Consider the following 60948-nt stretch of genomic DNA (forward strand, 5'->3'; position numbering starts at 1 on the left):
ACAGAAGGAACATTACCTAACTCATTCTATGATGCCAACATTACCCTAGTACCAAAGCCGAACAAAGACACCATAAGAAAGGAAAATTACAGACCAATATCTCTAATGAATCTAGACGCAAAAATCCTCAACAAAATACTTGCTAATCGTATTCAACAACACATCAAAAAATTATACACCATGACCACGTGGGATTCATTCCAGGTATGCAAGGATGATTCAACGTAAGAAAATCAATCAAAGTAATACACCATATAAACAGATTGAAGGAAAAAAAATCCCATGATTATATCTATAGATGCAGAAAAAGCATTTGACAAAACACACCACTCTTTCTTGTTAAAAACACTCCAAAAGATCGGAATACAAGGACATTTTTTGAACATGATAAAGAGTATACATGAAAAACCCATAGCCAACATCATTTACAATGGTGAAATCCTAAAATCCTTCCCTCTAAGATCAGGAACAAGACAAGGATGCCCACTATCACCTCTTCTATTTAACAATTGTCTTAGAAGTACTTGCTCGAGCACTGAGGCAAGAACCAGATATGAAAGGCATTCAAATTGGAAAGGAAAAAGTCAAAATTTCATTATTTGCAGATGACATGATCCTATACATAGAAAACCCTGAGAGGTCTACAACAAAGTTTCTAGAACTCATAAATGAGTTTAGTAAAGTTGCAGTTTATAAGATCAATGTGCAAAAATCAGTAGCATTTCTGTACACCACTAATGAGCAAGCTCAGGAGGAAATCAAGAAACAAATACCATTTACAATAGTCAATAAAAAAATCAAATACCTAGGAATAAATTTAACTAAAGATGTAAAAAACTTATACATAGAGAACTACACAAGACTGTATAAGGAAATAAAAGAAGACCTAAATAAATGGAAGAATACTCCCCGTTCATGGATAGGAAGACTAAATATTATTAAGATGTCTATCCTACCAAAACTGATATACACATTCAATGCAATCCCAATAAAAATCAACACAGCATTCTTTATGGAACTAGAAAAACTAGCTATGAAATTTATTTAGAAAGGAAAGAGGCCCCGAATAGCCAAAGACATGTCGAAAAAGAAAAACGAAATTGGAGGAATCACACTACCTTACATCAAAACATACTACAAAGCTACAGTAGTGAAAACAGCATGGTATTGGCACAAGGAGAGACACACAGACCAATGGAACCAAATTGAGAGTTCCAATATAGATCCTCATATATATAGTCATATAATATTTGATAAAGCCACCAAACCCTCTCAACTGGGAGAGAATGGCCTATTCAACAAATGATGCCTGGAGAACTGGATATCCATATGTAAAAGAATGAAAGAGGATTACCATCTCACTCCTTATATAAAAATCAACTCAAGATGGATCAAAGACCTAAATATAAGAGTCAAGACCATAAAGACTTTGGAAAGCAGGGTAGGGAAGCATATACAAGACCTTGTAATAGGAAATGGCTTCATGAATTTCACACCAAAAGCATGAGCAGCAAAAGAACAAATAGATAAATGGGACTTCCTCAAAATTAAAGCCTTCTGCACCTCAAAGGAGTTTGTCAAGAAAGTTAAAAGAGAGCCTACACAATGGGAGAAAATATTTGGTAACCATATATCTGATAGGAGACTTATAACCTGCATATATAAAGAACTCCTATATCTTGAAAATAAAAAGACAAACAACACACTTAAAAAATGGGAAAAAGATTTAAACAGACACTTCTCCAAAGAAGAAATACAAATGGCTAAAAAGCACATAAAAAAATGCTCCAAATCTCTAGCTATTAGTGAAATGCAAATCAAAACTACAATGAGCTACCATCTTACTCCCATAAGATTGGCAGCTATGAAAAAAACAGAAGACTACAAATGCTGGAGAGGATGTGGAGGAATGGGAACACTCATCCACTACTGGTGGGGATGCAGAAGGATCCAGCCACTCTGGAGGACAGTTTGGCAATTTCTCAAAAAACTAGCTATAGATTTGCCATATGACCCAGCAATTCCACTGCTGGGTATATACCCAATAGAACTGAAAACAAGGACACAAAGCAATATATGCACATCAATGTTCATAGCAGCATTGGTCACTATTGTCAAAAGTTGGAATCAACCCAAATGCCCATCAACAGATGAATGGATAAATAAAATGTGGTATATACATACAATGGAATACTACTCGGCTTTAAGAACGAATACACTACAAACACATATGATAACATGGATGAATCTTGAGAACCTTATGTTGAGTGAAGCAACCCAGGCATTGAAGGACAAATACTACATGACCTCAATGATATGAAATAAGTAAACCAAGCTGCCTCAGAGAGCTAGAGACTGGATGATAGGCTTATAGCAATTGGAGTTAGAGGAAGGATGTAACCTGACACCTACATGGGTGAAATCTATGATAAGCTGGAGGTAAGTATTTGTACAAGGAAGGGATAAAATGGGGGCATAGGGTTACCTTTGGGTGGGGCCGTGTGGGCTTGAGGGGGGCTAGGGATGGGAGGATGGGTAATATTACCCAAGAAATTGGGGGGAGGGTGGGGCAACATATGAACATAAGAGATTGCCAGGTATTTGTTTAAGAGTATAATGATGAGAAAACCTTATCAAAAATATAATAAGGAAAGTTACCTGTTCAAGATGCTTAAAGGGGATAATCTGATATAGGACAAGTTCCTAGGAAGTATGTGAATGCTCATTTTGCCATAGTGGGTTATATCATTGGATAGAGACCTATATAATGAGAGTGAAGGTATGTATGCCCACATCCTTGGGAGGACTGATGCCATCAAATAGAGGGAAATGTATCTCTCAAGAGAAATGGTGACTCCCAGTGCATTAGGGCAGTTGACCATGTCAAGCCCTCAACACTGTTGCAAGTATCTCTGAACATGGTCCTTCAAGCAATGAAGATTGACTGTCACTGTGGGCCCTAAGGGGAGGGGGAAAGAGGTATTAAATAGATGGAACCAATGTAACTGTGTGGGCAATAGAAATGTTTCACAAGAGTATGCAAGGATGGCTATAAGACATGTAAAATTACAACAAAAATATATAGGTGCTGATAGGCTAAAATGTAAATCATAATGTAAAACATAAGATAACAAAAAATTTAGAAAATTGTATAGTTTAAAATATAAGCCACAATGTAAACACAAATGTTACCTTGTTTGAAAGCTATTGTCTCAATATCTGCCCATCAGTTTCAGTAAATATAGTATGAATATGTAAAAAGATTATTGCTGTGGAAGGGAACAGGTTTTATGTTGGATATGTGGGAGTACTCTATATTGTATATATGAATTACTGTGATCTAAAACTCTTGTGAAGATAAGCTTAATAATTAGAAAAAAGAAAAGAAAAAGATAGGACATAGACACTGAGGAAAAGATGAAAGTTGTTGCCTTGCCAATTTGCATACAGGGCAACACTTATTGCAGTGACGGAAGGCAAAACATCAAAAACAAAGCTTTTGCATTTTTAAATTTTTGATGCCTCAATTTATTTTTACCGTAATTTTTCCAAATTACTATGTATTCTATATCTAACCTTTAAACTCATCACTATATTCCATTTTACTATTAAGGGAACCTGGCAATATATTGGGCTTCACTTTTTAGGAAGTTTTAGATCACAGAGAGGTTCAACAATGGCAGCGGAGGAATGCTGGTGTGGGATGTTATTGACAGGGGACACATGGTTGGCAGGGAGTTCTCCAGGGCATATATCCAGGGTACATAAAAAATGTTTGCATATTTTCATAGTGGATACAATTAAAAACAACAACTGAGGGAGTGCTGAGTAACTAGCCAGGGGAGCTCTATCACAGTCTCTAAAGGAACAGCAACAATCCCCCAAGTGCAATGGCAAAGACCAAAAAAGAAAGAAGGTCCAACAATGAGCTCTTGATATCAATGACTATGCTTGTGAGCCTGTGCACCTGAAATAAGAACAAGGCCTAGAGCTGCAGGGTGCCTAAGAGGTGCCTCCTGAGAGCCTCCATGTTGCTCAAATGTGACCAGTCTTGAAGCCAAACTCAGCATGTAAATGCTTTGCCTTCCCCCCATGACTCCTGGGGATGAGCCTCCCTGGCGCTGAGGGATTACTACCAAGTACCAGCTGATGATGTAATTAGAAAATGACCTTGAATAAAAGGGTCAACTCGGACCAGCAGAATATCTCAGTCTACATATTATACCAGGAGTTAAAAATGCTTTTTGACCTGAATCAAGAGGGAAATGGAAGGGACAAATGAGTTTATACAGCTATGAGTCTCCTAAAAGAGCCAGGAGTTTATCAGAGGGGTTGCCCTTATGCACACCTCAGCAGAGTCCCAGAGACAGATAAAGTAGATACAACCTCAGGTATTGGTTCTTCTGAGGGCTACAGAGACCCATAAGTTCTAAGGTCATGGCAGATGGAGTTCAGTGCCATGTCAGTTGGTCCTACTTTGGAGTTTTTGTTTCTGTGTGATAGAGCTGGACTCAGATGTGATCTTTTTTCACAAGCCTCTCCTGTTACTTTTACCAGAACTGTAGTTGGTGCTGGGGTTTAATATATACCCAGGGGTTCTGAATCTCTGGACTGACCATGTGATAGCCAGGCCCTGAGCCTCAACAGGCTTCAGCTCCTACACTCTGGTTTATTGGACTTACCCCACTCAGCTAACATGGAGTTGAAGAAGGTCAACCACCACACCAGGGAGCCAAAAGTGCCTACAACTGAAAGCAGGAGGATTGCATCCAGCATCCATGTGTAATCTTAGCTCCCTCTTGGGATATAGATGTGGAGTGGACACAACCATTCCAGGGTCCAAAGGATGGAGGAGTAGAATATGGTTGAGAGTGGACTTACTGATATTCTATTCATGAACTATTGTGATTAGTAATCGAAGAAAATGTGGCATTGGTGTGGAGAAAGTGGCAATGGTGGCTGCTGGGTGTGGGGAATGGGAGGAAGAGATGAGATGTGGAGGCGTTTTCGGGACTTGGAGTTGTCCTGGGTGATGCTGCAGGGATAGTTACCAGACATTGTATGTCCTCCCATGGCCCACTGGATGAAACGTGGGAGAGCGTGGGCTATGATGTGGACCATTGACCATGAGGTGCAGTGGTGCTCAGAGATGTATTTACCAAATGCAATGAATGTCTCATGATGATGGAGGAGATTGTTGCTGTGGGGAGAGGAGTGGAGTGAAGGGGGTGGGGGGTATATGGGGACCTCATTTTTTTTAATGTAATATTAAAAAAATAAAGACAAAAAATATATATATATAATTAACAGTGCACCAGTATATATGGTACCTCAAATCAGCAGTACAAAAAATAAATGTGCTTAACAATTACATCAAACCAAGTATATAAATCAGAAATCAGGATATTAATTTAATGAAGGATTTTTTCCTAATTAGTGAATTTATTTATTATAAGAATCTCCCAGTATACCCTCACCTCTCTTGACAACTGATTTCTGATAAGTCTACCAAGCCCAGTTTTCTGGAACAGAACAGTCTCATCAACAAATGGTGCTGGGAGAACTGGATATCCATAACCTGAAGAATGAGGGAAAACCTCTATCTCACTCCCTAAATAAGAATCAACTCAAAATGGATCAAAGACCTAAACATAAAAGACAGGGCCATAAAACTCCTAGAAGTTATGGAGAGCCACAGAAAACTTTTCAGAAGGAGACAAAGTGACATGTTACCAAGAATAATCCCTTGTGTGGTTTCAAGGTGGAATGGAAAGAAAGAAAGTAAAAGCAAGGAGAAGTCTATAATAGTAGTTCAAATGTGAAGTGATGCAGGCCTGAATTTGTACTGTGGCCATAAGAATGGAAAGGAAAGGACACATCCAGTAGGCAACACAAGGAAAGAATCTTCAGCTTCAATACACAACTGAATGTGATAAGTGAGGGCACGGAGAGGTCAGGAGTTTTTCTTAGGTGTGAGTTAGGGAAAAATTTGAGGCCATTGACAGAAATGGGGCCGTACACATGGAGAGAGTTAGTGAGCTGGAAGATGCTGAGGTCATAGCTGGGCACATTGAATTGATTCTAGATGCTTATGCACAATAGCTGCCGAGGTAGTTCTGAACCTTAAGGAAAGAGATTGGGGCCATAGATGGAGGTTTGGAAATTTTTATAACTGAGCCATGGGTGGGGGAAAGCTGGTACTACTCTGTGTAGATATTATAGGCAAGTGTTGTGTGCTGGGAAGAATAATGTCTGGGGTTAGGAAAATCACAGTGCCTGGTTTCTAGTTCAATATCTGCCACTAATTCTTTGTAACTTGGGGCAAATTATTTAACTGGCCTGCATCAGCATATATGTATATAGGGGCTATAATAATCACTCCCTCAAAGGATTGTTGTGAGGGTTAAATTAGATAATGTTTGTGAAATTGCTTTGTAATTGGTAAAGGGCTGCACTCACTATTCTAAGTGATAGATCTGTAGCAATGGAAACCTAAAATATAAATCCCATATCCAGAGATCAGTGCCAGAGTAAGTGGGAGTCAGGAAAGACCACTATAGTATCCAAATTTTAGTATCCATGGAATTGAACTAATAAAGGGAAGGGAAGGCAAGGTGAAGGTGGGCAGATGGTTCTCAACAAGATGTTCTGATAGAAATCATTGGTAATCTTGGGCATGAATGGCAGGAATTAGCCACAATATGCTCAATATGAGGTCAGAAATCCAAGTCAACAGGCCTGGGTTGAAGATAAGGACACCAACTCCCAAGGTTTGGAATACCAAAAACAGAGCAGAAACAAAGCAAGCCTGGTAATGTCCAGCAGGTGAACTAAAGGCAAGAGTTAGTTCCAGAGTCTGGAACAGAACTTACTTAACAAGGTAAGAAAAGTATAACAATAATAATCAGTACTCTGTAGCACTTACTGTATGCCAGGCACTCTTGTAGGCTGTTCATGTATGCTTAATCACTCAATCCTCAAACAACCCTGTTATTAGCAGCACTTTCCAGATGATGAAATGGCAGCTCAGAAGATGAAGTCACATACCCAAGTCTACACATCTAGTAAGGAGCAGAGCCAGGGTTTAGATGCAGAGTGACTACTCCAGAGACTAGTCGTTTTCACTTCTATGCTGTAGCTGGTGGCATGAGAGGCAAACAGGGGTTAGGGAAGGGAGGTGAACCATTCCACTATCCACATCCCCAGTGTTCGAGGGGAGAACCAGAATTTAGGGATTCTTACTAATCTCCATATTCTATATCTGTATGCCATCTATACCCCTTTATCCCATTGATAAGTGTATTCATTATCACTGTGAGTGTTAATCCTAGGACAAAGGCTGGCTCACTTTCTTATTCTATTGGATTTTCTCTCTTGGAGGCAATATAACATAGCTGTATAGAATGGGCTTTGGAGCCAGAGAAGTCTGGATTTGAGAACCGGCTCCAGCTCTTGGTAGCTGTATGTTCTTAGGCATATTATCTTCTTATTTTTTCCTGGTGGAGTTATCAGAGCACAGAAGGTCCACAATCTTTCCCCTGGGGACTCTGCGTGTTCTCAGGATGTGTCTCTGGAATTAAGAAGGTCTCTAAATAGGCTTGCATTTAAAATTCAATCTCCTTACTGACTCCAAGATGCTGAGAGAAATTTTCATCAGAGAGCTATTGGCTCTTGAGGTACTTCTTTCCAGTTCCTTTCTAGACTCTCATCTCAAGGATTCTGGCATTTGATGTTTTAGGAAGGTTTCTCAGCACGTGGCCATATTCACTAAGAAGAGCTGGATGAGGCAAGGCACAGCTCAGTTAGCTTCTTCAATGTACGATTAGCAAGTCTGACACCTCTCCACACAGTTGGAAGTATGGTTCCTCGCAAGCCTGTTTCATGCATCTTTCCACAGACCCTACTTCATCCTCAAACTTGTGGCAGGAATGTACACTTCTTTTTCTAACTGAATTTTTATTTTTATCAAAGTTAAAAATAAAATTATTTTATTTTTCAGTCTCCTACCCTACATCTCCCTACTTCAGATTTCTCAATTTCAACTCTTTTAGTTCTTTCTCTGGCATTGTACTTAAAAAGCAAACAACACCATCTCAATCTATTGTTAGGTGATTATTTTCCATTTTACCTATTATCTCTCAACTTTTCTACTGCAGAAGATGGGAATTTGGCTTTCTTCTGCTCCTTCTCCCCAACATAAATACATGTAACACTCACTTCCTTTCCCCATACAATGGCATCATAGTTTTGGTACAGAACAATATTTACTGTGAACATTGCTATTCTATGTAAATTTTATTCCTGGCTGAACCATAGATTGTATTAGAATCCCAAATTCTTACATTTCTTTTTTGTAAAACTTTTAGTTTTTCCTGGAGTTAATAATTACCCTTTTTTGTTTGTTTGTTTGTTTGCTTAGCTTTCTATGTAATTAGCACGACTTCACTCCTGAACATTGAGTCAATACAGTGAATCTCTCAATACATTTAAGCATATCAGGCATGTGTCAGTTTTACCTTTCTCATGGAGCTGTCCCTCTTGGAGCCCCAACATGAACTAGTTGCTCTTTGCTTCCTGCACAGTTGCCCTCCTGGCATCTTCCTTTACCACCATTCTGGAGATTACGTTCACTTTCTCTCATGTCGGATCTGTTTTCCGATGCTAGATCAAATTTCTCTATTATCAGCTGGAGCATATCACCTTAGACCTTTCTAAAAAAGGGAACACTTAGGAAAATAAAGTTGGTTTTTTTTAAAGATTTATTTTATTTATTCATCCCCCTGCCTCGTTGCTTGCAGTCACTGTCTGTTCACTGCATCCATTTGCTGTGTGCTTTCTGTCTGCTAGCCTTCTCTTTAGGAGACACTGGGAAACTGTCCCTGGACCTCCCCTGTGGAAGAGAGGCACTTAATCACCTGAGCCACCTCAGCTCCTTGGTTTGTTGTGTTTCTTATTGTTTTTCCTCTTTGTGTCCCTTTTGCTGCATCATCTCGTTGCATCAGCTCAGAGTGCCTGCCCACCGCACCAGCTCACCTTCCCCAGGAGGCACTGGGAACTGAACTTGGGACCTCCCATGTGATAGGTGGAAGCCCAATTGCTTGAGCCATGTCTGCTTCCCAAAATAAAGTTTTGGAGACCTTGAATATCTGAAAATGTCTTTGTCTGCCTACACAGTGGTTTAATACCTTGAGTGGGCATACAACTTTGCATTGGAAATCATTATATCTTAGAACCGTGAAGCACTGTTCCATTGTTTTTGATTCCCCAGGGTGCCTTTGAGAAGTCTGAGCCCATTCTGATTCACAGTTTTCATAAAACCTGTTCCTATTTTTCACTGGAACATTTGTCCAAAGTAACCTGAAGTTTTAGGAAAATGTGCTTTGGTTTGGGCCATTTTTTATTATTGTCTTTAATTTAAAAGATAAATAGATCACACTAAATGTTATGTTAAAAAACAAAAGGTTCCCATATACCCTGCTTCCCCCCCTCCCCAGCTCCTCCCACATCAACATCCCCTTTCATCAGTAAGGCACATTCATTGCATTTGGTGAATACACCCTGGAGCACTGCCATACTGCAAGGACCATAGCTTACATTTTAGTTCACACTCTCCCCCAGTCCATCCAGGGTGCTATGGCAGGATATACAATGTCCTGCATCTGTCCCTGCAATATCATTCAGGACAACTCCAAGTCCCAAAAATGCCCCATATCACACCTCTTCCTCCCTCTCCCTGCCCTTAGCAACTCCCATGACTACTGTCTCTACATCAGTGATACAGTTACTTCCATTGCTAGTGTCACAACAGTTCTATGGTAGAATACCAGCAAGTCCACTCCAATCCATATTATATTCCTCCATCCTGTGGACCCTGGGATGACGATATCCACTCCACCTCTAAATTGAGAGGGGGCTTAGATCCCACATGGCTGATGGATGTGATTCTCCTGCTGGCAGTTGTAGACGCACTTGGTTCCCTGGTGTGGTGGTTGACTATCCTCACCTCCCTGTTAGCTGACCTGGGTAAGTCCAATGAACTGGAGAGTAGGAGTTGCAACCCTGCTGAGGCTCAGGACCCAGCTGGCACATGATCAGTCCAGAGATTCAATTCTCCTTAGCATACACAAACCCCAGCACCAACCACAGGTTCAGTAAAAGTGACAGGAGAGGCATGTGTAGAGAGATCACATCTAAGTCAAATCCATCACAATCAGAAGCACAAATTCCAAAGTAGGGTCCACTGGCAAGGCACTGAACTCCAGAGCCATCTGTCATGACTCTAGAACCTGTGTGTCTCCATAGCCCTCAGGAGCACCAATATCTGTGGTTGTGTCTTACTTAGGCTGTCTTTGGGGTCCTGGTGAGACATGCACAGGCACAACCCTTCTGATGACCTCCCGACTAATTTCAAAGTCTCTTAGCCATATAAACTCATTAGTCTTTTCCATCTCCCCCTTTTATCCAAGGTCTTTTTCTAGTTGCATCATGAGCTGGTGTTGGTAGTAATCTGGTGTGGGCCATTTTTAAAACACTTTGTAAGAATCTTGGCAGGCATATGCAATGTTGAATCTCATGGTTTTCAGTTCTGCTAAATGTCCTTTAATTTTGTTTTAGTTAATACTGCCTCCTCCATTTTCTTTGGTCTTTCTTTTTGGAATTCCTATTTAGGTATTGGACCTCCTTGACTAATATCCTTTTTTTTTTTTTGAGTATGTGCTTTCTCTTGTTTTCCTTTTGCCTTTTTTGTTTTACTTATGGGAAATTTTCTTAGCACTTGTATTGCCTTTTTCATTTCTACCAGCAGACTTCTGATCTTTAAGAACTTTTTGGTTCTTTGACCTTCCTTCCTTCCTTCCTTCCTTCCTTCCTTCCTTCCTTCCTTCCTTCCTTCCTTCCTTCCTTCCTTCCTTCCTTCCTTCCTTCCTTCCTTCCTTCCTTCCTTCCTTCCTTCCTTCCTTCCTCCCTTCCTCCCTCCCTCCCTTCCTCCCTTCCTTCCTTCCTCCCTTCCTCCCTCCCTTCTTCCTTCCTTCCTTCCTCCTTCCTCCTTCCCTCCCTCCCTCCCTCCTTCCTTCCTTCCTTCCTTCCTTCCTTCCTTCCTTTCTTTCTTTCTTTCTTTCTTCTCTCCCCTTCCCTGCTGTTGTCTGTTTTATGTGTCCATTTACTTAATGTTCTTCTGTGTCTGCTTGCATTCTTGTCAGGTAGCATTGGGAATCTGTGTCTCTTTTTGTTATATCATCTTGCTGCATCAGTTTTCCATGTGTCAGCACCACTCCTGGGTGGGCTGTGCTTTTTTGCTCAGGGCGGCTCTCCTTGTGAGGAGCACTCCTTTCAGATGGGGCACTCCAACGTGGCGGGCACTCCTGCATAGCATGGCATTCCTTGTGCACAGTGGTACTGTGCCTGGGCCAGCTCACCACATGGGCCAGGAAGCCCTGGGTATCGAACCCTGGACCTTCCATATGGTAGGTAGACACTCTGTCAGTTGAGCCACATCCACTTCCTCTCTCATATTCTTTTTTTCTCATCTGATATCATCCTGTTTTGTCTATTGTGGACCTCAGAAAATTATGTTCTTAAGCTAACCCATAACTGTGCCATAAATGCAGTGTAATGGGACCTTTTGATTAAATTCAGTTCAGAGGCCTTTGATTAGGTAACTTGATTAGAGCACTTTAGGGCCTTTCAGTGGACTGGTCTGTGAGATGTAGACTAGGTTGGGTCTCCACACTCTTGTAGGGTTCTTATATAAACTGAGAACTGGATGTAGAAACATACAGAGAAAGACAGCCACCATTTTTACCCTGCCATGTGAAAGAGGACTCCAGGATCAGCTACGGCTGAGAGACAGGCCAAGAGAAACCTTGAAAGAATGAGAGAGAGGCCAGAGGCTAGAATCAGTAAAGCACAGAAGTATGGAAAGAGGGCCCTGAGAGGCTAGGCCCACAGAGCAGTTCAAAGCTGAAGAGATGAGTTATGCCATGTATTTGATCACCCACAGCTGAGCTTGAGGAGAAAGCAGCCTGTTGGAGAAGTCAGAGACCTAGCTGGAGAGTCACCATTTTGCCTTGCCATGTGACAAGACTCCAGGATCTGTCAGCAGCCAACCTTTGGTGAAACAGCATCTCTGATGATACCTTAATTTGGACATTTTCACAGCCTCAGAATTTAATTATTTATTTTTTATCCCTGACCCTGCCCTGAGATGGCTTTCTTGTCTGTCTGCTCATCGTCTGCCCTGTCTGCTCACTGTGGCGGCTCACTGTGTCTGCTAGTCTTTTCTAAAAGGCACTGGGAACGAAACTCAGGATGTCCCATGCGGGTGGTGAGTGCCCAATTGCCTGAGCCATATCCATTCCCCACTGGTTGTGGCATCTGCTGTTTTTGGTACCTGCTCATTGTGGAGGTTGCAGCGTTTGCTGGTTGCAGCATCTGCTCCTGTGGTGCTTGTTCCTTGTGCAGTCTGCTCATCTTCTTTAGGAGGCACTGGGAACCAAACCCAAAACCTCTCATGTGGGAGGTGGGCACCTAATTGCTTGAGCCACATCCGCTCCCCCCGAGAGCTGTTTTTACCCTAATAAATCCCCATTATAAAAGCAGACCTATACCTGGTAATTTTTACATTGGTGGCCTTTGGCAAACTAAAACAGATATCATGTGTCATTTGTTCTTATTTCATAGATCCAATATCTTTTCTTTTCTTTGAGAAAATACATTACATATATGTTCTGTAGTACTGTTCATTCCCCTGAGATTCCTTATACAGTTAATATTTTTCTAATATTAGAGAATTTTAAAAATGACTAGTGCTTCTTGGTTCTTTGCTTATATTTATGAATGAGTCAATAAAATTATTTAGAACAAGTATGCACAGACAAAGCTTGTTGATTAGTGGGCTTAAACAATTGGATGCTGCCTCCTTTACTTCATGAGGGGATCTGAAAATGTCAGGATATGTAAGTTTCTTCCGTTGACTTTGTCATTTTACTCAGAAAGAAATCTACTAGCCTGTCAGGTATAAGCCTGGCTGCCAGCATCCCAAGAATCTCATAGGGAAAGGGGTCTGAGGATGATATGAGGAAAGAAGCATCCTGTTTTCAGCATAGTACCCCTGTTCTTGGTTATGTATAATGTCCCTGTGCAAAGAATTCCCCTAATTCAACCTATACACCTTCTGTTGGGAAAGAGTAGGGCAAGTTTATTGACTACAGGAATCTAACTGCTCCTGGGTAGACTTTTAAAAAATATTTAAATTATTTTTTGAGGTATCAGGGGCCAGGGATTGAACTCACCTCATATGTGGGTAACTGGCACTCAGCCACCAAGCCACATCAGCTCCTCTGAGTTGACTTTTTCATTTGTTTCTTGTTGTTTGCTTTTAGGATGAACCAGAGACCAAACCTGGGACCTCCCATGTGGGAAGCAGGTACTCAACCACTTGAACCATATCCCTCCTGTGCCAACTTTTTAACCAGCCTTCATATTCTTATACCTTCAGCTCCTCACTCATCATGAATTCCCAAGTCTTCCTGGTAATCCATAGTATAAATCTGGGGTTCCGGACTACTGTACTGGGGTTGCATTTTCCTTGGTCTGTAAATTAATTACTCATCCATCTGTTCAACAAAGTGTAAAATTTTGTTGTCATCTGCACTTGCATTCTCTCTCTTTTATGGCTTTAAGCCTTTCATTTAGAAATATTTTCAAATTTACAATACAGTAAAAAAATAATACAAAACCCATGCAGAGAACCCCAGCATACCTGCACATACCCACCACCTGACACCCAAATCTACCAATTTTAACATTTACCCACCTTTGCCATATCATTCTACCTATCATCTCTCTATAGTTATCCATGTACCTATTTGTATTTTCTGAATGTTTGAGAGCAGGTTGCACACATCATATTCCTTTTACACATAATACATATACATTTCCTATGAACAAGGATACTCAACTAATTACAGTTATTAAGTTCAAGAAACTTAACATTTATATAAAGCTTATGTGCTTTCTATATTCCAATTTTTTTCTTATGTCTCAGTAATGTCCTTTTGTGTGTATGTGTGGTACTGGGGCTAGAAATTGAAACTAGGACCTCATATGTGGGAAGGCCCACACTGGGGCCCCTGAGTTGGTTTTTCATTCGTTTGCTTGTTGTTTGTTTTTAGGAGGCACTGGGGATAGAATCCTGGACCTCCTGTGTGGGAAGCAGGTGCTCAACCACTTGAGCCACATCCACGCCACTCAATAATGTCTTTTTGAGACTTTTCTCCTCCATTCTTAGATCATATCCAGTGCTCTTAATTGTCATTATCTCCATAGTTTACCTTTCTTTAGTTTTTTAATGTAGAACTATATATAACATAAATCTTCCTTGCCCACCTCCTCCCAAGTATACCATTCAATAGAATTAAACATATTCACAATGTTACAATACCCTCTGCACCATCCATTACTAGAACTTTCCCTTCACCCCAAACCGAAACTCCACACTTATTTGCATTAACCCCCAAATGTCTCTTCCCCCCACCTGTGGTAATCTACACTTTACCTTCCCATCTCTGTAAGTCTGTGTATTCTCTGGTATTTTCTTTGTGGTTACTATTGGGCTAAAATTTAACATTCTAAATCTGTAACAATCTCATTTAATTTGATGCCAACTTAACTTCAATAGTATTTACAAACTATATTCCTATACCCATCTGTCCCCTACCTTTATGAAGTTCTTGTCAGAAATGATATGTTTACATGTTATGAGTCCCAAACCACTGATTTAACTTTAATTTGTATGCATTTGTCTTTTAGGTCCTGTAGGAGATAAAAAGTGGAGTTGCAAACCAAAAATACTGGAACTCATATTTACCTGTCATTATTCTTGCTGGAGATCTTTATTTCTTTATGCAACTTTGACCTTTTGTTTATTGGCCTTTCCTTTCAACCAGCAGAACTCTCTTTAGCCTCTCTTGTAGGACCAGCATAGTGGTGACAAATTCTCTGAAATTAAAAAAAATCTTGGAATGTTTTAATCTCACCCTAATTTTTGAAAGGCAGTTTTGCTGGATATAGAATTCTTGGGCAGCATTTTTGTTTTCAGCACTTTATATATGTCTTTCCACTGTCTTCTTGCCTCCATGGTTTCTGATGAGAAATTGGCATTTAATATTAATGAGGCTCCATTGTATATGACATGTTACTTCTTTCTTGTGACTTTCAGAATTCTCTCTTTATCTTTGACATTCAACAGTTTCATTGTAACATGGTATGGTGTAGGTCTATTTGGGTTTATCCTGTTTGAACTTCATTGAGCATTTTGGATGTGCATATTAATGTCTTCCATTAAGTTTGGGAAACTTTCAGCTATTATTTCTTTGAATAGTCTCTCTGGACCTTTTTGTCTTTCTTGTCCCTCTGGTACTCCCACAATACATATACTGGTCTGCTTGATAGCATCCCACCAGTTCTCCAGGCTCTGTTCACATTTATTTATTCTTTCCTCTTTCTGCTCCTCATATTGGATGATTCCAATTGTCTTATCTTCAGGTTCACTGGTTCTTTCTTCTGTCAGTTCCAATTTACTGTTGAAATCATCTAGGAATTTTTAATTTCTGTTACTGTAGTCTTCAGCTCTGTTTGGTTCCTTTTTATAATTTCCATGTGCATGTGGCCCTAGGAATTTGTCTTTTCATTGGGCTCTGATTTCCTCTTTTCCCTAAGAAACAGCTTCTTCATTATCCTGGGCTCTGTATCTTATAGTCAGCAATCCATTGCTGGTTGACTGCTCTCCCACAGCGTTCTGCAGGATAGCTTTGTACATACAGGGTAAGTTCTGGAATGGTGAATCCTTCAGGTCACCACCAGACAGACTGGCCAGACATGCATAATCCCAGTGTGTGCACAAGTGTTATTTGGCTCTCTGGAATCAGAGCCAGGTTGCTGTACTGGGAACATGGACCTGCATCACACCAAGCTGGAAAGGGGTGGGCGAGGGGCCGGGAGATCCTACTGCTTTTCCTGTTTGGCAGTCATTCTGTTACTGCAGATCTTAAACTCTTTTCTAGAGCTTTGAAAAAGATGTCTCTGCCAGTTATTTCTGATTGTCCAAAGATTCTGTGGGGTGACAGAGCCTTGAACCATCTCACTCTGCCATCTTGATTGGGGTGGTGCCCTACCTCCATTCTCTTGATCCTTGACAATTTTATGCTTTGTAATCCTTGAACTCTCATTTTAGTGAGATTTGGAAGGAAGTAGGGTAAACTTATGTGGTAAAGTTCATAGTAAATGAGGGGTCGTTGAGAGGTCCTTCTCCATCCTCCATAGGGCCAATTTGCTTACTGAATAGGAAAGACAGATTGTTTTTAGTTTTTCTGCTTTACCTACATTTTCCTCTATGATGGTAGCCAGGTTTCATTTTTTTAAGATTTACCTTTTCCATAGCTTGGTAAAACTGTAGCCAGGGATCCTGTTCTCTCCTATTTGAGGGATGTGCATATGAGCCATGCTGAACCAGATTTATTCTCTCTTCTTGGAATTTGAATACTCAAAGAGGCAAAGCAAGTTTAAAAATATTTGGAGTTTATCTATGCTATCCATGCCATTCTAACCAGATTCCTTTTTCAATTAGGCATTTCCTATCTCAGTTCCTATCAATTTCAAGGGCTTATTCTGTAGGCTCCCAGTCAATTCTATTAGGTTCTGAAAACATTTCAATAATTTCTCTTTGTTTCAGTTAGCCAGAGAATCATAACTGGTGCAGAAACTCAGGTGCTTTCTATGCTTTTGATGAAATTTCTTATCTTTAGTTTCAAGACTGAAAAAAAGTTTTTCCAGGATATGGACTTACATCATCATTGGATTCTGCATTCTCATGAAAACTCTTTTGTGAACATTTTTGCAATGTTTAGGGGAATAAAACATCATGCATTCAGTTATTTCTGCATAATAAAAAATCACAACAAATCAATATTATATAGTAACCATGGCAGCTATCACTAACAACCAATCACAAAATCTTAATGTCATACAACCAGAAGCATTTATTTCTCACGCATCTCTGTGTTACCTGGGATAGCTCTATTCTCAGATTGCCATTTTAGGATCAAGAATGGAGGGAGAAGGGTTAGTGGCTACTTGGAATGCATTCTTATCATCCTATCAACTGCCACTCCAGAGGGCAAGTTTTTGGTGAACAAAGTCAGACCCTCACTGACATTTTTATTGTTAGGCTAAAGTAGGGACCACATCAGCATCCAGAAGTCCACCTTTTCCAAATGATTCCATTTTTGGCTGTGCCATTTCTGAGTTCTATACATTCTTCCATGTTCATTTCTTCCTGGCTATCGATTACAAGGTAGGAAGTGTGGTAGAAGCTAAGGAACCTCATTTAACCACAAGTTAAATGAGGCATGGTAATGTGTGCAGCAGAACAGAGGGATAAAGGGAATGATCTGACTTATGGAGGTTAATGGCTATATGGATTATATATCTAGTGAATGAAATAGATATGCAAGCCATTAAATTCTTGCTCTATTTTAAGAATCCATGAACAAGAGTCCTGATGAACAGAGGTCTATTGGGCCATGAAGGTAGAAAATCCCTTTACTGAATTCCTAGAGCTGGGTCTGTCATAGACTTAGACCCCCTTGAATGAAGGAGAATGGATTCTTTTGAAGATAAATCCTGATTTGGTAACTACAAATGAGGTAAATGGACTTTCTTCAAAGCTAGGGGATCCTAGGGCTATTTACCAGCTTACATATGCTATTGAAAAATGTCCCAGATTTTTTTTTCTTTAGTTTTAAAGAAGTTTTAGATTACATAAATGTTACATGGAAATATAGGGGTTTCCATAAACCCCACCCCCTCCTCCTCTTACATCTTTACCTATTAATAACATCTTACATTAGTGTGGTTCATTTGTTATAATTGATGAACAAATATTAAAGCAATAATACTAACCAAGGTCTATAGTTTGCATTATGGTTTACACTCTGCACTGCACAATTTTATAGGTTTTGACAAAATGTGTAATGGCCTGCATCACATCCATCATTGCAATATCATGCAGAATAAGTCCAATGCCCTATGTTCCACCTATTCTCCCCTCTCGCTCCCTCGAACCTCTGGTCATCACAGTCTTTATATCATTTTTACAAGTTCTTCCATTACTAGGATAATAATAAATCCACTTAGTCCATAGTTGCATTTCCACCTTATTTTGTTTATTCCTCAATCTTAAGGATTTGGGGATGGTGATGCCCACTCTGCTTCTGATTGAGAGGGGGCTGAGAGTCCATGGGGCAGATGAATGGAACTGTCTTTCTTAGAGTTGTAGATACTCTCTGCTTTTGGGGGATGGGTGTTGTCCATCATCATCCTTTTGTTAGTTGTCCTTGGTGAGTCAAAAGAACTGGAAAGTAGGTATTGGTGAAACTGCTGAGATTCAGATGTCCCAGATTTTAAGAGAATTTTAGATACTAACTCTGAACTAATATTATTTTGTAAGGCCTCCACTGCTGTCCAGTGGGGTTCTCGGGAAATAATATGTATATATTTTATGGGTCCATTCAGGTCCTCCCTCCCCTAAGGGCTTATTCCTCAGTTATGGAAGCGGGAGGCTAAGTGAGGAACTTAAAGGAGCAAGTTACACAGCGCTTAGTTCAGCTCAAATGGCCAGAGCAGATAGGGATTCCCAGGGTCTGGCCGTGAACCCCTGAGGGCAAGGGGGATGGACTGGCTTGCATGGAATGAGGAAGGTGATGGGGCAACAAACAAATGAAATAACAAATGAAATCTGTTTCAAAATAGGTCAACCAGGACTCCAAGCCATATGGTGGTTATTCCCCAGTTGTTGAATGCATTTGGCAAAGATATTCCTAGCAATGGATAGAATTCCATTACTTCAACAATTTAGAACAAATTCTTCTTTTAAATGGCAGTCTCACAAGTATTCAAAGAACATTTTCATATTTTTCCTTAGACCTAGATCCTTTAGAGTATCTAATATAACATACTTTCCAGAATAGTTGCCTTCTTGGCCTTTCTTCTCTGGGTGTGTTTGACTTGATCAACATTCCTGTTGAAATGGTGCCCAGAATAGCATGAATTATTCCAGAGGTGATTAGAAATAATCAAGAGAATGCTTGGGGATTATTATTTCCTGGGATCAAGCCATTTATTAATGTAGGGTAACAAGGAAGTTTGTATTTAAAGATATATCACTTTGTTCATTTTCAATTTATGCTCAATTAAATGTCCCGAAAATTGCCACTTCGATTACTAACAAGACAGTTTTCCCATTCCATGCTTGTGAAACAGATTTTTTCCATATTTTTCTTATATAAAGATAGCACATGTTCACTAAATAAACATTGAAAAATATGAAAATGCAGAAGGAAAAAAGAAATAATCATCAAGAAAAAAATGTTGGGGTGTTTTCTTATAAATATTTGCCTTTGTGATTTAAGAAATACATAAACATGATTACAAAATTTCGCATACTAATTTTAAAATTATTTTTTCTGATTATAAAAGTAAAATATGATCTTGTAATAGAAGAAAAATTTAAATTCAGTAAAGTATAAAGAAGACAACTTTTTACCACAAATGATGTTGAATGTCTTTTCCTTTGCATATTTGCCATCTGTATGTCTTCTTTGGTGAAACTTCTGGTCAGATATTTTGCCCATTTTAAAACTCACATTGTTTATTTTCTTACTTTTGAATTTTGGATTCATGTCCTTTATGAGAAATGTGTTCTGCAAACATTCTCTTCTAGTTTGTGGCTTATCTTGTCATGCTTTTGACAATGTCTTTCAAAATAGCAGAAGTTTTTACATTTACCAAGTTTATCTTCATGGATTGTGCTTTCAGTATCATATCTAATAAATACTTTCTAATACATGGCATCAAATATTGTGTCCTGTGTTTCTCCTAGTTTTTTTTTTTTTTTTTGCATTTAAGTCTACAATTCTTTTCAGGTTAATTTTTATAAGTGGCGAGAGTATGAGTCTCTCTCATATTAAAAAGAATATCCTTTTTAAGTCTCTGACTATTGTAGAGACATCTATTTCTTCCTTCAGTTTAGATAGTGCCTCATGTATCTTGGGGCATTCTGGTTAGGTGCATAAATATTTAATACAGTCATTTCCATTTTGTGAATTGCACCTTTTATTAATATATAATGCCCTTTTCATCCCTTATAATAGTTTTGCTCTTGAAATCCATATGCTTTTTTGGCCTCTATATGCATGCAATACCTTTTTTCAAACTTTCACTTTTAAACTAGTTGTGTCCTTAGTCTGAGGTGAGTCTCTTGTAGACAACATATAGACAGCTTTTGATTGGGGAGTTCAATCCACCAACAATTAATGTTATTGCTGCAAAGGCATTACTTACTGCATCCATTTAGTACTTTATCTCCCTGTTATCATATCATTCTATTGTCTGTTTTCTTATCTTTTAATTTACCCTTCCCAATAATCTTCATTTCTAAACTCTTCTCTAAATCCCTCTCCCCTGTTTTTTCCTTTCAGGTTGCAGCACCTCCTTTAGTATCTCTTGAAATTCTTGTCTTTTGGTAATATATTCTATCAGTTTTTGTTTGTCTGTGAAGACTTTGAACTCACCCACATTTTTGAAGGACAGTGTTGCTGGATACAATATTTTTGACTGGCAGTCTTTCTCTTTCAGTACCTTAAATACATCATACCACCTTCTTCTCACTTCCATGGTTTCTGAAGGGAGGTCAGCACTTAATCTTATCGAGTTTCCCTTATACATGATGCTTTGCTTTTCTCTTGCTGCATTCAGAATCCTCTCTTTATCTCTGATATTTGTCATTCTAAATAGTAGGTGTCTCATGGTAGTTTTATTCATGTTTATTCTGTTTGGGGTCTGTTGTCCTTCTTGGATATTGATATTTTTGTCCTTGATAAGGTTTGGGAAGTTTTTGGTCATTATTTCTTCAAATATTCTTTCTGCCCCTTTTCCGCTCTCTTCTCTTCTGGGACACCAGTAATGCAAATGTTTGTGTGTTTCACATTGTCATTCAATTCCCTGAGATTCCATTCCATTTTTTTCATTCTCTTCTGTTTCTGTTTTATCTTTTCCAGTTCAGATATTCTGTTTTTGAAATCACTAATTCTGTCTTCAAGCAATTCATATCTCCTCTTATGTGCCTCTAACATATTTTTAATCTCATCAATTGTGTCTTTCATTCCCATAGTATCTGTTACTGTTCTTTGCAGGCTTTAAAATTGTTTTTTTATGCTCTCCCAGTGTCTTCTTAATATCCTTTATTTCTTTAGTCATATTTTCTGTAAGTTCTTTGAAGTGATTTAGGAGAGTTGTGTGATTATTACTGATAATTCTCTTAAATCCTGTATCTCTCCAAGATATTTGGTTTGTTCTTTTGTCTGGGCCATCTCTTCCTGTTTCCTAGTATGGCTTGTAATTTTCTTCTGATGTTCTAGGTATCTGATATGTTGGTGAATTTACTATGAATGCCAATTTCTCTTTCTTGCCTATTCTTATTATTTTTTCACAGCTCTTTGTTATTTGGTTCAAATTATTCTCAGATTTTAACATTTCCCAGCTTAAAATTTCAAAATCAGGCCAGGGACTTTCCAGTGGAGAGCAGATTTTCTTCTGGGGGTTGGCTACAGAGAGCATGAAGATTTGCCCCTGCAATTTCCAGACTGGCCAGCAGATGGCATTTGTCAGTGTCCCTAAACACAGAGGTGTTTCAGTCTGGGCTTTCCTATCTGTGATCCTGTGTTGAATCTCCAGATCAGTGATTCAAAGCAGGCTTCATTGGCCATATTCATGGAAGAAAAGCACCTCAACTTCTCCTCCCTTTTTCCTTGAAACAGCTGACAGGGAGAAGATATCTGTTCCCCTCTCAGTTAGCTGCAGTGAGCCAGGTGTTTTACCCCAGCTTAATATCCTGGGAATGGGGGAAAGGATCCCCTCCTGGCCACAAAGGGGGCTTGGTAACTCACCTTCGTCGTTTCGGCTTCTTCATCTCCCTGTCCCTCACCCTCTTGGGAGTTGTGTAGCACTGTCCTCATCTGCTGACCCCCAAAGCAGATCCCTCTAACAGATTTTGGCTCTTTCTCCATTGTTTTTGTGAGAGCATTCAGCATCTTTCCATAGTTTCCCAAGATGTATTATTTTTGCATATGGATGATCAATTCCTTTAGCACCCTTAGTTGAAAGGATTATCATTCTCCTTGAGTTGCTTTTGTACCTTTGCAAAAAATAAGATGATCACTGATGATTGAGTCACATCTGAACTCTCTAATTGGTTATGCTGATTATGTATCTATTCCTTCATAGCTTTATAGTAAGTCTTGAAATGAGGTAGTTTATGTCCTCCAATCTTGTCTTTTTCAAAATTTTGTTGACTTTTTTAGCCATATAATTTTACATAGATGCTTTAGAATCAACATGTTGGTTTCTACCAAAAGTTCTACTGAAATTTTGATTAAAATTACAGTGAATCTATAGAACATTTCAGGGACAATTGAGACTTCCAAATCATGAACAAGGTACATCTCTTATTTACTTAGGTCTTTGATTTCTTTCATCAGCATTTTGGAATTTTCAGTGTACTCATCATAAACATACTTCATAAACTATACAACAATGTCTTTAGAGTTTTTTGATACCATTATAATGGTACTTTAAAAAAAATCAATTTCTCCTGGTAGTACAGAGAAAGTATATAGAAGTACAATTGATTTTGTGTTTTGACCTTTTGTCCAATGACATTGCTAAACTTACTTATTAGTCCTAATAACTTTCTTGTGGATTCTTTGGGATTTTCTAAATATACAGTCATGTCATCTGAAAAGAGGGACATTTTTATTTGTTCTATTACACTTTATGTCTTATATTTCCAGTTCTTGTCTCATTGCACTGACTAGGTCTTGCAATATGAAGTCAATCAAATAAGAGTGGTTAAAATGGACATCCTTGCCTTGTTCCTTATTTTAGGAGTAAACCATTCATCCTTTCACTATTAACTAAAATGTTAGCACACTATTTTATAGATGTTCAGCCTCAATTTGAGGAAATTATATTCTATTATTAACCTCCTGAAAATTGTTATTATGAATGGATGTTGAATGTTGTCAAATGATATTTTGCATCACTTGGGATAAGTATATGACTTTTTATTCTTTTGTTTGCTGACATGGTGAATTAATTTGATTAAGTATGAAGTGTTTAAAAATCCTTGCATGCCTGAGATAAACTTCACTTGGACATGATGTATTATAATTTTTTACATATTGTTGAATGGTAATTGCTAGTGCTTTATTGAGGATTTTTGTTTCTATCTTCATGAGGGATAATTGGTCTATAATTTTCTTATAATGTCTTTATTTTCAGTAAAAAGATTTATTTTATTTATGTATTTCTCCCCATCCCCTTGTTATTTGCACTAGTTACATCTGTTCATCTTTCTTATTTTTCTAGGAGGCACTGGGGTCTGAACCCAGAACCTCCGATGTGGGACGGAGGCGCCTAGTTGCTTGGGCCACTGCCGCTCCCTGCTTTTTGGATTTTTCATTATGTTTTCCTCCTTGTGTCTCTTGTTGTGTCATCTGACCACACCTGTCTTGCTAGTCTTCTTTAGGAGGCATCAGGAACCAATCCTGGGACCTCCCATGTGGTAGACAGGAGCTCAATTGCTTGAGCCACATCTGCCCTCCATGCTATGCTATTTTATTTGGAATAATCAGTGACTGTTTCTCTTAAAAGGTGGTATCTGAGCAAAGAGATGAAGGAATGAGGAATACCTGGGGAAAGATGGCCCCAAAAGAGGAAAGAACAAATACAAAGACCCTGAGGCAGGATCATGCATGGCCTATTTGAAAAACAGAAAGAGGCCTGTGTGGCTGAAGTGAAGTAGTAGAGGTGGGGTCAGAGAGTATCTGGGCCCAGGTAAAGGAGGGCCTTGTCGGCCACAAGAATGACCTTGGATTTTACTCTGAGAGAAAGGAAAAATTATTAGAAATACTTTTGCAGCTTGGTTATTGTTATAATTTACATGTTAAAAGACTCATTCTGACAGTTGTGGGGAGAATAGATACGGGTGAGTGCAGAGCAAGAGGAGAAGTAGGGAAACCAATTAGGAAGCTATTGCAAAAGTCCAGGCAAATAAACGATGGTAATATGGAGCTAGCAATAAAGGTGATGAGAAGTGATTAAATTAAGTATATATGGAAGGTAAGGTTGACAAAATTTGCTGATGGATTGCATGTGGGTATGAAAGCAAGAAAGAAGCCAACCACCACTCTGTATCATGCTATTTGATTTATTTTCATATCACTATTTACAATTATATTTTATATTTTGTTACTTGTTTATTGTCTTCCTTAACCATGTGCTCCATAAGAACAGAAACCTTTTCTGTCTTGTTGACATCCAAAAGTGTACATAGTAGGTGCTCAATAAATATTTGTTTGTATGAATGGATGAAAGGGAAATAATTTGGCATATAAATTATGTCCTTAATAGAGTTCTATCTTTTTACTCTGTAATTCCACTTCAGGGAATCTATTTTGAGGAAATTATCACAAATGCAAAGATGTATCCCCATAGGTTTTCATCAAAGCATTGATTCTAAGAATGAAAAATTAAATACATCCTAACTGACCATCAACAGGAGAATCTGGGACACTTTGCAAAATGCTCAAGGAGACAATGACACTTTTGCAAGCAGGACAGTCAGTGGCTGGAATTAGCCATCTCTGCCAGGCACCCAAAACCCAGCAGACTTATGGGAGCAGAGTTATGCCATTTAGATGGTAGGATTGTGTTCGTTTACTTTAAATCATGCACTGTAATTACAACTCTTAAAATCTCGAGGGTTTAATTTAAAAAGTTTTCCTGGAGGCTTTGAAACCAATTCCTGGAGCCTCATTATTGTCAGTTCTCCTCACCATGTGCCTATGTGGATGGAGTTAAGGGAAAGGAGAGAGGTGATTGTGGGGGACAAAAATGAAGAAGTGTGTATGATAAAAAAAAAAACAACAACAAACTAATAAAAAAACCCAAGGGAAAGTGGAAGCAGTACTTTAATTAAAACCCAGCTGGGTAATTTTCAATAGCGAGTTTAACCCTGAGAAAGAAAAAATGAGAAAGTAGCCTTAGGAAATGCTGTGGGAATATGGGTTTGCTTGGCCCCTCCAAGATAATATTTACAATCGACCTTGCAGTACAGTTCATGGCAGGAACTCAGCTTCCTGTGGGAGCTCTTACTTGCTTGCACCAAGGGAAACACATTGGCATTTGCAATGCTACTAATTAATGACATATACATTTATTTTGCTGAGTGCCAAGATAAATAAATAAGGCACATTCTGATCTTTTCTTCCCAAAGGAAGATTTCATTTTTAACTTGCACAGTGAAGTTCTGAGTCCCAGAACCCAATTTTAACTGTAGTTATTCCCAAATCAAAGAATTTATGAGCTGAAGGTACTTTGAGCTATTTTACCTCTTCATTTTACAAATAAGGAAATTGATGAGCAGAGAGTAGTGCAAGGTAGCAGAAAAAGAATGAGAATATTTTATTTCCTGATACCAAATTTCAACTCTTGCTCCCCTACTCTGTACAGTTTTCCAATTTTTCTGATTCATTTTGTGAACAAATATTTACTGAGAGCCTTCTGTATGTAATATACTAGTTCATCATTGGGGAGTGTGGCACACTCTGAGGAAATGGGTATGAACTCTCTGTTCTGGAAGTGAAAAGTGTCAAGTCAGGATGTAAGTATTGTCATACTCATTCTTTCTCTTTCTTTCCTCTGCCTAAAAACTTGAAGTGGCTAAGGTTTAGATTATTGTGAGCCAAATAGGACCTGTAAATATTTAACTATAATATGAAGAAGAAAATGTAGGTATTGTGCTATTTGGGTTTGCAGAGATTGGGGCAGCAGTCAAGGAAAACCTCTTGGAAGTGGATATTTTCAGGTCAGCCCGAGGATGCTGTAGTTGTGAGTAAATTTAGTGGCTCACTCAGGGGTCTTGGTTGGCAGCAATAGAAAAGTAAACCTTGGCTAACTTCTGAAGGAAAGGAATTTACCAGAAGTAATTTGGACAGCTGATAATTGATGAGGTATGTGGAGAACTAGGCCTGAACACACTAAGAACCTAGGATCTACATGTTTAGAAGCAAAGCAAAATGTATGTCACAAGAAGTGTTTGGTTAGGAAGCTGCTGCAACGACCACTGGCCACTGGATGCCAATAACAGAATTGATGCCATACTTTTACTCTCCCCTTGTGTCATTTAATGAGAGAGAAAGGAGAGAGAAAGGGAGAGAAAAAGAAAGAAAAAAGCCTTTAATGTTCGGTTAAAATTAAATAGCTTGGAATGCGTTCAGAACAGATAGGCAACTTGTATGATTCCAGTAAAATTTCCACTTTTTCATTCATAGGTTTTTTGATCTGAATTAACAAGACTTGTCAATGTAGGTGCATCCAAGATACTCAAAGACTTATTCAGAAGTAAGGGGGAAGCAGACTTGGCCCAGTGGATAGGGCATCCTTCTACCACATGGGAGGTCCACGGTTCAAACCCTGGACCTCCTTGACCCGTGTGGAGCTGGCCCATGCGCAGTGCTGATGCACGCAAGGAGTGCCCTGCCACGCAGGGGTGTCCCCTGAGTAGGGGACCCCATGCGCAAGGAGTGCGTCCCATAAGGAGAGCCGCCCAGCGTGAAAGAAAGTGCAGCCTGCCCAGGAATGGTGCTGCACACACAGAGAGCTGACACACAAGATGACGCAACAAAAAGATACACAGATTCCCATGCCGCTGACAACAACAGAAGCGGACAAAGAACACGCAGTGAATAGACACAGAGAACAGACAACTGGAGTGGGGAGAGAAATAAATAAATAAATATTAAAAAAAAAAAGAAATATTAAATCTAATCAACTCTATAAAGAAAATCAGCTCGTCTTGCTGGCCTCTGGATCACATTTTATCTAATCCCTTTCCCTTTAGTTTTGCAAACTACCTTATCATTTCATATAAAACTAAACTTATATTACTTTTTCCCCTTCCAAACAGAGTCAGAATTTCTTCCACACTCCTGGATATTCACATCAGCATATAAATATTCTCTAGTATCTCATCATCACACAAAAAAACTAACTCTTCCCTTGATCCTTTATCGCTCAAGTTATCACTCCATTTCTCTATCAAGAGAACTGTACCAAAAACGTTTTCAGTATGGACTCTTTAAAACTCCTCCCCTCCTCTCAAACCACCCAGTTGGGTTTCTAACTCCACCACCTACCTTGTCAAGATCACCAACAACCTCCATATTGATCTCAGAGTTTTATTTCACCTGCATTTTATATGACTTTCTCATCAGCATTCAGCATGACTGCTGACATCTCTCTTTTTTGGAGGGGGTGGGGGGATATTTTTTCCCCCACACTTCTGTGATATTATAATGAATTCAGGCTTTCTTCTTATCAGGCCTTTTCTTCCAATCTCATTTGCCTGCATCATTCTCAGTGTTCTCTTTTTAAGTAATTTAATTTGACTTAAAGCTTTAAATACTAACTATATGCTGATGATTACAAATGTATAGCCCTGACTTCTTATCTGAAATCTGTATGAAGCTGCCTGTTTAATATCCCTTCTTATTTCCTATTCCAAATCTCTAAAATATAGACCAAACTGCTTCTATAATATTTTCTCTTAATACCATACACTTCATTCCCCACTTACCTGAATTAAATGTACCAGATATACTGATTGCCTAGCTTAGCTATCATCCTTGACCTTCCTTTACTTCTTCCCATCACATCCAGTCTTTCAGCTAAGTCTACTAGATCCACTCCCAAAATATAAAGGATCATATTTTCTAAATATAATGACCATTTTTTTCTCCCTTTCCAGTTTGTCTATTTTTCCTGTCTTAATGCATTAATAAGGACCTCCAGGAAAAGTAACGCTGAAAGTGAACATTTTTCTTTTGTTCTTGAACTTCACATGAATGCTTCTAACTTTTTACAACTGAGTATAATGCTTATTGAAGGTTTGTGGTAGAAGTTTCTACTATACTGTCCTGTAGATGTTTTTACCATGAATGGGCCTTGAACTTTTCAAATTATTTTCTGGCATGGTCAAAAAGGTTTTCTCTCATAATATGTGAACTCAGCGAATTTATAGCTGTTACTGAACTGCATTATTCTTGCATTCCTGGTAATTGTCTGTTGCCCTGATCTACTTCCTCTGGATTAAAGAAAGCCCCTGGCCATTCCAACTCTTTATAGTACTTTGTCCTGTGCAGATTCTTGGCTTCCTTTACCATGTGATACCACCTTCCCAGACTTTTAGTGAGAGCCTACCTTCTGGTTTTCCAATATGGTTTTAGAGATTTAGAAAAGATCTTTGTCTTTTGTCATAATTCAGGGCAAGCAATTGAAAAGGTTGGAGCCTGTGCTTAGTCTGCCATCTTGAGGACAGATGGGAAAGGACTTGAGTTATTTTGGCTAATGATATAAAGAGATTTAAGGATCATCCTACTTAGGGGAAAGTCCTTAATGCAGAATTTAATGATGTGTAACAAGACCAGATGAGATGCTAATCCACAGAAAAGAAGAGCTTCTGCAAAATTAATGTTGCTGAAGTTCAGTTGAGGAAAGAAAAGAAATAGGTGTGTAAAGAAGAGAAGTCAAGGACCATGAAATGTCAAGGTTTAAGGAATTTAATTAAAAGCTGATTATTTCTCCTGAAAGATTCCATCATCATTCTCCACAAAAATTACTGAAAGCATTCTTATAACTACTGAATTTTGAATATGTTAAAGGGTGAGGGGGAAGGAGACTATAGAAAATTCCCTCTCATCCAATCTGAACACTAATATAACCAAAATTTATGGTCTATTATGAGGTAGGAAAAACGAGGGAAAGATTAAAGTAATATTGGAAACGTCTTTCTGGAGTAATGGAAGCAATTCTTTGAATATCCGTAAATATCATAGGTCACTGTAGGATGTTTAATAGAAACAGAAGTTGAAAATCTTTGATCAGTCTTGTATGAATTTAGTCCACAAAACTTTATGTCATGGGAACAATGTTTCTGTGTGAGGTGATAAAAAAGTTGGAATAATGGATATTGGTGATGGTAGGGCAATATTGTGAATATAATTAGTAACACTTAATTGTACACTTGAAAGTGATAAAATGGGAACTATTTAGTTACTAGATGTTACTATATGCCACTGAAAGAAAAAGTTAAAAAACAACCAACCAACCTGTTGGATGCCTTCTATGTGCCAGGATTGTGCTACATAGTGGGGACATAGCTGAGAGAAGTACAGACAAAGGCCCTGAACTTATGGAACCTAGTCTAGTGCAGGATGAGAACATTAAAAAACATTAACTGAAAAAATGATGAGAAGCATTAGATGAAACATAGATGGCATAACTGGAAGTAAAAAGGATGCATAGAGAGGACATGGCTGTGTCCTTTAAGAAGTGATCTTTAAATTGAGATCTAAAAGGTGAAACAATGAACCACTAGTAGACTTACTAGAAACTTGTCTTTCCAAAGCTGGTAAAACGAGTGTCTTTGTCTATCCTAACTATCAAAAGGTACTTTTAAAAACAATAGATTGTGTGGTCTCAGAATCATGGAATTTACAGTGGAGGCCTTCTAACCATTGGCCGTCTTTACCATCAGGTGAAAATTGGCTTGGGCTGCCAATGACCTGTACTCATGTTGTATGCAACTCACCTACTCTGAATAGAGGAAGGAAACATGAAACTAGGAGGTTTTGTTCCAGGGCAAATACTCTATGAGAAACCACAGGAATTATACTGCCCTAATACCAAACTAGAGAGGATTTGAGTAAGGAGAAAATATTTTATTCAGGCTTTTCTTTTTTTAAAAAAAAGATTTATTTTTTATTTCCCATCCCTCCCCTCCCCCCCCTCCCCCCCCAGTTGTTTGCTCTCTGTGTCCATTTGCTATGTGTTCTTCTGTGCCCGCTTCTATCTATATCAGTGGCATGGGGAACCTGTGTTTCTTTTTGTTGTGTCATTTTGTGTCAGCTCTCCGTGTGTGCTGAGCCATTCTTGGGCAGGCTGCACTTTCTCTCGCACTGGGCGGCTCTCCTTACGGGGCGCACTCCTTGTGCGTGGGGCTCCCCTACGCGGGGGACACCTGAGTGGCAGGGTACTCCTTGCGCGCATCAGCACTGCGCATGGGCCAGCTCCACAAGGGTCAAGGAGACCCCGGGTTTGAACGGCGGACCTCCCATGTGGTAGGCAGATGCCCTACCCATTGGGCCAAGTCTGCTTCCCCAGGTTTTTCTGATAAGTAGATATACAACTCAAACTTGTTGAAGCAAAACTTTAAAACACAATTTATTGATTAAAGAAAACAAAAAAATCTGGGCTTTGATCTGGAGCTTGAGATACTACTTGATATAGATTCTAGAACAATATCCTTGGGAATATAACTCTCTTTTAGATTTGTCATCATTTTCCTTTGTGTTGGTTTCATTGTCTTTCAGGCTGTCTTTGTTTGAAGATAATGGTATTCCCAGGCAGCTCCAGGCTTAAATGATAAATTGAATCCATGATCTCAAAAAGAAATTTTTATTTCTCCACCAGTGCTTTTATCACTCATCAGAAAAGGACACTTATGGGTGCTCCTGAGGTCATGTGAACATCCATGGAGCAATCTCTAGGTCCAGGGAGATGGAGTGTTCTGACTGGCCATCTATGGTCTCACGTCTGCTCTCACAATGGGAATCCTGGGGCCCCTTGATTGATGGTCCCTTTAAATCATACTTAGCACTCTGACTGGCACATGATGAGCCTCCATCATGTAGCTATTACTATTCATTTTCAACAATTATTTGTTGGCCATCTACTATGAACTCTAAAGGGATCCAAAGATCCAAAGAAATATAGGTCTCAGAGTCAAGGCAACTCCTGCCACCCAATAAAGCAAATGCAAAGCACTGAACAGACAAAAAAAGCAAATTCCTCATGTTTTAAAATTAAACTGAAGAAAATTTGATTTATATACACTACTACTTTTGAAAATCACTCTCTAATTTAATCTCTACCTTGCAAAAGAATTAGGATGATTGTGAATAAGATTGAGAATAAATTAAAGTTGAAATTTGTATTGATTAAATAAGGAATAGATCTGTTGCATCCAATGATCCTGTTCCAGAGAAAACAGAGCTACAATTCTTCACTTTCCTCTGTAAGGTGCATATGATTTCTGGCAGGAAGGCCGTGCTATCAGCCACTTCCTTCCGGATTGGCCAGCCCCCGGTCTCAAAGAAAGGAACTAGATTCTTCTGCACTTCTTCTGAGAACTTCTTCACCTAGGGATTCATCTTGTTGGCATTGTCATGGGGCAGGTTGGAGAGGGTCTGGTACTCAGCAAAGAGCCTGATGTACTTCTCCCACCCAAAGGTCTCCTAGAGCTAGGAAGAGAAAGAAGCAAACTAAGGTATTTAGTCTATAAAAGTCACCCTCTACATAAAAATTACATGGCAATGTTCAGTTATAAGTCACCCTTTAATATTGATTTTATTCTTATCAGTGGCTCATTCTATCTCTATTGTGTAAAAGTCCATTCCATTGACTGGCCCCATAACTTATTCTGCCTCACTCCAATCTCAGAGATGGAATTTGTGCTCGCACATTGTTTGGCCCATAGTGGACTCTCAATAAATGGTGGTTACTTTTGGTCTTATTAATTTCTATCATTCCTAAGCTTAGTGGTAGATGAAGATATGAATATAACTCAGGTGAGGATATTCTCTCATCTTGTATGTCTGGAAATTTGGAACCCTACTATTTGAAAATCTCCACTCCACCCATACATAATGAAGTTTCTATTTTTTGTGGAAGTCATGATTCTTGGTAAGTCTCCCATTTGTCTTATGGACTATAGCTGGTAGATAAAGAGGAGACATGCAGATATGTAAGACTGCATCCTTTATGACTAGAGCTAGGATGGACTCAGAGACAGGATCCCTGAAAACTTTGGAAATGGCTCCACATTAGCCAGAATTGTAGGGCTTTAGAACTGAAAGGGTTCATCATTTAGGAATCTGTGATCTTGGGGAATCACAGCCTTGAGGGCATGTTAGAGATGTAAAACCTCAACTGCAGATATGCTCCCATGCACCCTAGCCTGCCTTGTCCAAGTGAGGTGGTAGGCCCATACCTTTAGGAGATGATGAAGAAGTTGGAGGATTCCTGGGATCACCAGGCTGCTACATGACTGTGGGGTCTGGTGGCCCCCATCTCCCTCAGTTTCTTCCCAGTACCTGTAAATATGTTTCCAGAGCTGTCCACACACTCCAGTCTTGCAAGGGGGCTCCTTTGTCCAGGTGTATTTTGATCCTCTTCTCTTGTTCTGGAGATCTCAGAGCAGGGTAGGCCTGAACCCTGGAGATGCCCAGCACCGTCTCATGCACATAGACTGACCAGAGGTTGCAGGTGGCCTTAACGGTGTGTGTGGGGAACTCCCATCCATGCCGCTGCTGGTTGTGGCCCAGCTCATGGATGGCTCCACACAGACCTCTGCTTTTCTTGCTAGTCTCATTAATGAGTTTGTGTACCAACTCCAGGTGGCATATGATGGAGTATCCTGAATGCATCCAGTCTGGGGAAATGTTACAAGGAAGAAAAGATGAGGTGATTTATGACATTCTTTGTACTGCATATGCCCTTATCATCCTGGGAGATTCAGAGTACTTTCAATGATTCCACCTGACTTTACCTCTCTTCCTGTTTATGTGAAACCTACCTGGTCTCCTTCAGAGTAACTTATATGCTCTTATCCCCACCTTGATCCTGAAGGGTGTGTATGTGGACACCCTTCAGGTTGTCATCGTTCATTTTTTCCATTTTTATGTGAGTGACTATTCTCTATATCTATCTATCTATCTATATGTCAATACCATGATGTTCTGTATCTGGATTTGAGACTCTGTAAGGGAAAAGGATATGGTTCTCTCTTCAGTTTAGACTTAATCCATTTTCTGGAACCATTTTGAGAGCCTGACAATGGCAATCAGACTTATTCATTTTTCTCTAAATACCTGCATTTTCTCTAGTTTTTTCAATATTGAACAAGACTTTTTTACTTTGCTCAACGTTATCAAATACATCTCTCCAGCCACTTTTGTCTTCAACATTAACCCCTCTGAATTCTTATTTCTTCCATGAAGCCAAATGTGTATATTCAGCACTGATTTTTTCTCCATTCTTATTATACTCTGACCCTTTACTATCTGGATAGTTAAAATAATTTACGTTCTCACATGTGAACATGTTTTCCAGAGTTCTAAGTGTTGTTATGCACTGTTAATCCTACTGATCCTAGAAATATTATGCTTTGTAATTCAATTACATTTGTTCACTTGGAAAATAGGTTTCCAGAGCATTCCCCTGGAGCACCCACCAGCTGAGATCTGCACGTCAGCAACAGTCCTCTCAGGATGGCAGAAAGGGAAGGGTCAGCTGCCAGCCTGGCCACATCATCTCATCCCAGAGGTGAAGTAGAGGCTCGAGATCCTCCAGGGCACAGAGGTTAGCAGTTGGCATCATCAAGATGATATTGTCTGTTGCCAGCTCTCCCCGAGGAGCTGTGTTCCCCTGAATATGCCTCATTCATTCTTCCTGAGATGTCTGTCCTGAGAGTAAAAGTTACCTAGCCCGCTCCACACCACTTTCCCTAGATTTAAATTATATAACTTTGACCACATTGGGTGATAACCTGGTAATTAATAATGCCTTTTATTTGCCATAAATTAAAATGCAAATCCCTGTCCCTTTCTCTACCTTTTGTTAAAGTTTCCAAGAACAGTGTGTGTCCATATCTCCAAGTTTACTTTCAGCCCTTGAGTCTCACCCCCCTTCTTTCCATCATTCAGGCCCCTGACCTCCCTTTCTTTTTTATTTTTTTTATTTTTTTTATTTTTTTTATTTTTTATTTTTATTGACTTTGTAATAATATTACATTAAAAATATATATGTGAGGTCCCATTCATCCCCACCCCCCCACCCCCCCTCTCCCCCCCCCAACAACACTCGTTCCCATCATCATGACACATCCATTGGATTTGGTAAGTACATCTTTGGGCACCTCTGCACCTCATAGACAATGGTTCACATCATGGCCCATACTCTCCTCCCATCTCCACAATCAGACCTGTCACTGCTCTGGGTTCTAACCTGACCCAAATCCCTCACTCACCCAGCTTAAAGAATGGAGCAGACACAGCCTCACTGATGGTGAGAGACACAGAATTCAGTTTGTCAAAAGAGGGCACAATGATGTAGAGAAGGCCTCCCCAGGGCCAGGAGATGGACTTCTTTGTTCTGTCCAATCTGTAACAGTGAGTCACCTCATGGGGTCGACGGTAAACTCTTGCACCACTTATGTTATTGACGTGACAACCAACCTGTACCTGTCATGATGAGTGTGCACCAAGAGTGGATGAAGGGAGTCATCCTGGGGATATCTGCATGTCTGTGTGAGTGTGTGGGTGTGTTTGTGTGCATGTGTAAAGCAGGCAGGATTCTGACCTGCCTTGTGCTGAGCAGGTGGGAAGAGTAGAATCCCAACCAAACCAGGTGATTGCTACTATTTATCCACCTTCTCCAGGGCACCCACTTCCATTCATAATTAGTACCTATTCTTTATTTACTTTGGGTATTTGTTTTTCTTTTGTTGAAGCTAAATGAGCCCCAAGGTAAATACTGACACTGAGAAGACACTGACTGTGTCCCTGGGATTTCCTATGGGTCTCAGACAGAAGAGGGCAAGGTCTGTGACTCTGGGAGTGGTCCCTATAACTAAGGTGAGTTGGGGACCTGTACAGGCAGGACATTGCATTTCATATGCTATGGGAAAGAGTAAAAGTCAGAAAAGATTTGACACTGGGCAAAGGAGGAGGGGGTAAAGGAAACTAAACTTTCTTTGGCATTTCTTATTTGGCTGTGCAGGGTACATAATAGTCTCTGTTTCCCTTACTGCTCAAACAGCCTTGGGCTTTTCTGTGGCTGCTTTCATTATCTGTAAAATGACAGCAGTAGCTGCTCTGCATTCCTGGTGGGGTTGTTTAGAGAATCAAAAATATTATTGATTATAGAAGTAAAACTTCTAAGGAAATGTCAAAAGTTAATTTCATGGAGGTGGAATGCTTTACCTCAAGCCAGCAGCAACAACGGCATCAAGAAGTATAATTTCTGCAATATATCTGCCAGGAATACTCACCCAGAAATTACTGTTGTCTGACAAGAACCATGGGAAAGGTTGAGGTCTCCCCCTCCCAGTGGTTCCACCTTCCTATTAAAAACACACTGGCCCTCCTAGAGCTGTTGCATCCCCCGTGGCACCTGAACTCACCCCTGTGTGCCACAGCTCACGTAGAATTCCTAAACCCCATCTTCTCAATAGCTCGTGGAAAAGAATTGAGATGGCCTTCTTGAGGGAGTAAGATCCCTGGAGTGCTGCTGAACCCAGCTAATCCCACAAAACACTCATCCCTCACTCCATTCCATACCTGGGTTAATCTCAATGGTGACAGGAGATTCTGTGGGACAGAACAAGGAGTAAGTCTAACACTGGAGTGAGGAGAGCAGTTGATCCCTGATTTGGCCAGTTCTCTGACCAAGGATATCAGGGTGACCTGAAGGCTGTCTTTACTGATTGGGTTTTCCTTATCCACAAGTGGGAGGCCATTTCGTTTTATCATGTTCAAGATGGTTTTGTGCACAGACTCATAGATAGGAATCCCTTCATATGAGATTAGAAATAAGAGGGAGCAGTCTTTTATGAGTTTGTCCAGCCAGTCCTTTTCTATGTCTCTTCCATCATTGTACAACATACCCTGGCATAGAGTGCTGTGGACGTGGTAGTTCATTGCTCCAGGCTTGGGGACCGGGAACTAGTCTGCTGTGATCACCTCCTTTGAGATGCTAAGGCCTAAGCGTGTCAGGAACTTGTTAAGTGGATACTGAGGCACACAGTTGTAAGTTGAGTGGTGGGAGGCCCACCACCAGGCCTGGACACCAGTCAGCAACCCACCTCTGCAATAAATTCTTCCACCTTCTTGATATTCAGTTTGTTGAATGAGGTACAGCACAAGACACTCAAGTCATTGTCAGAAGGTTTGTGCTACTCCACTCCATGTTATTTTGTGATAACAAAGTGCCCAGCTTTCGCATTCCTGAATTCAATCCAATGCTCCCTTTCTGGGGCCCCACCAGCCAGTAGCAAAGAATTGACCACAAATGAGTGGATCTTGGTATAAAACCCTCGTGGCCACTTAGCACCATCCGACCACAGCCATAGCTGCAAGAAAGCAGCTGAGGGAGTTATTCAGCCCCAGGGCCCCATGCGCCAGAATGTGTGAGTAGTCTCCCTCCTTTGATGTCCAGCTCAGAGGTCCCTTCTAGGAGTTGCTCCTGATCCTGACTGAGATCCTCCCCACACCTAGAAAAGAGACTTTCCCCCCGATTAGTGCCGAAAGGAGAACATGAAACTTATGAGAGGAAAGGGAGCGGGGTTACTCTTTTAATTTTGCTTCGTTCATCTTCAGATCAGTTTTGACTCTGCATAATTAATATCACACAGCAGTTATAATTATATTTATACCCAACATCTCAAAATGTGCATATAAATTCTCCCAGGGAAATTTTCCAAGATCAACTGCTATCTCAGTCAATGTTGTGTTAAATATTCTGATTTATAATTTGTTTATTTGAATAGTTAAAATATGAAATAAAGTTGAGAAAAACAGTTTATCATTTCTATAAATAGTAAGTAGTCTTGCTCATAAATTTGCTCTAGAGAGGAGTCCTGTTATATCTCACACATACTTCCACGCATATACACACACCATCACACACAGGCACATACATTTAAAAAGGCTGTGAAGTTCTTAAGTTACAGTCATTAGAGTTCTGAATTGTCTTTTTTTATAATTTCTTTTTATAATTTTAAAAGAAATCCTCTGGAATTATTATATGGGATAAAAAATTTAATCCATTCCTTATTATCTGTTGTTGGGCAAGAAAATGTCACCAATTTATTTTTAAATTACCAAATAAAATATTTCAATATTGTATTAAATTGTATTCTGCCTAGCTAGCCAAAGTGAGTAAATAAACATTGGTATAGGCATATATATGTCACATACATGTTAAATTGCAACAATTAAAATTTGTTTTTGTAATCTGAAAAAATAGTGACTTTTATATAATTTTTTAAATGTCACATTTAATTCACTAAATATGTTACATGTACTACTGTAAGTTACTTCTTAATTCATTTTCAGCATAAAATTGAGAAACTACTTTGACATTTTTTTCTGCTCATTCTCAAACCAATGAATAGCACTTTAAGCATCAATTTTGCCTGTAGATTTCTCTACCTGTATTGAGGTTTCAAAACTAATTATCAAGTTGATGTCTTTGAAATAGGAAATTTAAAAGAAAACCTCGTTGAGGTTGACATATTCTGAGTGAACACATATTGTTGCTGGTACTATGACATAACAGACATTAAGCTATAATATCTAGAGAATGAGATGTGTTAAGTCTAATGAAGCATAAGCAAAAATAACCTTTTCTTCTTAACACCTTAGTGTTTGGGAGAGGAAGGAACTTCTAAAATATATCAGTGTAACTTAGTGATTAAAGAAAACAATCTTCTAATTTCTGTAGATGCCAAGAACACATTTGATAAAATTCATTCCTGATTTAAAAAAATAACAAATCATAAGAACGAAACTTGCTTATATGAATGAAGTGTATCTGTTAGAATATGTCTACAGAAAACATAATATCAAAACATAAGAAGCATTTCTGTTTTTGTAATTTTTAAAAAAATTTCTCTCTCCTTCCCTGCCCTCCCTCCCCCAATCGTCTGCTCTCTGTGTCCATTTGCTGTGTGTTCTTCTGTGTCCACTTATATTCTTGTCAGTGGCACTGGGAATCTGTCTCTTTTTATTGTGTCATCTTGCTGCACCAGCTCTCCATGTGTGTGGCGCCACTCCTGTGCAGACTGCACTTTTTTCATGCTGAGCGGCTCTCCTTACAGAGCGCACTCCTTGTACGTGGGGCTCCCCTACTCAGGGGACACCCCTGCATGGCACAGCACTCCTTGTGTGCATCAGCACTGCACATGGGCCAGTTCATCACACAGGTCAGGAGGTCCTGGGTTTGAACCCTGGACCTCCCATGTGGTAGGTGGATGCTCTATCCATTGAGCCAAATCCACTTCCCAGAAGCATTTCTTTTAAATCAGAGAAAAGAAGAGCAAGGCTGCCTGCAAGTACTGCTATTATTCACTATTTTAATGAATGTCCTGAATAATGCAAGAAATAAATTGTATTCGTCAGCCAAAGGGGTGCTGATGCAAAATACCAGAAATTGGTTGGTTATTATAAAGGGTATTTATTTGGGGTAGGAGCTTACAGATACCAGGGCATAAAGCATAAGTTACTTCCCATGCCAAAGTCTATTTCCACGTATTGGAGAAAGACGGCTGCCGATTTCTGTGGGAGTTCAGGCTTCCTAGGTTTCTCCCTTTCAGAATTTTGCTTTTCTCTGGGTTCAGGGTTCTTGTCTTCCTGGGCTCCAGCTTAAGGCTTCAGCATCAAACTTCAACATCAAAACACCAACATCAACCCTCGCCCCCCCCCGCAACTCTGTCCTTTGCCATGCCTTTTATCTGTGAGCCCCCACCTACCAAAGGGTGGGGACTCAACATCCTACTGGCATAAAAGGTTTACATAATTACTTAATAAGTAAACCTATGAATCCAATATAATTTAATATGGCCAGAAGAAAAGATCAGTTTACAAACATAATCTAATATTTCTTTTTGGAATTCATCAATAATATCAAACTGCTACATAAAGATAATGAATGAAAGTTCCACTATTTGTTGGCAAGATTCCATCTACTAGAAAATTTAAGAGAATCAAATGACAAACTTATAAAAATAAAGTAGTTTTGTGCAGTGGCAGTATCATAGCCAATGAGGTTTATCCAAGGTGCAATTATTGTTAATTGAAAAAAAAAGTAATTAAAGAGTTCAGCAGGGTGTTTGAATTCAAGAAAACTCAAAATTAAGTTAACAATAAATAATTATAAAATGGATAGTTTTATAACTTATACTACCAAAAAAAAAAAAAAACTATAAGGAATCAGGAATAATCCTACTAAGAAATATGCAAGGCCTTTCTGATGAAATTGATAAAACTTAAAGAATATAATGAATTCATGAAAAGTTGAAGAAATACATATTGTTCCTAGATGAATAGATTCAATACTTTAAGTTTTTTATTATTCCCCAAATAATCTTTAAATTAAGTGGAATCCTACTCAAAATTCCATCATATTTTAAAGGAACTCGATAAACTGATCTGTAGCTTAATCTGCAAATATAAATGCCCCAAACCACATAAGACATTTTTGAAAAAGCTGAATAATATAAGGGCATATGGAGGAGAGTTTGATTTCCCCAAATATCAAAACTCAGGTCAAAGCTATAATAATGAAAGCAATAAGGTTGGTGAAGAATTAGACAAATTGGTCAATGGACCACAGGACAAAGTTGGAAAACAGATTCATATACTTATGGAAACATTATATGTAAAAGTAACCTTTTGGTGGTAGACTTGGCCCAGTGCTTAGGGCGTCCATCTACCACAAGGGAGGTCAGTGGTTCAACCCCGGGCCTCCTTGACCTGTGTGGAGCTGGCCCATGCGCAGTGCTGATGTGTGCAAGGAGTGCTGTGCCCCACAGGGGTGTCCCCCGCATAGGGGAGCCCCACGCGCAAGGAGTGCACCCTGTAAGGAGAGCTGCCCAGCATGAAAGAAAGTGCAGCCTGCCCAGGAATGGCGCCACACACACGGAGAGCTGACACAAGATGATGCAACAAAAAGAAACAGAGATTTCCGTGCCACTGACAACAACAGAAGCGGACAAAAAATAAGATGCAGCAAATAGACACAGAGAACAGACAATGGGGGGGGGGGGCGGGGGGGAAGGGGAGAGAAATAAATAAATAAATCTTTTTTTAAAAAGTAACCTTTTAGTTCAGTGAGTAAAATACTGACTTTTCAATAAATATTGTCATCATAATTGGTTATTCTTCTAGAGTAAATACATAGCTTATAATTTTAAAAATCCAGATTAAAAGGTCCAAATATAAAACAAAACTATAAAGTGCTCAAAGAAAATTTTTAAATAAATTTGAAGCTAGAAAAGACTTCTTAAACAATAAAGATTGCTATGAAGGAAAAAGTCCAACAAATTTGACCACTTACAAACCTGAAATATAACACAAAAACAAAGTTAAAGGAAAAATCATGGGAAAAAATATTCACAGCATACAATATAGACAAAGAATTAATATCTATAATATGTAAAAAGCACTTAGTAATCAATAGGTAATGTGATAGTTAGGCTATTGTGTCAACTCGGCTAGGTAATCATACCCAGTTGTTTGGTCAAGGAAGCACTGGACTAACTGTAACACAAGGGCATTTATGGACTTCAGTCACCATTGACTTTACTGCAGTGGTAAATCATAGATAGCTGGTTATAATTACATCAATTAAGGAGATTGCCATCAGCAATGAGTGATGCTTAACTCAATCAGTTGAATCCCTTAAAAGGGGAAGTGATTCCAGCATTGAGAGAGAATTTCCCAGCAAATCTTTGGACAGCCAACATCTCCCAGAACCAGTCAAGAATCTTAATTTGACTTTCATTAGAGTCCCTGGATGCAGTCACCCCTCGGGCTGAAGTGTGGTTTGCTGGCCTGGCAGGGGAGCAGCCACGGCAGGCCAAGCCGCTGCCCCCATAATAGGGTGGCTGGTCGGACTCACCGCCACCCCTGAAGGGAGCTCGGCATGGGCGCAGAGTGCCCTCGGGTCTCCCCTTCTCGGCAGCCATGCTTCCGCGGCCGCCCCTCCTCCCGGATGGCGCCACACGATGCCTTGTGGGGCGGCACCCTTCTTCTTCTTTCTCCCTGCGCAGGCGCAGGGCGGAAAATTCCAGTCTGCCCTTTTCCCCTCCCCCGACAGCAGCAACAGCCAGGCGTGGGCGGAAAAATCCAGTCTGCCCTTTTCCCTTCCCCCAACAGCAGCAACAGCCAGGCATGGGCGGGAAACTCAAGTCTGCCCTCCACCCCAGCAACAGCAGCCACCAATCCCTAAACCCTGCCCCTTCCCCCAGCAACAGCGACAGCCAATCCCTAATCACCACCCCTCCCCTGTCCAGTACCGCCCACTGACCTTTCTCCGGCAACCAATCAGAACAGGGCGTGGCTTCGACCAATCAGCCTTCCCCAGCCCCTATAAAACTGTTGCCTCTCCCTCAGTAAAATGGACTTGCGTGTTTACCTTGTCTCCGCGGTAGTTCTTCTGCCGTGCGCCCTCCAGTCCTGAGAGCCCCCGACAAGGGCCTGGCCTCCCTTGTCCCCAGTTCGTTGCCTGCTTCTCCGGGCGACCCCTTCATCGCCGGCTTTGCCGGGCGACCCCGTCAGCCGAACCGCGCAACCCCTTGTGAGACCGATCCGACCCCGTCAGCCGAACCGCGCAACCCCTTGTGAGACCGATCCCTCGTCTGCTGCCGGACCGACCCCTCGTCCCAAGTGGGACCAACCCCTCGTCCCAAGCGGGACCAACCCCTCGTCCAGAGCTGGACCGACCCCTCGTCCGCAGCCAGACCCCACCTCTACCGACCGAGCAAGCCGCCGCACCTGGATGTAACCTTCCTGTGGAACCTGGACTTGTGCATCCCCATGGCTGCATGAGAGACTTTCATAAAATCACATACTATTGACAGATATCTCTTGTTCATTCTGTTTCCTTAGAAAATCCTGAATAATACAGTTTGGTACAAGGAGTGGGTCCTGAGGAAGAGAGTCTTAAAGATGGGGTGTCTGAGGTGGTTCTGGGAGTTCTGCAATTGGCTCTGTACTCTCAATTGGACTCAAGGGTACTGACAACTCCCTTTCCAATAATGAAGAGGCTGCTAACAGTCCATGGCATGAGTTGGCAATTGAGATATACAAAATATCATTGCTGGATTCCCCTACTTCCATGCTTATAAGAAGCAAGGATCTGGGTGAGAGTGTTTTCAACAACTTAACAGAGTTTTGTGAAGTCAAGTGATATAAATGATGTTGGCTGTTTCCTCCTAGATACTCTGGAGACTGTTACAAAAGAAAGAGATGAGTTGAAGGCTTCAAATTTGAAACTTAAACACCACATGAACGATGCAAAAGTTTCTATGTGTGCTCTGAAATAAAATCTTGTCTCCTGTAGCCACAAGCTCAAAATATCTAAGAACCAAACTCAGACTCTCATTGTATGAGTAGCAGAGTTAGAGAGGAAACTAAAATCTCAACCCCACAAGGCTTCTGCAGTTAAAGTGAAGACATTGATTGGAAAAGAGTGGAATCCAGAGAATTGGGATGGAGACATATGCGATAATGATGATATTTATGGAGACATTGGAACCCTGAATAATGCTGAGGCTTTACCAGATAAGCCTGCTATGGTCTGCCCTATGGAGACCATACCTTGTCAACCTTGTATTATCCAGCCTCCAACCTGTCCCAAGGAGTCTAAAACAGCTTCCAGCCCTGAGGTGGGTACCAGCCAAACTGAAGCCTGCCCTGCCCAGCCTCCCTCCTGCCCCAGGGAGTCTGGACCTCCTCCAAGCCCTGAGGCTTGGAGCCAAACTACAGCATGCACTGCCAAGCCTCCAGTCTGCCCTGAGGAAACTGCCTTCCAACCCCTGCCTGAAGAGATTAATCCTATCTCACCAGAAAATGCAAGGGAATGCCCTGAGGTCAGAAGCTTGCAGAACAGTTCTAATCCTTCTCCTTACCCACCCCTACCACCTCTCTTCTCTTCAAGGCCTATTACCAGACTACAATAGCAACAAGCCCCAAAGGTGAAATACAAAGTATGAACCATGAGGAAGTAAAGTATACTCAGAAAGAACTGCATGAGTTTTCAAACTTATATAGAAAGAAGTCAGGGGGATAAGTGTGGGAATGGTTACTAAGGGTATGGGATAATGGTGGAAAGAATATAAAATTGATCAGGCTGAATTTATTTTATGGACCTACTAAGCAGAAATTCTGGATTCAACACTGTAGCTCAAGGGATTAGAGCTCTAAGAGTTTGTTTGGGTGGCTGACTGAAATATGGACCAATAGATGGCCTAGTTGGGAAGTGGACATGGCTCAACTGATAGAGCATCTGCCTAACATATGGAGGGTCCAGGGTTTGATAGCCAGGGCCTCCTGACCCATGTGGTAAACTGGCCCACATGCAGTGCTGCTGTGTGCAAGGAGTGCCATGGCTTGCAGGGGTGCCCCCATGGAGCGGAGCCCCAGGTGCGAAGAGTGCGCCCTGCAAGGAGAGCTGCCTCACATGAGAAAAGCACAGCCTGCCCAGGAGTGGCACCACACACACAAAGAGCTGACACAGTAAGATGACACAAGAAAAAAGAGATGCAGTTTCCTGGTGCCACCTGACAATGCAAGCAGACACAGAATAACACACAGTGAATGGACACAGCGAGCAGACAATGGGGGGATGGGAGGGGAGAGAAACAAATTTTTAAAAATCTAAAAAAAAATAAAGATAGATGGCCTAGCATGCCTGAGGTTGAGATGCCTGATTCGCCCTGATTTACAGTAGAAGAGGGAATTCAAAGACTTAGGCAGATTGGAATGTTAGAATGGATTTACTATTTGAGAACTGCCCACCCACCCCAGGAATGTCCAGAGGACACACCTTTACCAGAACTGTGAGGAATAAATTTGTAAGTCTAACTCCATCTTCTCTGAAGAGCTCTGTGGTTGCTCTTCTCTGTAGTCCAGATATTACTGTAGGGAGGGCTGTGATGGAATTAGAATCCTTAAACATTATGGGGATGATGGATGTCAGTCTGGTAAAAGTCAAATATTGGCAGTTAATGGACAATGTCAATGTGGGCATGGCTACTGCAATGAAAGGTGGATCCATAAAAGCACTCAAAATAGGTCTGAGTTGTGTAAAGTTATGGCATTGACTAATACAGCATGGGATACCTAGCAGTGAAATGCACAGGCAGTCTACTAAATTTCCTCTGGATCTGAATAAACAGAAGAGTTCTAGGTTGAGTTTAGAAACCCTAACTCAAATTACAAATGCAGAGAATTCACAGTTCCTTAATCAATTCTCAGACTCAAGACAGTTTACAGACCCAGAGCCCCTTGAATGAGGAGAAAGCTGGGTCTTGTTGGGGAAGGATCCTGTTAAACTGCCCCAAATTTATACTGTTAGCCTTCCTCCCACCTTTCCCCAAGAAGATCTATGGCCTTTTACCAGAGTAACTGCACATTGAGGAAAAGGAAATGATCAGATATTTTGGGGATTATTAGACACTGGCTCAGAAGTGACATTAATTCCAGGACACCCAAAATGTCAATGTGGTCCACCAGTCAGAGTAGAGGCTTATGGAAGTCATGTGATTAATGGAGTTTAAACTCAGGTCCATCTCACAATGGGTCCAGTGGGTCCCTGGACCCATTCTGTGGTTATTTCCCCAGTTCCAGAATGCATAATTGGAATAGACATACTCAGTAACTGACAGATTCCCCAAATTGGATCACTGACTTGTGGAGTGAGGGCCATTATGGTTGGAAAGGCCAAGTGGAAACCACTAGAACTGCTCTACCTAGCAAAATAATAAACCAAAAGCAATACCAGATTCTTGGTGGGATTGCTGAGATTAGTGCCACCATCAAGGATTTGAAGGATGTAGGGGTGGTGATTGCCACCACATCCCCATTCAACTCTCCTATTTGGCCTGTAGAGAAAACAGATGGGTGGATGACAGTGGATTATCATAAACCCAGCCAGGTGGTGACTCCAATTGCAGCTGCTGTCCCAGATGTGGTATCATTGCTTGAGCAAAGCAACACTTCCACTGGCACCTGGTATGCAGCTGTTGATTTGCTACTCCCCTTTAGAGAAACAGCTTTTGCTCTACTACTGGGCTTTAGTGGAGACTGAATGCTTAACCATGGGCCATCAAGTTACCATGAGACCTGAGTTGCCTATCATGAGCTGGGTATTGTCTGGCCCACCAAACCATAAAGTTGGGTGTGCACAGCAGCACTCCAAAATAAAGTGGAAATGGTATATATGAGCTAGGACTCGAGAGGGTCCTGAAGGCATGAATAAGTTACACAGGAAGTAGCCCAAATGCCCATGGCCACCACCCCTGCCATGTTACCTTCTCTTTCCCAGCCCACAGCTTTGGCCTCTTGGGGAGTCCCTTACAATCAGTTAACTGAGGAAGAGAAAACTTGGGCCTGGTTTACAGAAGGTTCTGCATGATATGCAGATACTACCTGAAAGTGGACAGCTGCAGCACTGCAGCCCCTTTCTGGGACATCCATGAAGGACAGTGGTGAGGGCAAATCCTCCCAGTGGCCAGAACTTCGAGCAGCGCACCTGTTTGTTCATTTTGATTGGAAGAGGAAATGACCACAGGTGAGTTTGTACACTGATTCATGGGCTGTTGCCAATGGTTTGGCTGGACGGTTAGGGAATTAATAGGAAGAAACATTATTGGTAAATTGGTGACAAAGAGGTCTGGGGAAGAGGTGTGTGGATATACCTTTTTGAGTGGGCAAAAGACATGAAAATATTTGTGTCCCATGTGAGTTCTCACCAGAGCGTGACTTCAGGAGGGGAGGATTTTAATAATCAAGTGAATAAGATGATCCACTCTGTGGCTAATGCTCAGCCTCTTTCCCCAGCCACTCCTGTCATTGCCCAATGGGCTCATGAACAAAGTGGCTAAAGAGGTAGGGAAGGAAGTTATGCATGTGCTCAGCAACACTACCATGGTTGACTTGGCTACAGCCACTGTTGAGTGCAATCTGCCAGCAGCAGAGACCCACACTCAGCCCCTGATATGGCACCATTCCTCAAGGTGACCAGCCTGCTACCTGGCGGCAGGTTGACTACATTGGACCACTTCCATCATGGAAGGGGTGGCAATTTGTTTTAACTGGAGTAGACACATACTCTGGATATGGGTTTGCATTTCCTGCATGCAAAGCTTCTCCCAAAATTACCATCCGTGGACTTATTGCATCCGATCAAGGAACCTATTTCATAGCAAATGATGTGCGGGAATGGGCACGTGCCCATGGAATTCACTGGTCTTACCTTGTTCCCCATCACCCTGAAGCAGCTAGATTGATAGAATGGTGGAATGACCTTCTGAAGATTCAATTATGGCGCCAACTAGGTGGCAATACCTTGTAGGGCTGGGGCAATGTTCTCCAGGAGGCTGTGTATGCTCTAAATCAGTGTCCACTCTATGGTGCTGTTTCTCCCATAACAAGGATCCATGGGCCCAGGAATCAAGGGGTAGAAATGGGAGAGGCACCACTCACTATTACTCCTATTGATGCACTAGGAAAATTTTTGTTTCCTTTCCCTGCAACCTCAAACTCTGCTGTTCTACAGGCTTTAGTCCCAAAAGGAGGAGTGCTGTCACCAGGGAACACAACAATGATTCCATTGAACTGGAAGTTAAAACTGCTACATAGCCACATTGAGGTCCTCTTACCTCTGAATTACCAGTCAAAGAAGGACATAGCTGTACTGGCTGGGGTGATTGATACTGACTATCAAGAGGAAATAGGATTGCATCTACATAATGGGGGTAAAGAAGACTTTGCCTGGAATCTAGGAGATCCACTGGGGCATCTCCTAGTACTATCATGTCCTATGATTAAAGTCAATGGAAAATTGCAACAACCCAATCCAAACAGGACTAACAGTGGCCCAGAATCTTCAGGAATGAATGTTTGGTTCACTCCACCAGGCAAAGAACCACAGCCAGCTGAAGTGCTTGCTGAGGGTAATGGAAACATTGAATGGATAGTGGAAGAAGGTAGTGATAAATATGAACTTCAACCATGTGACCAGTTACACAAATGAGGACTATAATGGTCATGAATCTTTCTTCCTTGTTTTGTGATGATGATGATTGTATATGTACACAAAGAAATTTCTTTGTCTTCTTCCTCAAACTTTTCCCTTATCATATAACAAGTTGTATCAGTTTCATGTCATAATATTTGAGGACGCCAGGTTTGAGAGTGAATATTACTCAAGAACTTGCCCTTTATTCTGTATGGAAATAATGCATTTCTGGTTGTACACAGGAGAAATGAACATTGTTAGGTGGAAATATATATATGTGCATGTCTGTTATTTTTTTTACCTAGAGAATAAGCATGGTTTAAGGTAATGTGTATGGTTGCTGAGTTGACAAGGGGCGGACTGTGATGGTTAGGCTATTGTGTTAACTTGGCCAAGTAATTGTGCCCAGTTGTTTGATCCAGCAAGCATTGGACTAACTGTAATACAAGGGCATTTATGGACTTTAGCCACCATGGACTTTACTGCAGTGGTAAATCATAGATAGCTAATTACAATTACATCAATCAGGGAGATTGCCATCAGCAATGAGTCATGCTTAACTCAATCAGCTGAATGCCTTAAAAGGGGAAGTGATTCCAGCATTGAGAGAGAATTTCCCAGCACATCTTCAGATAGCCAACGTCTCCCAGAACTTCAAGAATCTTCATTCAACTTTCATTGGAGCTCCTGGTTGCAGCCTGCCTGTGGAATCCGGACTTGTGCATCCCCATGGCTGCATGAGAGACTCTAATAAAATCACATACTACTGACAGATATCTCTTGTTCATTATATTTTCCTATAAAACCCTGACTAATACAGGTAAAGACGAAAAAATATATATAAAAAATGGATAAAGAATGGCTTGAACAGACAAAAGTCAAAATATAAATGACCATAATAGATATGTTCTCTCTCCCATCTATAATCAGAGAAACACACAATAACACATTACCTTCTAGCATAGCAATAAGGTCAGACAAAATTAATATTCAGTACTAGTAATGGTCTAGACCATATTTTTGTAATTAGTTCAGATTGGTATAGCCTTTTAAAACAGCAATTTTTCAGTATTGACACTTCAAATACAGTATTTTCAAACTAGCTATTCATCTTCTTGAACTTATACCAAAAAACACATTCATTTGTATGTAATTACACATAATTATAAGTGTGTAATTATATATGACTCTTTGACTAGAAGCACATATTAGTTCTAATCTAAATTTCCATGGTTAAATAAATTATAATATAGCCATACCATGTAATGCCAGAGAAGGAGGTAGATTTTTATATACAGGGTAGTTGGATAAATAAGGAAATGGTTATGAGAAATCCCATCATCTGTCCTATTTTTCCTTACTTTTTACAAAAAGAAGGAATCTTGTTCCACTATGGAAGGCGATGTCACAGTCGACTCCTTTTCCCTTGGCACCCATCCTCTGGCTTCATCACCTTGCTGCTGCACTTTCATCAACTCAGATTGACCCTTCCCCCTTCTACTCCCTCTGCTCCTGGGGAAAGAAGTTCCTAAATGTAAGGCACTGTGACATGTTGGTTTCTGGAACACATTAATTTCATTCATTCACTTATTCAGTCAGTGTTTGTTTAGTATCTACTGTATGTCTGGTATTGCGCTACATGCTAGTGACATAATGGTAAGAAAAGAAGATACTATCCTTGTCTCTTCTGAACTTCATAGTCTTCTTCTCCACTTTCCAGCCACCTCTTTCTACAAAGCATCCACCACTCTTGCATTCAGGGTCTTAGACAGGCAAATCCCAATCACAAGTGCTCCAAATAGCATGTGTAGATGACTAAGGACTTTGAATTCTGGGCTTTTGTTCCCAAATCTTTCCATTCCATTTCTATCCTAATTCCATCTTCTCAAAATCTTCCCCTTAGTCTTCATTCTCTCATTTTTAAGCCTTTCCTATTGCATATTTCTCTTTTCTACATTTTCTCATAAGCCATTTCAAGGCAATTTTGCCCTAGGACTCTCCCTAAATTGATCAAACTAGGTCTTGGAGTCAACAAATTTTCTTTCAGACATTCAAGAAATTGTTGGAGTGACTTTTAGGTCCTGGTAACTGCTCAATACTGGAAGGCACTTAATACCTAGAAAAGAGCAATAGAACTATCCCCTATCTGCCTCAGGTCACTTCTATAATTGCATTAGTATTTTACAATGATTCCATCTCTTTGTGCTAGACTGAAAGCACCTTCAAAATATGGAACAGCACTGCTCTTTTATATCAGGTTCCCCTTTAGGGAAATATCACTCACCTGACTTGGCATGGAATCTTGGGCATCTCTTCAAATACTTGGAAGTGGGCTATTTCCCCTCAGGTGTCAGTGAAGTACACGGCAGCTAAATTTGCCACCTGGTTCCCAGGGAACCTGGACAGCACCATGTCATGACTGTGCTGACTAGCCCAACACCAGGCTTGGACCCCATGAGCAAGCCCTCCATGCTTCACAAACTGGATCAGCTTTGCAATCATGGTATCATTGTAGATATTGATGCAGTAAACCCCCAGGAAGTCACCTAGTCCTGTCTCAACTTGTGCCTCCCCCTTCCCACCTCTAAAATCTTGGATGATTTTGACCAAAGGTTTTAGGCATGGATGCACTCCAAAAGGAGCCCCAGGGGAAGGACAGAGCCAGTCCACTGCATTGAGAAGAAATCGAGCCAACCCAGCATTCATCAGGTAGCCCTCCTGGGAGACAATCACCAGGCATCCTTGGCCATAGGAAGAGGCAACAATGAGAACCCCACCCTTGTCATTCACCATCACTGGGAAGGCAGCCTCTCCAATAAGAAGGAGTTCACAGGGGATGGGGCTTTTGGGGAATCTCCCAGCTTGTCACTTCATCCATAGGGACTTTGAATGCAGCAACAGGGGTCATCATCTTGGTCTAGCTGTTGATGCAGGGTAAAGTAAACTCAGTGTGGTGAATGCATGAACAAATAATAGATGGATTAAGGCAACAGTTAAATTCTTTCCTATAGGCCTGCCCACTAGAGCATGTAACCAGACTCACATAGTTAAAGTAGTTACCTCTCTGTTGATTTCTCAGAATCTAGAACTCTTCATATATGTGAATTTTAAGAAACTTCACTCTCATTTATTATTACAAAAACATTAATGTCTATACCTTTCTCCCCTTCACTAGTGCAGATGTTCTCCAGTCTATATCTATGACTGTTGTAAATGATCTTCATTGTTTGTCTCTAGCCTGGCCCTCAGCAAATGGAACATTATCTCATTAGTCCAAAATCTGCATATAGAAAACTTGGACTCATCTCTACCATCTGAACAGTAACTCTTAGATCAAATACTTAAGCTAATTTTACACCTGGTGATAAAATGAGTTTCTGTCCAGGAGAGAATGGACAAGCCTACCATTCTAATCAGTGTATCTGCTCTTCACTTTGTAAGACCTCCCTCCCCACTGCATAAAACGGAGGCTTAATGCCAGCCAATCAGAACTTTTCCTCACTCGCTTCCACAGTTGCCCTGTTTGAGCGTCCTCTCTCCACCCCCTTGGTGGAGCTCTCTTCTACTTTCAGAATGGGATACTGTGCAATAAAGTTGTGTGATCCTAAATTGCACAGCAAACTTTGCTTTGATCAGAGGCAAGGGCTTCCATGGTGAATGTGCATGGACTGAGATTCAGGCTGAAAGAGCAGCACACATTTCTATTCAAAAGAGTCATAATGTGGCAGCCTTAAAACCCAGGAGGAAGTCTAGTTACAAAGTAAAAAACTGATACCCCCCATCCTTGGTATCGGTTTCTGAAAGTTTGAGCTCCCTTGTGATGTAGGCAGGGAGACAGGGTACCTTTAAAAGAGGGTGACAGTGGGGAGGTGGAAGCAGTGAGACCGAGATGGGAGATTGCCTGACATGGAGGAAATAAAGGGATTCTGTGGGTTCCAAGGACACAGGTGCCTATGGCCAGCCTCTGTGACATGCTCCCAGGAGATGGGAGGATCTGGGAAAGAGCAGTTCAGGAAAGAGGGAGGGATTTGGGTGCTTATATCTAGATGAATGGATCCAATTCACTAGGGATCCCAGCCTTTGTGAAGATCTTTTATCTTAAGAAAACAGCAGAACCACTACATTTCAAAGGACTAGGGTGCTTTGAATAGTGAACCTCTTAGCAGTGGCTGGGATGGATTGAAGACCAAAGGCACTTTCCTGACTATTTTGCTTAACACCCCTAGTACTTTGGCAAAATTCTGAGTAGAGATTGAAAGATCCACTATTAATTAACAGAAGCAAATATCCTGGTGGGAAGGAGGCTTGGAGTAGAATTTAATTTTTTTAACATCTGACTGAAAGAAGATAGAGTATTTGTCATCTTTTCCCAAGAATCTACAATCTCCCAAGACTGTAGATTAAGGATCATGGGAGGAAGAGCAAGATTGTCTTCTGTCACTACCCATGTGACACTCTGAGTCAGATAAAGAACGTTATAGTCTTAAATTGCTGACTGGATGGTGGTGCCACTCCCATACTCTGTATGTAATTAAAATCCAGACAATATACCAAACCATAAAAGACAAGCAAACAAAATCTGATTTTCCTTTAGTGACTATTTCAAATTTTTTGAAACATTAAATGTGAAAATTATTTCAGAAATAATTTTAATTTGTTTGTGAAGCTTTTGCTTTGCTGCTATCTTAGCCTGCCCAATGGATCTGAAAACTTTGGTGAAATAGAAAAAATTCTTTTGCCTCTCTGGGTCACAGTTTTCTCAACTGAAATATAACATGACATGGTCTCTAAATCCCCATCAGTCTGATATTCTGCTTATGACATCCAAACAGACAAAATCAGATTCTTGACTGACAAGCCCTAAAAAGGATAAATGTGGAATGAAAATTAAAAAAAAAAAGAAAAAAGAGGAAGAAAAAGAAGTGAATCAGAGAGCAAAGAAAATCAGAAACAAACAACAAAGAACATTTTCTCGCACACTTGGGCACTTTTGTGCCTCTGAAGGCTCCAATTCAAACACAAGCATTTTTGTCTTTCACTGATACAAAACCTAATAGCTCACATTTTCTCATTGTTACCTTTAGCTCTAGGTTCATAATTCCCAGCTTTTACACACAAAGAAAAACCTGCCAATAACCCTTCCTACCCTTCACGCCTGCACTGCAGACAAAACTCATATTCTAGAAACAGTGAGTGGAGAAGCTCACCTGTTTGTCTTCAGACTATAGCTCAGGTCTAGTGTGGAGGGAGAAGAGAACTTCTGTACAGAAATGGCAAGCAGATGGTTTAGAGAGGCTATATATAGAGAAGAAAGGGTGATTTTCTTTAGGGTAGGATTAGGAATACCCTTCTTCCTGCTTTCTTTTGGAAGTGTGGTGCCTGGATAGGAGACTTCCTTGGATGCCTGAACAACAGTCAAGCAGTGCTTTTTTTTCAAGTCTCTGAGTCACTTTTCTCTGGGTCTGAATCTGTAACCACAACTGAAGTGGTTTAGGTTCTAAGATTTTCCCCAGCCCCTTGAAGTATTCTCCAGATATCGCCATTACATCACACGATGGTATTTCTCTGTGGTGGGCAAAAGGATCTCTGCAAAACCTCTGTCACCTTTCTTGAGAAACATGGACAAAAATTTAAAGGGAGAGTTGACCAGATGATGTAAGGCCCTGTTATGGATTGATTTGTGCCTCCCAAAAAGATATGTTCAAGTCCAAACTCCTGGTCTCTCGAATGTGACCCCATTTGGAAATAGAGTCTTTGAAGATGTGATTAGTTAAGATGAGACCAAACTGGATTAGAGTGGGCCCATGCTATGACATGACTGGTGTCCTTATAAGCAGAGGGAATTTGCATACAGTTAGTAAAAGAGAGAGAGAGAGCAGATGGGCATGTGACAGAGGCGGAGACTGAGTTTTGCTGCCACAAGCCAAGGAATGACATGGAGTGCTGGTCACCCACCAGAAGAAGCCAGGGGAGAAGCATGGATGGATTCTTTCCCCTAGGAGGAAACATGGCTCCATCAACACCCTGATTTCAGACTTCCAGCCTCCAGAACTGTGAGACAATACATTTCTAGTTCAAGCCACTGAGTCTGTGGTACTTGGTTGCAGCAACCATGGCAAACTAAGACAGGTTCTCAACAATGTGAGCAATAGCATTGACTCCCATGGTACCTCTGGGTATGTCACAATAGTCAGTCTCCTTAGAGGAAGCTCATTCATTGGGCTTACATCTTTGCTTTTCTATTCTGGGTTGGGAAACTGGAATAACACTACTAACCAGGCAGGGCTAGAGTGGGCATTAGGAATTCCATGACTACCCTCTGGTGATATGATGGAATTCAAGCAATGCACCCTGAGATCAGCCTTGATGATTTAGGAAGAGCCATTGCATTGAGAGTTGATTTACCAAAAGCTTGTATTCTAAATGTCCATTTGCTCATAGTTTGCATAATAATTAATTTGCTGAAGTTATTTATTCCACGTAACTATGCACAGTACTTTGTGCCAAATGGAGATGGTTTTTAATGAGTTTTAAAGATATCTGTCTAGTTTTAGTTTTGCCTAGTTTTTATTTTAATTTATGACAGTGTCTGAAAGAATTTTTCAATGGTTCTTTGCTCCAGAGCCCTCCTACTGTAACTAGAAGACTGGACAAGGAGAATAGACTCTCTGCTTGGGAACAGAAGGAGTAAAGAATCATCAGCCATCACAGTCTAGACTGCCAATCCCAGAAAGAGAACTGAAGGTTGCAGCAGGGGAGGTGGAGGAATAATGTGAGAGGACACTGAAGGACATAGAGAGGGAGAGGTTGAGGGGATAAGAAGAATATATTCTTGTTAAATACTATAATCAAGAATAAGTTACACTTCACCAATATGTTTGTCATGAATATATTCATAAGGATGTACTTTTCAGCCATTCCTCTTCATCTGAATTATTCATCAACTGAATACATTCACAAAAATTTCATGAGAATATAAGACTAACCATACCATGACCCTTAGGTTCCAACAACTTTCCTTAAAATGCTGCTACAAATGCAACATGAAAACAAGATATTTGATGATTCACAGAAATCCTCAAAAGCTATTAAAACTACCTTCTCTAATACTAAATGATTTGAATTTTATAATTAATTTTATAAATGATTTAAGTATTACATTTGGTAACTGAACATTCACCTAATTGACTGTAGGCCAAAATTTTGTTCCTGGTATTACATGTAGAAATATGACCAATAATATTAGAAAATAAACCTGTTTGTTAGATCATTTGAACTGACAGCTCCATTGATGGCTGCTTCATGAATGGTTAAATCTGTGTTTGTTGAGTAAAACTCATTTTAAAGTTTACAGAATTGTCAGACAAGTTATTGGAAAAACAAATCTACTTTTAATCTTTACAGTAGCCCCATTAAGTGTTAGCAACAATTGCACATAGATCCTAATCCTGCTTTTAAAATCCCCAAAATCTTCTAATTAAGAAAGGGAAAACAGGCAGAGAATGAAAATTGTAAAGGAAAAGTAAAATGTTCTTCATTTGTATATGATATGATTTTATTCCTGGAAAATCCAAAATACTACACACAGTAAAAATATTACTGGATATACAATTAATCTGCAGAAATCAATAGTTTTCATATATACAAACCAACTTATATATACAGATAACAGCCAGAAATTTTGGACAATACAGTTAAAAAATTGACCAACTGAACATATATAGAACACTATACCCAACAACTGCTGAATTCACGTTTTCAAGTATACACTGATTACAAAAAACTAAATGTTAGGTCTCAAAGCAAGTAACAATAAATTTCTAAGGATTGAATACTGACCATATTCTCTATCAAGAAAAACTTCAGAATGTTCACGTTTGCATGCATTTTTTTCCTGAACATTCAAAGATTCCACATATAACAAAACCACAACATTGGATCAAAATGAATATTAAAAACATTTAAGTCTTGGATCACACTCACTCTACAGAAGCAAGGAAAACAGTGAATAGTAACAGTAGTAAATGTCTAGGAGAGAAAGCAAAATCACTTATTTCCTTTATCGTAAAACAAAAGTCAAAGAGTCAACATTTTAATAACATTGACACAGTTATTTATTATTCAAGAATTTGCTTTTCAAGTTGTGTCTTTAAAATGTATCCATCTATATATTTGGATTAAATAAAATGTATACATCAAAAACATTTTGCTCAGAATTCTAATCCTAGGTATAGACCATAACTTATCAAAGCATAGTCCAAACTCTATACAATGATGCTACCATTTAGATTTATATGCTTCATCTGAAAAACTTAACTTAGAAACAGGAGTTTTGCCCCATTTCTCCAGAATAAATGTCCCTTTGTTTACTACTTTAAGTAATAATCAAAAAAAGACAGATTCAAATAATTCATGCTATGCGTTTTCCCTCATTGGGCTTTGATAAAAACAGAGCCATCTGGTGTTGGAGCACCATCTTCCTACTCAGTATCTGCAGTACCAAAGCAGACAAATAACCATTGCTTTATTTGTTGAAGCTGTCTTCTGTTTCTCAGCAATAGCTGCACAAACAGCAATAATCTCATCACTTTCAAAGTCATAGTCAGGAATTAACTTTGGTGAGAAAATTCGGTTACTTCTGCTGATGATTCATTCTTTTTAATCCTCTTTGTCATTTTCTGCTGTTTCTGGAGTGTTATTGACCAAAATAGGTCTTCTTTCCATTTTTCAGGGTTCCTTTTTTTTTTTTTAATTATTTATTTTTAAAAATTACATTCAAAAAATATGAGGTCCCATTCAACCCCACCGCCCCCACCCCCCACTCCCCCCACAGCAACACTCTCTCCCATCATCGTGACACATCCATTGCACCTGGTAAGTACATCTCTGAGCATCACTGCACCCCATAGTCAATGGTCCACATCATAGCCCACACTCTCCCACGTTCCATCCAGTTGGCCCTGGGGGGATCTACAATGTCCCGTAATTGTCCGTGAAGCACCACCCAGGACATCTCCTCGTCCCGAAAACACCTCCACATCTCATCTCTTCCTCCCATTCCCCAAATCCAGCAGCCACCATGGCTAACCTTCCCACAGGGTTCTTTAGATAGATGTGAAGGGCTACTTGAAAAATTTGAATTGCTTCATCCATTTTGTCCTTCAGCTCTCTGTTGTCATATTGTTCTGTTGTTTGTCTTCTTATCCTTTAGTTTACCCTTCCTAATAATCTTCATTTCAAAACTCTTCTCCATATCTCTCACTCTTGTTTTTTCTTTTGGTAACATTTTCTATCAGTTTTTGTTTGTCTAAGAAGACTTTGAACTCACCCTCATTTTTGAAAGACAGCTTTGCTGGGTACAGAATTCTTGACTGGCAGTGTTTCTCTTTCAGTACCTTAAATACATCATACCACTTTCTTCTCTCCTCCATGATTTCTGATGAAAGGTTGGCACTTAAGCTTATTGAGCTTCCCTTGTATGTGATGCTTTGTTTTTCTCTTGCTGCTTTCGGAATCCTCTCTTTATCTCTGATGTTTGTCATTCTGAATAGTAGGTCTCTTGGGGTAGGTCTATTCAGATTTATTCTGTTTGGGGTATGTTGTCCATTTTGGATATTGATATTTATGTCCTTGAAGGTTTGGGAAGTTTTTGGTCATTATTTCCTCAAATATTCTTTCTGTCCCTTTCTCATTCTCTTCTCCTTCTGGGACACCAATAATGCAAATGTTTGTGCATTTTGCATTTCATTCAAATCGCTGAGACTCTTTTCCATTTTTTCCATTCTCTTCTCTTTCTGTTCTCCTTTCTTTTCTAGTTCAGATGCTCTGTCTTCAAAATCACTAATTCTGTCCTTGAGCAATTCAAATCTGTTCTTATGTGCCTCTAATGTATTTTTTAAAGGTTTATTTCATTTAATTTATTTGTCCCTTCCCCTCCCCCCCATTGTTTGCACTAACTGTCTCCTCATCTTCTTTTTAGGAGGCACTGGAAACTGAACGTGGGAACTCCCATGTGGGAGGGAGGCACCTAATCACTAGAGCCATCTCTGCTCCCTGTTTGTTGCGTCTCTCATTGTGTTTCCTTGCTGTGTCTCTTGTTTGCATCATCTCACTACATCATCTTGTGTCAGTTCGCCATGCCTGCCCATTGTATCAGGTTGCTGTCTTGCTTCTTTAGGAGTCACTGGGAACAGAACCCAGGACGTCCCATGTGGAAGGCAGGCGCCCAACTGCTTCAGCCACATCTGCTTCCCTCTAATGTGTTTTTAATCTCATCCATCATGTCTTTCATTCCCATAAGGTCTCTTGCTTTTCAGATTGTGCTTTATGCTCTCCCTGTGTCTTCTTAATAGCCTTTACTTCTTTAGTCATATTTTGTTTAAAGTCTTTGAAGTGATTTAGGAGAGTTGTGTGATTATCACTGATTAATTATCTTAAATCCTGTATCTCTTCAGGATATTTGGTTTGTTCTTTTGGGTGGGCCATCTCTTCTTGTTTCCTAGTGTGGCTTGTAATTTTTTGCTGATATCTAGGCATCTGAATATGTTGGTGCATTTACTCTGGCTAATTTCTTTCTCTTGAGTATTTTTTTTCCCCCCACAGCTTTTCTTTGATATTTGATTTAACTTATAAATCAAATCAACTTTTAAATTTCCTAACTTAAGTTTTCAAAATGGGGCCAGGGACTTACTACTGTGGCATGGATTTTCTCTCAGTGGTTGGATACAGAGAGCGTGGAGGAGTTTTTGTCCATGCAGTTCCAGACTGGCCATCAGATGGCACTAGTCAGCACATCTTTCCATGGAGGTGTTTCAGTCTCAGCTTTCCTGTGTTCCTGTGTTGAATCTCTAGATCAGATATTCAAAGCGGGCTTTGCTGGCCAGATTTGCTGAAGAAAAGGACCCCAGCCTCCCCTCCGTTTTCCCTTGAAACAACTGACAGGGAGAAAGATGTCTGTTCCCCTCTCAGTTCACCACAGGGAGCCAGGGGTTTTACCCCAGCTTGTGGGTAGAGGAGGGGAGCCCTTCCTGGCTGTAGCAGGGGTTTGATAACTCACATTTGTCTTTCTGTTTTCTTCATCTCTCTGTCCCTCATTCTCCTGGGAGTTGTGTAGCACTGTCCTGGTCTACTGACACATGAAGCAGGTCACTCAGACTGTTCTTGGCTCTCTGTTGTTTTTGTGAGAGCATTCAGCTCTGCCTTGTTAGTCTGTCATCATCGTCCACAATCCTCCAGGTGCCGGGTTTTGTCAAATGCCTTTTCTGCATCAATTGAGATGAACGTGTGGGTTTTTTTGCTTTGATTTGTTAATGTAATGTATTATGTTAATTGATTTTTTTTTATGTTGAACCACCCTTGCATACCAACAATAAAACCCATTTGATCGTGGTGTATAATTCTTTTACTATGCTGTTTGATTTGATTTGCAAGTATTTTGTTGAGAATTTTTGGCTCTTTGTTCATTAGAGAATAGTCTGTAATTTTCCTTTCTTGTGGTAGCTTCATCTGGCTTTGGCATTAGGGTGATACTGCTTCATAAAATGTCTTGGTTAATTTTCCCTCCTCTTCAATTTTTTGAAAGAGTTTAAACAGGATTGATATTAATTCTTCTCAAAGGGTTTGGTAGAATTCACCTGTGAAGCCATCTGGACCTGGACTTTTCTTTATTGGAAGATTTTTGATTCAATCTCTTTATTTGTGATTGGTTTACTGAATTCCTTATTTCTTGCAGTCACTGTAAGTTGTTTGTGTATTGCTAGGAATTTGTCCATTTCCTCTAAGTTGTCTAATTTTTGGCATACAGTTTCTCATAATATTCTCTTATGATCCTTACCCCTTCCCCTGAGATGGCTCCCTCAACTGTTGCTCATTGTCTGCTTGCCGTGTCTGCTGGTTTTCTCTACTAATTGTGTCTGTTCTTGTGTTCACTTGTTGTCTCTGTTCATTGTGTCCACTCATTGTCTCTGCTCATCTTCTTTTTTTAAGGAGGCACTGGGAACTGAACCCAGGACCTCCCCAGTGGGAGGCAGGTGCCCAACTGCTTGAGCCACGTCTGCTTGTTGCATCAGCTCATTGCATCTGCTCGTTTCCTTTAGGGGGCACCAGTAATCAAACCCAGGACCTCCTGTGTGGGAGGTAGGCACCCAACAGTTTGAGGAACATCCATTCCCCCATGATCCTTTTTATTTCTGTTGTCTCAGTCATAATGTCCCCCCTTTTGTTCCTGAATTTATTTATTTGCATCATCTCTCTTTCTTTTTAAAGTTTTGTCAATTTTATTTATACTCTCAAAGATCCAACTTTTGGTTTGTTAATTTTCTCTATTTTTTCTTTTTGTTCTCAATTTCATTTATTTCTGCTCTAATCATTGTTCTTTCTTTCTTTCTGCTTACTTTGGGATTGGTTTGCTGTTCTACTTCTAGTTTCTCCAATTGTTCAGTTAGGTCTTTAATTTTAGCCCATTCTTCTTCTTCTTCTTTTTTTTAATATATGAATTTAGGGTTATAAATTTCCCTCTCACCATTGCCTTCACTGTATCCCATAAGTTTTGATAAGTTGTATTCTCATTTTCGTTCATCTTGAGGTACCTTCTAATTTCTCTTGCAATTTATTCTTGTTGCTTATCTTCCATATATATGCAAAATTTCCCCTTTCTCATCTATTATTGATTTCCAGCTTCATTCCATTGTGATCAGAGAAGGTGCCTTTTATACTTCTTATATTTATTGAGAGCTTAACTTTATTCATAGCTCAACATGTGGTCTATCCTGGAAAAAGAGCCATTAGCACTTGAGAAGAATGTATAACCTACTGATTTGTGGTGCAATGTTCTGTATGTGTCTTTCAGGTTAGTTCATTTGTCATATTGTCCAAGTTGTGTTTCCTTGTTGATTTTCTGTCTAGTTGTTCTATCTATGATGTGAGTAGTATGTTGGCATCTCCAACTATTATTGTAGAGACATCTGTTCCTCCTTTCAGTTTTACCAGAGTTTGCCTCATGTATTTTGGGACAAACCATTTAGGTGGGTATATATTTATGATTGTCCTTCCTGGTGAATTTTCTCTTTTATTAATATATAATGGCCTTCTGCATTTCTTATCACTTTTTTGGATTTAAAATCTATTTTGTCAGACACCAGTATAGCTACCTCTGTTGTCTTTTGGTTACTATTTGCATAAAATAAATTTTTTCCAGGCTTTCACTTTCAATCTATTTGCATTCTTAGTCTAAGATGGGTCTCCTTCAGAGAGCATATGGATGGCTCATGTTGTCTTATCCATTCTTTCATCCTGTGCCTTTTGATTGAGCTGTTTAATCTATCAACATTCAGTGTTATTACTTCATCCATTTTATCCTTTGACTTTCATATGCCATTTCTTATTTTTGTCTACTTTTTTACCCTTTTGATGAACTTTGGTTACCCTTTCTGTTAGTCTTCATTTCTACATTTTCCTCCAAACCTTTCCCTGTTCTTGTTTCCTTTCTGGCTTCAGAATTTTCATTAGTGTTTCCTGCAGAGCTGGATTCTTGTTTACAAACTCTCTTAGTTTCTGTTTATCTGTGAATATTTTATACTCACTGTCATCTTTGAGGGACAGTTTTGGCAGATAAAGAATTCTTGGCTGGCAGTTTTTATCTTTCAGCACCTTAATTGTATCATACCACTGCATTCTTGCCTCCATGGTTTCTGAAGAGAAATCTGTACTAAGTCTTATTGAACATCCTTGTATGTGATGTTTTGCTTTACATCTGCTTTCAAAATTTTATCTTTATTTTTGGCAGTTGGCAATTCTCAATAGTATGTTTCTTGGGGAAAATCTATTTGCCTTTATTCTAATTGGAGTATGCTGTGCTTCCTGGCCACATATATTCATGTCTTTCATGAGAGTTGAGAAATTTTCAGCCATTAT

At 40.0% G+C, this 60948-nt stretch overlaps 2 pseudogenes; one reads left to right on the forward strand and one right to left on the reverse strand.

Moving 5' to 3' along the window:
• Positions 1 to 31172: 31172 nt before the first annotated feature.
• Positions 31173 to 49948, reverse strand: LOC101411300 (TRPM8 channel-associated factor 2-like; annotated as a pseudogene).
• Positions 39027 to 39151, forward strand: LOC111759334 (U4 spliceosomal RNA; annotated as a pseudogene).
• Positions 49949 to 60948: the final 11000 nt, after the last annotated feature.

This window comes from Dasypus novemcinctus, chromosome 5 (assembly GCF_030445035.2).
Source record: "Dasypus novemcinctus isolate mDasNov1 chromosome 5, mDasNov1.1.hap2, whole genome shotgun sequence".
Classification (NCBI taxonomy): domain Eukaryota; kingdom Metazoa; phylum Chordata; class Mammalia; order Cingulata; family Dasypodidae; genus Dasypus; species Dasypus novemcinctus.